This window comes from Oryctolagus cuniculus, chromosome 1 (assembly GCF_964237555.1).
Source record: "Oryctolagus cuniculus chromosome 1, mOryCun1.1, whole genome shotgun sequence".
Taxonomy (NCBI): Eukaryota; Metazoa; Chordata; class Mammalia; order Lagomorpha; family Leporidae; genus Oryctolagus; species Oryctolagus cuniculus.
In genome coordinates, this window is record NC_091432.1 from 15,972,820 (window position 1) to 16,044,668 (window position 71,849).

Here is a 71,849-nt window from a genome sequence, read left to right on the forward strand (position 1 = left end):
TATCTTGTACTGACCTATCCATCATTAGAGAGGATCACCAAGACAGGTTAAAATTCCACACAATTCAGAATATTTGAGCTTTATCTCTGCCAGATCACTAAAGCTAATGTTCTGTTCCATTGAATGTCACAAATATCTGCCTCTACACACTTTCCTATTCACATGTTCATTTCTTACCTTCTCTCTCAAGCTCTCAATAAACATAAAGCCATTTCTTATACTTCTTAGAAGTGTCACACTTAAATAGCACAAGTAAATATTACCAAAGTTTATAAATTCTATTATGGGTTATGCTTTAATATTATATCATTATATACAGGATTACAGGACTTTTCAGATAATTCACTAAGCATAGACCCATGAAGGGGAATCCAGATTCAGAGAAATTAAATCATGAACTCATTATCAGAGTGTCAGAGCTAGAATCATTTTTAAACTAATGGTCAAAGTTCCTCTAGGTAATGAATTTCATCATGAACTTCATAATTCCAGAATCATCTATTTGCTGACTATGAAGAAAATCGCCTTGACACATTCCTGTCTCAGAAAACAGTTAACATGTTAATGGGACATCCCTGAGGGCTTTGAGTGCTTGAGACACTGATATAAGAGATCAAACTCATAATAGTCATAGCTTCTCTTGATTGCATGGGTTGTTCATATTCAAAGGTAAGAGAAAGGGCTTTTGTAGACTTAAAAGATACCTTACAGGGTTCAGAATGTGAATGTGCTAATGTTTAGCTTTAAGAGAGAAGATTCTATTACACTCAAAGTTGTGTTACAAAGTGAATCAACTGCCTTCCAGAGATAATATCAGGGAAAATTGTATGTTGTGGAATCAGAGAAATCTATTCTTCAAAATTGGTTTTTCTATTAACTGAAGGTATGAACATGGTAAAACATGTGCCCAGCTGGCCTCAGTATTCTCATGTACAAAAAATGATGCCTTGTATATTTTGCAGATGGTTATGTAGGCTAATTAGGAAAATGTACCCAGGATGTATAATCCTTCCCAGTGGCTTAGTTACATGTGGTAGCTTCTGCTTTAGCTTTCCCTCTTCTGGAGTTCAGTGCTTGTAATACTGCTCTGGATTTGAACATGAGGGTGGAGCATCCCACGTTCTTTGAGTTGCAATAGCTTTTTGTGAAAATTCTTTTAAAACTTAGTCATTTTTTGATTTAGAAGGTTTGGTAATCTCCTAAAATTAATTTGCATATTTTCCTTTTATTGTGTTTCTCCCTATAACACTGATTCTGTTTGTCCTAACTCTTAATTAAATTTTTCTGTACATATCCCGTTAATAGGGAGACTAGACAGAGAATGGTAGTTTTTAAACCAAGGCGTATTTGTGTGTCTTCTCAAAATACACTACTATGTATTTATCCAATTTACTAATTACTTGACAAGCTATTTTATTAATAGATCTGTTCAAATAAATTGTTTGTAAACTATAAATTTTTGTAAATAAAATGATGTTTGTGTGTCTGTGTTTTGTTATAACTGACACGTAAATTATTTGCATTAAACATAAATCATAATATAATTTTGCTATATGATTTACTTTATATTTTTATAAGGAACAAATGAATAATTGTAGCCTCACATTTATGAAACTCTTTATGCATTAGAAAAATAGTCTGCTAGGATTTGTGAGGACATTTCTGGGATGATAGAGCTGCATGACTCTTCCTTCCTTTCTTCCTTCCTTTCTTCCTTTCTTCCTTCTTTTTTTTTTTAAGATGCATCTATTTATTTGAAAGGGAGAGTCACAGAGAGAGAGAAGGAGAGACAGAGACAGAGACAGAGACAGAGACAGAGAGACAGATCTTCCATATGCTGGTTCACTCCCCAAATGGCACCAAAATGGCCAGGCTGGGCCAAGCTAAAGCTAGGAGCCCTGGAGCCCTGGAGCCCCGAGTTCGTTCAGGGTCTCCCACAGGGTGCAGGGCCCAAGCACTTGGGCCATCCTCTGTTGCCTTCCCAGGTGCATCAGCAGGGAGCTGGGTCAGAAGTGAAGCAGAAGGGACTCCATTAGGGATGCCCCATTGCAGGCCATGGCTTTAACCCACTGCACCACAGTACTGGCCTGGTCTCTTCTCTTTCTAAAACTATTTCTCTTAGTTGTTTATTCTCTTCTTGATGTGTGTTCACTTCAATATGATAAAACCTAGCGTGTTTCACACCATGAAAATAAATCATTTGTAAGTCACTGAACTTAGCAAGGACTTAAGTACAGCAAACTTTTCATTACTTTTAAAATGTTGCATTTATGGCATGCTAAAGGAAATGCAAAGTCCTGGAACTGAAATGTCTCCCTTCAATGTAGAGTAGTTAGCATTTAAATGTGTTTCAGTAACCCAGACTTTCAGCCTGGACACCAGGGAGCTTTTGAACATTATGGTGTTTGTTGCTTTGTTCTGTTCTTTCTTCCTTCTTTCATTCTGTCTTTCCTCCCTTCCTCCTTTCCTTTACATATCTTTTCACACACTTTATTTCCTCATATTCATGAAATGGACAATGTCAATATTGTACTTATAGTTCAGAGATTATACCCTGCTTTATGGCAAATACAGAGATTTTTTAAATTTTAGCAACAATTTACTATAAATAATTTTATTATCCACTATCAGTCATATTTATTTTGTAGGTATTTTAGATACTCCACAAGAAACAAATCATACAGTAAATGTATGCCTATGATTTATCTTTAAGAGAAATATGTCTAAAAACACCTCAACGGACTTCTCAGAGATATATAAATTGAAATAGCTATATCTCATAGTTAGTTAGATTTGAATAACGATAATGGTAAATGAGTTACAAAAGGAAAAAATCAGAAAGGAGATGATATATATCATGGGCGAACAAAAATTGAAAATAAAACATGTGATACCATTCTTGTTTGCAAACAATGTGCTTTTATCTCCAGAGTACCATCTGCAGTCTACTTAATGGAGCAAGAGAATTGCCGGAAAAGAAGATGTAAAATGGTTTTGTCTGTAAATCTTTCCCATGCAACAAGTTAAGATGTAAGCTTAACAGTCAATTTTATAGTCATCTGCAAACATTTTCAATTGAACATTAACATCATTTTTCTCATTTAAATTTAACTGTGATTCAAATATGGTTTTTCATATAACAAAACTCTTGAACACTAGGAGGGTACATTTGGAGCAGCAATTAAGACACTGCTTGTGACACAATATTTCATATCAGAATGCCTGGGTTTGAATCCTGTCCCTGCTTCCAATTCCGGCTTCCTGTTAATACACACCCTGGGAGGCAGCAGATGATGGTTTAATTGGACCCTGTCATCTGTGTAAGAGACCTGGATTGAGAGCTCTGACTGTTGAGAGCATTTGGGAAGTTAATTAGTGGAGGAAAAATTCTCCCTCCCTCTCTCTCTCTCTCTCTCTTTCTCTCTTTCCTGTTTGTGTGTGTGCGTGCATGTGCCTGTTTCTCTGCATTTGAAATAAAATGAAAATAAATACGTATTTTAAAATCTTTTTGAACAATAAGGAAAGATATTTCATATACTTTGTAACAAACGTATATATTCTTACTTCTCAGGTACACACTTTTTCCATAATATTTTTGGATTCAAATATGCCTATCTTCATTCAATGTTGTGCTATTTAAAATGATGCAAGATAAGAACAAGAGGTAGGGAATTACTTGGAATATAAACCACTTGAATTGTAGGATTGTTTTCGGCATGATACAGTTAGATAACAATTGAATTAAATTATTTGTATTTTCTTCATATAGTGAAAACCATATACTTGGACACATCTTCATCATTGCCTATCTCATGGTTACTAAGGAAATCACTGTGGCTTAAATGTAGACAAAGAATATAATTAAATGGAATCCATTTGCACTGGCTTTTTTCCTTTATAACCTATATCACTGAAATGGAAGGATTTTCATCAGATTTAGAAATATACAGAATTCAACAGAAGAATGTCAGTGGTGTCACTGTATTTATTTTGATTGGCTTCACAGATGATTTTGACCTGCAAGTCTTCCTATTTTTACTCTTTCTTGGAATCTATCTCTTTACTCTGATAGGAAATTTAGGACTGGTTGTGTTAGTCATTGGGGATCCCCGGCTTCACAACCCTATGTACTATTTTCTGAGTGTTTTATCAGTTTTGGATGCCTGTTATTCTACGGTGGTAACCCCTAAAATGCTGGTCAATTTCCTGTCAGAAGATAAATCTATTTCATATTATGGGTGTGCAACTCAGATGCTTCTGTTTGTGACTTTAGGGACCACGGAATGCTTTCTGTTGGCTGCCATGGCTTATGATCGCTATGTAGCCATCTACAACCCGCTTCTGTACTCAGTGAGCATGCCTCCCAGAGTTTATGTGCCACTCATCATTGCCTCCTATATTAGTGGCGTTTTGCATGCTACTGTACACACAGTGGCCACATTTAGTCTGTCCTTCTGTGCATCCAATAAAATTAGGCATGTCTTCTGTGACATCCCTCCACTCCTTGCACTATCCTGCTCTGACACCCACATAAATGAGCTTCTCCTCTTCTACTTAGTGGGCTCTGTTGAAATAGTCACCATTCTGATTGTCCTGATCTCCTATGGCTTCATTCTGTTGGCCATTCTGAGAATGCATTCTGCAGGAGGAAGACAAAAAGTATTTTCTACATGTGGCTCTCACTTAACTGGAGTGTCTATTTATCATGGGACAATCCTGTTCACTTATATGAGACCAAGCTCCAGCTATGCGTCTAACCATGATATGATTGTTTCAATATTTTACACCATTGTAATTCCCATGCTGAATCCCATTATCTACAGTCTGAGGAACAAAGATGTGAAAGAGGCCATGAAAAAATTATTGAGAGAAATTCGATCATAATTAAATCATACTGGTAGAATCAGGAAAGCTGGCAGAAGATTGTTTTTCAGTTCACACGGTTGTGGTCAAAAGCTAGAGAAGAAAACATCTGGCTTTAATAAATTGTGCTTGTATAACTCAGAATATTTCCAGATAAAGCATTAATGAGCCTCTAATGCAGCATTTTAAAAATTTAGACATATTTTCTTACTTGTATGCTTATTAGTTTTTTTAAAAAAAGTCATATTACTTTTTTTAATGTAAGTACATTGTTGTTAGTAGTTGTGTAATTAGTTTTCACTCATTCTATGAAGAGGTCATGTCCTCAGTATGTACATTGCTTGTGGCAAGCCTACAATAATCTTTTTAAAAATTTTAAATAACTTTTATTATAATGTTATATTTTATTTTATTACTAGTTTCTGTTGTTAATCTTACTGTGCTTCATTTATAAGTGTGTAAATTAAACCACAGTTATATATGTATGGGAAAACCATTGTATATGGAAGGTTTAGTACTACCTGCTGTTCAGGCACTCACTTGGGTATCAGTTGGAAGGTCTTTCTAGCTGTAACATGAAGGCAAAGGCTACCAGGCCACGCCTGGCTTGTGCACCTAGTGAATGTTGGCCTTCTACTCAACACAGCGGCGATAATCCAGGGGCAGTGAGGCACAAGGGTAAAATCGGATTTGATGAATGCCGACTCTCCCACTGTGCAGCAAGTTCACGTGTGTCTCATTCAGCTGCATCTCATGAACCCAGCACAGTGCACTTGGGAGGAACTGGACAGCTTAACAGACTCAGTGACTGAGCCACACCGACCACCTGCGGTCCACATCCAGTCCCCGTTTCTAAACCGATGGCAGCGGGAGAGCGAAGGAATCCCGGTGCATGTGAGTCTGCCTCACTGACGGCCTCCGCTGTCCAGGCCCTGGATTCACTGCCAGACTCCTTCTCGGGCTCAGCCCGGAATAGAGAAGGAGTCTTCTCAAGGACGCCAACCAACTGCAGGGAAGAACAGAAGCCTTCCCCCGCGACGCTCACCTCCCCTGGTGGGCTGCTCCGCCATCTTCAATGTTCTTAACGATGTGCCTTCCTCGTTCTAGAATCTCTATGCAGGAATTTTCCAGTCGCTGCTTTATATGCTTGAAAAGTGTCCTGACCTGCTGAGAGCCATCCAAGGTTCAAATGTGTCTTTTGCTGTGTTTATGTCTACTCTGATTTTAATATTAAATTCTTTCTTTGCCACTTTTCCATCAAATATTTATTAGACCTATTACACAAGTTAGCAACATATGCTGATACTAGATGGTAATATTTAATGGAAATTTTCTGAGGTTTCTAAAAATAAATCATACTCTAGGAAAGAATGTTCTGTCACTATCATACTTCTGTCACTATCTCATATTTCTATGACTATAAATATATGAGATATATAGATTATGTGTATGTCTCTCTCTATATATGTTTATGTTTACGACTGCTCTAAGATCTGTAAAACTGACTTATTTGATCCTGATCCTTGCTCACTTCCCAGCCCTGTATTTATTTACTACCTATAACAATTTACCTTACTTTGTTGTTGTGGGTATTGTTGTCCAGGAGGTTGGGCCACTGCTCAGGACACCTGCATCCCATATAGAGTGTTGATCTGAGTCCCAGATGCTCTGCTGCTCATCCATCTTCCTGCTAATGCATCTTCAGAGGAAGCAAATCATGGCTCAAGTGTTTGGGTCCTTGTCATCCATGTCGAGGACCTAGCTGAAGTTCCAGATTCCAGACTGGCCTGCCCTAGACCTGGCTGTTGCAGACATTTAGGAAGTGAACCAGTGGGTAGGAGATTCTCTCTCTCTCTCTCTCAATGTCTTCCCCTCCCCTTTTTAAGTATATTAAAAATAAATAAACACAAATTAAAAGGTGTCTATTTCCACTCAGCCACTGAAGAACTGCAAAACACATAATACCAATTTAAAAATCCAGAAAATACCTGAAATTATAACTTTTCTGGTTCTATCAGGAATCTGATAATGATGACCAAGCTTAAATTTAAAGAGGTAAGGCCAAATATAGGGTATTGAGAAAAGCAGAGAGCCTTCCAATGAAAGCATTTGAATTTAGTCTTATGGTATTTTCTATAGATCCCAAACACATACTTCTGAAAATTAAACTAGATTCATTTTGTTCAAATATAGGTATTGCTGGTGACCTTTAAGTAAAGACAGTTGATAGTTAATTGAATGTAAGTTCTACAGGAAAGAGTAAGCAACACATTTGAATGGACCAGGAAGTTCATCAGATGGAAACGAAATCAAATGCCTGGTGAAATACTGAAAATAAACACACATTCGCTATCATAAACCAAATGACTCTCAATTGAGTTCACTATTAGAGTAAAAACCGATAAAAAATCTGTGTAGCTGAACTAATAGGAATTTATCAAATGGAAAGAAAAGACAAAAATGAGAATAAAAGTATGCGAGAACTGTGTGACATATCAAAGTTTAATCAATAGGAAAGTAATAGAAGAAATGAGGTGGAAGAAAAATTATTTGATAGTATGGTCACAAAGCTTCTAAAATAATAAAACGTCAAACCACAGTTGCAAAAGATGAGCAACCTCAGGTCGGATAGCATATCAGTAATTCTTCTGTGAATACAGAACCAACAAATGTAGTACATTCCTTACAAGGAATTAGGTATTATCATGGGTGTGCTGTCTCTAAAGTATTCAAGGTGGTTTAGCATGCTGGAGATCCTGGAGAACTGCTGCTGTAGCTTGCATACAAATCCAGTGTTCTCAAGAGCATGGAAGAGTTTGTTACAGGTGAGGTCTTAGGCAGTCTGCTGGGGGTTCACTATCGATTAACCCATCAATGGAATAAGCTTTTCTGAGGGTAGGAGGGTATTTCACAATCCAAAAACCCCACCTCAAATATCATAAACATATAATTTTGAGAATTGTCCACACCAGTTTTAAAAGGGACAAATACCAAGACCACATGATTTTGCTTCGGCCTCCAAAGATTCACATTTTTCTTAATTACCAACTTTAATAATTCCATTACTGAAACCTGAAATTCTTCATTAAGTTAAAAATTAACTCAAATATTCGAAGTTTCAAATTCCATTTGCTAGTCATGGGTAAGACTCAAGCTATGTTTCATGACTAATTCTGGTGGGAATTCCCTCCAGCTGTGATTCCAAGAAATCTAACAAGTTATCTCACTGCAATGCAGTGGTGGGAGAGATATAAGACGACAGACATTCCCACTCCAAAGGGAATAACACCAAAGAAGAAATGGATAACTTGCCCCAAGTCCAAAATCCAACAGCAAAAACTATGTGAGGGGCCAGCTCTGAGGCATAGCAGGTTAAGCCACCAGCTGCAGTGCCGGCATCCCATATGGGGGCTGGTTCGAGACCCGGCTGCTCCACTTCCAATCCAGCTCTCTGCTATGGGCTGGGAAGGCAGCAGAAGATGGCCCAAGTCCTTGGGCCCTTGCACCCACGTGGGAGACCCGGAAGAAGTCCCTGGCTCCTGACTTCAGATCAGGTCAGCTCTGGCCATTGAGGTCATTTGGGAAGTGAACCAGTGTAATGAAAGACCTCTCTGTCTCTGGCTCTACCTCTCTCTGTAACTCTGTCTTTCAAGTAAATAAAAATAATTCTTTAAAAACAAAACAAAACAAAACAAAAAAAAAAACTATGTGACGTCTTAAAACTCAAGAATATTCATACAAACTGTGAGCTATCTCCTGGACTCAGAGTAAAGAGTTTGGGTAACCAAACGTAGGCATCCCCATTTGGGCTGAGTCCACCCAGAAGATCTCATTGTGGAATCTAGTGGAATAGCATCCATTGCATGCTGTTAGATCTTCAGTCCATTGCTTCATGGCCTTTTGAATAAGATCAAGTGCAGATCTTCAGCCTAGGGTCCCAGTGACAGTTTCACTACAATGGCTTTCATGGCATTGCTCTCGTGGGGACTCTCTGAGGTTGAGTGGCACCTGGTCCTGCTGAGCCATATCTGGTTTCCAAGGAGTAGATTCCAGAATAAACAGGGTTGAAATGTAAGGGGTCCATGGGCAGTGAGTCCATGGAAAGTGCCCCAGTCTTATTGCTCAAATTATCCTGAATTTCTAGCCCTCTGCTTCTATGATAGAATGGGACACTGAAGATGTCTGAAATGCCTTTAGGGATTTCTTCTACTGTATTTTAAAATTCGTTAATTTATGTATTTTGGAGTAAGCATACACAGACTTACAAGCACACATACAAAAATGGTGGTGGTGGGGGGAGTTCTCACTACCATTCAGCGTTTCAATACCCAAATGCTTCGATAATCCCTTCTATTAGTTCTCTCTTGCTAGCAAAGGGTAACTGTTTTTTTTTTTTTTTTTTTACAGGCAGAGTGGACAGTGAGAGAGAGAGAGACAGAGAGAAAGGTCTTCCTTTGCCTTTGGTTCACCCTCCAATGGCCACCGCGGCCAGGGCACCGTGCTGATCCGAAGGCAGGAGCCAGGTGCTTCTCCTGGTCTCCCATGGGGTGCAGGGCCCAAGTACTTGGGCCATCCTCCATTGCCTTCCCGGGCAGCAAGAATCTGCAATGGTGAAAAAGGGCAAAAAACAAAAGGCAAAAAGGGCCAGGCCCACTGTGTCTGAGGCCTTTAATCCACTTCCAAAAAGGAGTGGTTTATTAATCTGATTGGCAGTTGGGCACACAGGTGAGGCCAGGTAGGGGCATGACATCACACCAGGGAGCATGATGACGGTGTGGTCTTCCAGCTCACAAACTCAATCAGTTTTATCCTGTTTGACTGCCTACAACATTCCCCCCTCAGAGACTCCATTCCCTTAATCCTAAGGGGTGTTGAAGGGCATAGATTCATCACATCTTCTATAGCTGCTTCTTGCTTATGAGGGGCATAGCACAGGCCTTCCCTGTCCTGGGTCTGGAAGTCTCTGTCTATCTCATCTAACACATTTGCTTTGTGAGCTGGAGCAGTCTTGGTAACCGCCAATGGCTGTGTCCCCTCTATGGTCAGTTATTCACAGAAGTCAAGTTCTGAAACATATAAATTTATTAATTAGTATACAAAAAACTGGAACAAAGCAACTGCAAATGGAGTGCCCCATAAGATGAAAAGATTACCCTTATGTAGATTATAGAATCCATTTAGCTTGAGCATAGAGAATTATAAGAACCCATAAGGAGTTTTATTGTTAATAACAGTTCCCAGAGAGAATCAAAAGAAGAAAGACGATCACAGCATGTCTGCCTTAAGGTGCAGCAGTCTTGATGTGAGGAAGGCAAAGGCTTAAGGAATAATCAGGCATGTCTCTTGAGTTCACCCATGAAGACGTAAGAGGTAGTTTAATCCTAATTTTACTGAGGTAATCATGCTCAGTAGTGCCTGCTAAGGTCCCTTCCATTTAAGCTGCAGCTGATTTGAAAAAGATCTTTCTATTAATGGCTTGTTCAGGAATTCCTAATGTGGCCCCCATGGACCACCACATGCTACATGCCTGATTAATAGAGCAATGTATATTAAATCATTTTTTTTAATTTATTATTTTCATCTTCCTACCGGATCCCACTTATTCGTTTGTTATTTTAGCCTCTGGAGTGGCATTAAATCGTATTTTTATTTTTTTTATTTTCGTCTTCAGAGTGGATACCCTTCATTCTAGTTTGTTGTTTTCACCTCCAGTGTGGGATTCTAACAGTCTGAAATGGCATTTTTCAGATTGGGTGGTTTATATTTCCTTGGTATGATATATATGTATTAAGATCTATAATAGGCATAGTAGCACTGAGATGTCAGATTATTGGTTAAGGTAGATGATCAGAGATATAACTGGTCAAAGCTCAGCCCTATTTACCTCCTGTCTCCCCAGGTTCCAAGGTGATTTAACTATGGGTAGTTCTACATCTGCTCCTTTGGAAACTCCCTGAAAGATCTGCACTTAATAATTGGGAGACCCTTCGACTATATGGGATTAAGGAATTATAGATAATACAAAGTATCCATGTAAAATGCTTAAGAATAATTAAGCTTGTGAAGAGCTGTGTCTGTTTTTATTTTCTCAGGTCCTACAGAGAGACTGTAAAGCTGTTTAGTGCTGCATGCATTCTTACGGATTTTCTTCTAAGGGTACAGTTTAAAACTTGCTATGGGATTGCAACAGGATTCACTGGGTACTAACTTCCCGTGTAGGACCTCTGTTCTCAAAAGAGCTACAGTATTAACATTAATGGTAAAACTTGATCCCAAAGATTTGCTTTGTTCTATTGTGTGATATTATGCATCACAAGTTCTAGTTATTTGTGTCAAACTACATTGCCTGCATTCTTAGGTATTTCTTTAAAGTTTATTAAGTGCCTCAAATGTAAAATCTGGGATACATGTCTCTGTGAAATTCCTATCTAGTATGTTTTAACATAGGGTCAGATATTTAAAGGCAGCCAAGGAGATTTCTGAGAATGGCAAAATTCTGTGGACTTTGGATTCCAAAATTTGGATTCCAAGTTTTTGTGTATAGCATTAAAGACACCCTAATACAGACCCCATACTGAAAAGGGTAGCTGCAAAAGTGTTCCAGAGAACTAAGGAGCTTCTAACTAAAAGCTCTGGTATTGGGAATTGCCGATGACAGGATTCTATGGAATTTGAATTCAAAAATTCAGATTCCAAGCTTTAATGGGGCCCTGATGCAGACTTTGTACTGAAAAGGGTAGCTACAAAAGTTGTTATAGATTCCAGGATTTGAATTCTAAGCCTTGTGTTTGCTTAAAAGCCTCTGAAACAGACTGTGCTGGACAGGGGAGCTACAAAAGGTGTTCCAAGGAATCAAGGAATTTTTGACAAAAACTCCAACATTAGAAATTCCTGAGTAACCCATTCATAAGAAGATCCTCTTCAGACCAGTTTCAACTTAAATGAAAGGGACCTGACCAGGTGCTATTGAGCATGACTATCTCCGTGAAATTACAATTAAACTTCTACCTCTTAAGTCTTCATAGGTGAATGCGAAAGACATGCCTGACTGTTCCTATAAGCCAATAAAAAACCTAAGTACCTCTTCAAAACATAAAGGATAAGTAAAATTTTTGCCTTTGTCTCCTTAAGGCAAACATAGTGTACCTGCCTTTCTTAATTATATCTGGGAACTGTTATTGATGATAAAGCTATCAAATGATTTGTTTTATTATAATTCTCTATACTCAAACTAAACAGGTTTATATTACATAAGGGTAGCCTATCACTACTTATCTGGGAATCTGTAAGATAAGTTCTTTTCATGTTATGTGGCACCCCATTTATAATCGGTTTTACTTCAGTTTTGCTTATACTAATTAATAACTTACATGTTTCAGAACTTGACTTCTCGGAGTAACTGACCATGCAGGGGACCCAGACGTTGGCAATGACCCAGACTGCTCCAGCTCACAAAGCAAATTCATTAGATAGGATAGGCAGAGACTTCCAGACCCTGGATAGGCAGGATCTGCACTACGGCCCTCATAAACAGGAAGCAGTTACAGAAGAGATGATTCGACGTCCATCAACTCCCCTTAGGATTAAGGGGATGGAGTCTCTGAGGGGGGAATGAAGTAGGCAGGCATACATGTTAACATTGATTAGGTTTGTGACCTGGAAGACCACGCCTTCGCCACACTCCTGTGTGACCTCACGCCCTGTCTGATACCTTTGCCATGCCCCTACCTGGCCACACCTGGGTGCCCACCAGCCAATCAGGTTAATTAACCACTCTCCTTTGGAAGTGGGTTAAAAGCCTGGAACATGGTGTGTCCTGCCCTTCTCTTCTTCTCTGTCTTCTTGCCAGGACGGGTTTACTGTTGCCCTGCACTTCCAGGCCTCATGGCCTTTGGGCAATGCTCCCTAGATTTCCTGGACTAGATGCTCCTCCACATGGCTGGTTCCTTGTGCTTGGAATGAACCCAGATTTACCTCTCTCTCTTAGATAAAGCTCTCACTCTCCTATGTATCTTTCTCACTAAATAAAGCCTAAAATGTACCATGTTGCCTCATTTATTTATGCCAGTATTTAGAATACTTCTCTAAATATTAGGCAAGAACCCTCCTGGGCTTATTAATTTTGGGGATTCATTAATAAGCATATTGTGAAATCGTGTGGCACCCCCAAATTCTGGTAGCATGTGTGGCACCCCAGATGGCGCTTCTGGGGAAGTTTAAGGGGCCCCATTTTCATATGTATTTTAGGGGGTCATTCCTGATATCAGCCTTGGAAGTGGCTGAGTGCAGCTCTCTCTCCAGCAGGGTGTTGACGGTTCCAGCCTCAAGTCAGGAGTCACTGCCCAGGTGGGGCTCCCCTGCCCTCACAAAATTCACTGCCACCACTGTCGGAACCCACCAGGCTGGCTCGTGGGCTGCAACCAGAGCTCAGGGCCGATGTGCACCGTGGGCCCCTCTCCACGCAGTATGGTCCATCTGCCCAGGCCTACGGGCTCTCCTCCCCTGCGGAGTGTGTGCCTCCTTGGAAAGCCACTATAGGTCCCAGTGTTTCAATGATTGCAATTTCTGTGAGTGAGTACATTCAAGCCCTGTGTTCTCCTTCCCCACCTGTGGGTGGGCATATGGGGAAAGCACTAACCCAGATGGAGGAGGCATGGAGTGCAGGAATAAAAATAGAGTTAGAAGCCACAAGGAAGCCAATTTTTATCATGCTGCCACTATTTTCCCTTAAATAAATTTTGGGGAATGCCTCTGTTATCAAAATTCCCTTAAAGGTTTCTTCTGGGGTGCCATTATGTACCAGGTGCTTACTAATAATTTGAAATTAATAAGCTGTGTGGGCTCTTGCCTCACATTCAGGGAAGAATTCTGAATACTGACACAAATAAACAAGGCAGCATGATAAGTTTTTAAGTTTTCATTCAGTGAGAGAGATGCATAGGAGATTGAGGGCTCTATCTAAAAGAGAGAGGGAAATGTGGATTCATACTGAGCACCAGGAACCAGCCACATAGAGGAGAATGCAGGCCAGAAAGCATGGGGCATGGGGCCAGCATGGTGGCACACTGGGTTAATCCTACACCTGCGGTGCCTGCATCCCATATGGGCACTGAGTTCTAGTCTCAGTTGTTGCTCTTCCAGTCCAGCTCTCTGCTGTGGTCTGGGAAGGCAGTGGAGGATGGCCCAAGTGCTTGGGCACCTGCACCCATGTGGGATACCAGGAAAGAAGCTCCTGGCTCCTGGCTTTGGATTGGCGTAGCTCCCGCCATGGCACCCATTTGGGGAGTGAATCAACGGAAGGAAGACCTTTCTCTCTGTCTCTCTCTCTCTCACTGTCTGCAATTCTACCTGTCAAATAAATTTTAAAAAAATCTTTAAAAAAAAAAAGCAAGCATGGGGCAGGTAGCCAGAAAGCCATGCACCCTTAAGGGGCAGGTCAGCAAGGGTCCTCAATGGTGCAAAAGAACAAAAAGGGAAAAAAGGCAAAAAGGCAACATAGAATCTTGATAAATGCCAGTATCAAGTGTATCTTGTTTTTGAGCAATTAAAAAATGGGCATTGTACCCATTCTCTGTAGGATATAGTATAAAAAAAAAAAAGAAAAATACATGTCAGTAATGAAACCCAAGAATTTGAATACATTATCCATAGTACGTGAATGATGTGCTACGATGAGTTTACAGATGAATAGATCTGAAAGTGGAGCAGATTGATTTGAATGGTAATCAGTTACCAGTGACTTCATGCAAAATCTTCTAGAATTATATAATATTATGTGATGTGCAGTAATCTGATTGATTCAATGTTATTTGCCCATGCTAGTATAATATAGAGTTATATATAATTACAGCCACTGGAGTCTATAAAATTTCAGGTCTATGAGAATGAAAGAAAGCATTGTATATTTTAAAGACATATTTATATATCCATACATCTGCATATATATATTTGCATATGTATGTTTTATATGTGTGTATAAAATTCATATGTTGAAATATAAATCCTCAATAATGCAAAATGAAACTATTCAAAGTTAGGGTCTTTAGAGAGATAATTAAGGAAAATTAAATCTAGGTAGGCCTCAATTCTGAGTGACTGGTATTCTTATTAGAAGAGGGGATTCAGGGCCAGACACAAACAGAAGACAGAGGTGGTAGGTGGCACTGCAAACCTTGCAGAAAATCCTCATAAAAAGCCACCCCAGCCAGCACTTTGACTAAATTTCTGCCTCTGGAGCAGTGAGTAAATATTTTCTGATGTTCAAGCGTTCCAGCCTGTGGTATTTTGTAATGAAGTCTAAGCATTTTTCACAAACACTTTAAAGACATTAGGTAATCATGGATTACAAAAGTTTTGTACCAAAGTACACTTAGGTTTAATTCCACTTTCTATGAGATATTTAAAGTCTCCTCATATATTGGTCGGCATTGTATTGCAGTAGCATTGGCATCACATATTGGCACCGGTAAGAGTCCCAGCTTCTCCACTTTCAATCCAGCTCCCTGCTAATGTGATTGGGAAAGCAGCAGAGGATGGGTCAATTCCTTGGGCACCTACACCCACATAGGAGACACAGAAGAAGATACTGGTTCCTGGCTTTGGATTGGCTCAGCTCAGGCCCATTACAGCCATGTGAGGGTAAGACAGCAAATAAAAGTCTTCTCTGTCTTTGTCCCTACCTCTCTCTATACCTCTGTCTTTCAAATAAACGAAATGAATCCTTTAAAAAAAATTCTCCTCATATAAGGTTGTGTCTGTGTGTGTTCAGGAGGTCAGGTATATGTGAATGTAGTAAAAAGTAAAAGATGCCATTCTTTTTACAGGTGTAAAACCACATAGATAGGGAATCGGTTATAGTCTTTATTTGAAACTGTTTTTAGGACAGAAAAAAGTATTAATTACATAAAACATTTTTGTCAGAGCTTTTGAAAGGGAGACATGGACAATAGGTCTCAAGTATTTCAATTTAATGTTTAGTATGTCAAATGCAATTCATCCTTACACCAATTTTTCCGAAACACTCTTTTCACGGCCTCTTTCACATCTTTGTTCCTCAAACTGTAGATGATGGGATTCAGCATGGGAATCAGGATGGTGTAAAACACTGATGCTATCATGTCATACTCCAGAGCATAGCTGGAGCTTGGTCGCACATACATGAAGAGGATAGTTCCATAATAAATGGACACACCAGTGAGGTGAGAGCCACATGTAGAGAAGACTTTTCGCCTCCCTTCAGCAGAATCCATCCTCAGAATGGCCAACAGAATGAAGCCATAGGAGACCAAGACAATCAGGATGGTGACAACCTCAATGGAGCTTACAAAGAAGAAGAGGAGAAGCTGGTTTAAGTGGGTGTCAGAACAGGAAATAGCAAGGAGAGGAGGAATATCACAAAAAATGTGCCTAATTTCATTGGATGCACAGAAAGAAAGGCTGAATGTGGGCACTGTGTGCACAATTGCATGCAAAATTCCCCCAAGATAGGAGGCAATGATGAGAGGCACATAGACCTTGGGTGACATGCTCACTGAGTACAGAAGTGGGTTGTAGATGGCTGCATAGCGATCATAGGCCATGGCAGCTAAGAGAAAGCATTCTGTGGTTCCAAAAGTAACAGCGAGAAATAACTGTGTTGCACATCCAGGAAATGAGATGGCTCTATTTTTTGATATAAAATCTACTAACATATTTGGAGTTATAACTGAGGAATAACAGGCATCCACGGAGGACAGTACACACAAGAAGTAGTACATGGGGTTGTGAAGCTTAGAGTCCTCAATGACCAACAAAATCAGTCCTAGGTTTCCCATGAGGGTAAAGAGATAGATTGCTAAAAATAGGAAGAAGAGAATGATCTTCAGTTCAGGATCATCAGTGAAGCCCTTCAGTACAAATACAGTAATTTTTGTGGTATTCTTCATGTTCAAACTTCCTTGAACAAAGTTGTAGATATTCATACAATGAAGTTCATGTTACTGTGGAAATTAAGTAGAATGAGAACTCAAGAAAATTTAAACATATCTTCATATGCTTTACTTGGCAATGCACAATGACCAATTGTGAAACAGGAGTCAATGCAAGATGGAGATCAGGAATGGTGCCAATCCTGCAGAATCAAACAGAAGAAATATGTGTGTATTCAGTGACTGAACTCTTGCTGTTGCGGCCAACTGGGGCATGAACCATCGGATGGAAGACCTCTCTCTCTCTCTCTCTGCCTCTCCTCTCTCTGCATAACTCTTCTATTCAATAAATAAATAAATAAATAAATAAATAAATCTTTTAGAAAAAAACCTGAAACTACTCTAAAATGAGTCCTTTGTCACTGCTTCCCATGCCACCCCTCCCTCTCTGTCATCCTGCCTTCCTATCTTCCTTTTTTTCCTCTGCCTTCTGTTACTTCCATATGGTTACTGATATTGATTAACATTTAATTGTAGGTTTTTTTTTTTTTTTTTTTTTGACAGGCGGAGTGGACAGTGAGAGAGAGAGAGAGAAGAGTCTTCCTTTTTTGCTGTTGGTTCACCCCACTATGGCCGCTGTGGAAGGCGCGCTGCAGCCAGCTCACCACGCTGATCCAAAGCCAGGAGCCAGGTGCTTCTCCTGGTCTCCTATGCAGGTGCAGGGCCCAAGAACTTGGGCCATCCTCCACTGCACCCCTGGGCCACAGCAGAGAGCTGGCCTGGAAGAAGAGCAACTGGGACAAAATCCTGTGCCCCGAGCGGGACTAGAACCCGGGGTGCCGGCACCATAGGTAGAGGATTAGCCTAATGAGCTGAGGCGCCGGCCCTGTAGTTTTTTTTGAAACTCATTCTCACTTGCCAAGCAATGTTTTTATATCTTAATTACAATGCAAAATATTCTTTGTACACAAAAGCATGGTGAAAAGATATTTCTCAGAATCCAAACTAACGATTTAAATAAAACCTTAACAATACAAACACAGAGCATCTCTTGCAAAAATCTACTCTTTTTACAATCTTCTGTGCTTTTTCCCAACTGAAAGCTGTTATTCACTGTTAGCCACATGGATATTTACTGCAAAGAGAACACTATTTCTTAATCTCTGATTTTTTAAATTTTAAATCTATCTATTATCTATCTATTTATCTATCTCTCTATTCTACCATTCAAATGAACATTGTATGAGATTTATCATGAAAGAGATCCCTAGACACAATCAAAATTACAAAGATTTATAGCCTTTGTCATTTGGAACCTTAAATACCTGCATGATTAAATAACCACAAGTAAATTAGAAGAAGATGTAAAGTAGAGAAAATATATACAGTGATGTATGTCTTGATTAATAAATACATTTTACTGCCATTGGATAATGGATAAATTTTATATGCAGCAGAGAGTCACATAAAGAAGATCTTATGGTCAAAGTATATATATATATATATATATATATATATATATATATTAGTATAATATAACCTGGAAAATATAAAATAATACTAAACTCTCCTACACACTCAGAAAAACCAAATATTTGTGTCTGTAGTTAAAAAGTTACGGTTGAAGATATGAAGTATAGCAAACATTACTAACTGCTAATGGGAAGATTAAAGTTACAACCATTTGGAAACTGAAATGTCTAATTTATATATCTAACAAAAATCAATAACAACATGTAACTGAGTGAATTAATGCAAACAACTGCAAAATATGTTTGAATGAAAAGAAAAAAGGAAATTTGAGTGATATGCTCATTATTATATAAATAGGTTTAAAACATCTGCAATATTATATTTTGTGTATGAGTATACAAACACATGAATAAAGGAATACAGTTTTCCTGTGAATGAGAAATTGGAGATAGGGCTCACGTTGCATAAAGGAGATAAATTGATAGAGTCAGGTTTAATAGGAAAAGAAGGAGGTATACAAATGAACTTTAATTTTATGATAGTAATGTCTGGCACAAATAAATCAAAAATGAAATAGTGTGACTATGAAAATGCAACTATACTCCTTTACATTTAAATTATTTATTATGACAGACAGGTATGTTTGAACACAAAAAAATGCCTACTTGCACCATTAATCCCTTCAGAGCTCTTGTGGTTAGTTGAATCTTATTAACTAAATATATTTTTTTAAATGTGGGTAACTTGTTAATACAATTTGACATGGCTGCACTAGACTTGAAATTTTATATAACTAAAAAGTCCTAACCAAGTTAAAATGGCAACTATTTTACTATGTACAGTACATATACTCTGCTACAGAGAATATCCATAAAATAAATTTATGAGTAAAAGATCAATTCAGACACTTGATTAAAAGAAACATAAATGTGCTGTACATTGAGATTTAATGCTATAACGAGTACTGAAAAAATATATTTCACTTTGTGTTTCTATGGGGGTGCAAACATTTGAAATCTTTACTTAATGCATACTAAACTGATCTTTTGTAAAAAAAAAAAAAAGAAATTATCAATTCCCAACTAGACTCTCACTGGGATTAAACATGACAATAGATCTGATCTGATTTCATCATCATTTAAAAAATCATCTATTATTTTTCACTTTATGTTTCTGTGTGGGAGCAAACTGTTGAAATCCTTACTTAGTGTATACTAAGCTGATTTGTATATTAAGATAATCGAAAATGAATCTTGATGTGAATGGAAGGGGAGAGGGAGTGGGAGGGGGGAGGGTTGTGGGTGGGAAGGACGATATGGGGGGGAAGCCATTGTAATCCATAGGTCGTACTTTGGAAATTTATGTTCATTAAATAAAAGTTAAAAAAAAAAGAGAAAAAAAATTTTAAAAATTAAATATATTTAAAACAAACAAACAAAAAAAAGAAACATAAATGACAATTGAGTAAATGAAATAATAGTTTAAAAATTTAAATAATTTATTGAAGTAAAATATGTATGCCATAAAACCATTTCAAACAGAAAAGTATAGTGGCAATGATGACATTCACAGTGATTTACAACCACTGTCTCCGTCTAATTCCAATATCCTTCTGTCACTGCCATCTATACATTAAGAAAACTTCTGCCATTCCTTTCTTTCCAAGCAGACACAGGGAGAGAAAATATTTCCGTGTACTACTTCACTCCCCAAATGTCCATATCAGATGGATTTTAGCTAGGTCAAAGCTACACACAGATTGTACTAGGAAAATCTACAGCCAATTGTTTTCCCAAATTGTGCTCTCTATGTTGTGTGTGTGCGTGAGTACAAACTGTTAAAATCTATGCTAAACATGGTGTTGGTCCTCTGTATATCAAATCAAACTAAAATTGAACCATAATGAAAAAGGAGATGGGAGTGGGAGAGGGAGGTGGAATGGGAGTTGGGGGGATATAGGGGAAAAAACTACTATATTTCTAAAGTTGTATCTATGAAACATTCATTCATTAAATAAAAACTTAAACAAACTAAATGGGGAGAGACAGAGAGATCTCCCATCCACTGGTTCACTCTCCAGATGGCTGCAACAGACAGTGCTAGCCAGGCCAAGGCCATGAGCGAGGAGCTTCACCAGGTCTCCCATGGGGGTGGCAGATGCCCTAACACTTTGGCCTTCTGCTGCTGCTTTTCCAAGGCCATCTGCAGACAACTGCATTGGAAATGGAGAAGCTGGGACAGGAACTGACATCCATATGGGATGCTGGCATTGCAGGTGGCAGCTGTAGTGCTTTCCCACAATGCCAGACCCAGGACAATAGATCCTTAAGTGCAAAGCATCCTTATTGAAAATAAATACAATTCTTCTCTTCAAATGGTAATGAATATTTAAAAAAAAAAAAGCTACACACAGGTAACCCAATTCTGGTGTCTCTAATGGGTGGCTGGTAACAAGTTTCTTGATATATCACATACTGTCTTCGAAGGTGTATGAAATTGAGAAGCTAAAATCAGGAACAGAACCAAGACTCGAACCAATGTGGCATGCTATAATGAGTACTCAAACAGTATATTTCACTTTGTGTTTCTATGGGGGTGCAAACTGTTGAAATCTTTACTTAATGTATACTAAACTGATCTTCTGTAAAAAAAAAAAAAAGAAGAAGAAATTATCAATTCTCAGCTTGACTCTCACTGGGATTAAACATGACAATAGGTCTGATCTGATTTCATCATCATTTAAAAAATCATCTATTATTTTTCATTTTATGTTTGTGTGGGAGTAAACTGTTGAAATCTTTACTTAATGTATGCTAAACTGATCTTCTGTATATAAAGAGAATCGAAAATGAATCCTCATGTGAATGGAAGGGGAGAGGGAGTGGGAAAGGGGAGGGATGCGGGTGGGAGAGACGATATGGGGGGGAAGCCATTGTAATCCATAAGCTGTACTTTGGAAATTTATATTCATTAAATAAAAGTTAAAAAAAAAAGAAAATGTAAAGAAACAGATATTCTACCAGATTTTTTCAGTTTTCTTAATGCACAAATGTTGGAATGCTTTTCGGTATGCTGTAAAAATGTAAAAATATTACACATTGATCAAAATTATTTTAAAGGTTTTTAGTACACTTCATTTTAATGGGTTAATCCATCACATAGTTTAGAGATATACAAACTATTTATATGTTCCAGATATTTTGCTCTTCACAAATATAATATTTCCAAGTATGTATTTGTATCACTCCATAAGTTATCTTTTCACTTTTTGATTGTGTTCTTTGATATGTGTCTTGGTGCACTTTGGATGCTGTAACAGAATACCTGAGACTGGGTTATTTTTAAAGAATGGACATACATTTGGTCCTTGTTCTGGAGGGGGAGAAGTTTACAATTAAGGAATTCCATCTGCTGATGAATTCCTGGATGTGTAGTAACATAGTGGAAGGCATCTGATGGTTATAGTTACTATATGTAGCTCAGGTGTTTCTTCAATTTTTTATCAAGCCATAAATTCCATCATGAGAGCCTCACTTTTATGACTTCATAATTCTAATTAACTACCAAAGTCCACACCTTCAAATACATCAACACATGAATTTGCAGATTATGATTTTATCAAATGAAATTTTGATGAATTATTCAAAACATAGCAATATGCAAAAGTTAATTAATTTATTAAATTAATTAATTTGATAAAGTTTAATTAATTCATTGCAATTATTTTTGCTCACAGGGCAGGAGCTTGGCTCACTGGGTGAATCCTCTGCCTGTGGTGCCGGCATCCCATATGGGCGCTGGGTTCTCGTCCTGGTTATTCCTCTTCCAGTCGAGCTCTCTGCTGTGGCCCGGGAAGGCAGTGGAGGATGGCCCACGTGCTTGGGTCCCTGCAGCTGCATGGGAAACCAGGAGGAGGAGGCACCTGGCTCCTGGCATCGGATCAGTGCAGTGTGCGGCCATTGGGCAGGAGGCAGGGGGCTAACCAACAGAAGGAAGACCTTTCTCTCTATCTCTCTCTCTCACTGTCTAACTCTGTCAAATAAATAAATAAATAATTAAGTTAAAAAAAGTATTTTTGCTCACTTCATATGCTAGAATCCATTGGTAAATCTGAAGATATGAAGATTTACTGCATGTTCAAAAATTTTATCCTTTTAGCTGTTGTATTGACTGTATTGATTAAATCAGAGTTAAGTTTTATATATGCCTTCTGGATATGCATTTTTCCCTGTAATCTATTTCATTTCTAATCATTGTTTAAAGTAACTGCAATGGTATCTCAACACTTCGTTTGCTTTACCAAGGTTAAAATTGCTGGGCAATATTATAAGTAACTAAATTATTAAGTAAATTCCCTGAAGTTCTACCTGGGAATACAAAATGGAAGTCTTCCATTTGGGAGAATTGGACATTTTAACACTATATGGCCTGATGTTTTCCTTGGATAATCCAAAACTATAAACTTCATGTTATTTTATATGATCTAATGAAGAATAAAATATTTGAACTCATTTATAGTTTGTACCAGATAAAATTCAGAAACAACAAAAATTCTCATGCAGCAAATGAGTGACCAAATTGGGAGCAATGAATAAAATTAAACCTGATAATCTTAAAGCTTAATGGGGAAAATGAGCCAATTAAAAATTAAGTAGTACTATAGATGTATTTATGCATTTGGTTAAAAATATTTGAGTAAATATAAAATTTGATGTCTCATAGACATCTTTGATGACGCTCTTCTACATACAGTTCATGGCACCATGCAAAGAACCCAAATATTTGAGTAAACATAAAATGTGGTTATTATAAAAAGTGGCTGCCACTAGATGGAGTGCAAGTAATGAGAATAAAAGTTGGAGCAATGATGTTTTTGTTTATATGTAATAATACATTACTCAAATTATTGAAATGCATAGGATAAAAAATTATTGCTTCATGTGAGTACTTGAAATAGGATGTCTTGAATGTTATTTTTCTGAATACAGCTGTATTTGTGGATGAGAGTGTGTGTTTTCTAATTCAATGCTGGCCCTATTCCTGTACTTTTGACTGCATGATCAACTTAATTTTTTGTAGAAGAGTTACAGGAAGACCTAAAGAAAGAAAAGTATATTTTGGTGAATATTAATTCTTATGTTCTAAGGTAATTCGTGTCATGAGTAAAAGAGCAGGATCAATAAAATTCTTGCCAGTGGTTAAATGATGTATCTGGTTCAAATAAGTAACACAAAGTTTAGAATTTTGAAGTGTAGGTTCATCATGTAGTTTCCTAATTAAAGCCAGATGTGAGGTTAGACATTTTCTTCAATGTATATTCCTTTTAAAAGTAACAATACATTTGAATGACCAAATAGTATAGTCAAGTAGGCTAATTAAGTGTGTAAAGAATAAATATAAAATTAAATTTCCTTTAGTGTGCCACTTTTGATTATACATTTAAGATGATAATATATTGAACTTTTTTCTCATACATTTGTATATATATTCCAATAGCAAATATTGGGTCAAAACTGAGCTTGTAACTAAATCATTAAAAAAAAGTCTCCCAAACCTCATACATTCCACTCTTAGATACAGGTAATATATTTCATTTGTGATTATTTATACACATTCAACTATTAAATCATTTGAATTTGATTATTAATTTGTCTCTGTACATTCTTTAGAACTCTAGATGATTTAGTAATGAATAATAAAGCAATTTTGCAAATTTTGGGATCTGTTGATACTAAAAATAAACCCTTTTGGGGCCGGCACCGTTGCTCACTTGGTTAATCCACCACCTGGGTGCCAGCATCCCATATGGGCACCGGGTTCTAGTCCTGGTTGTTCCTCTTTCAGTCCAGCTCTCTGCTGTGGCCCATGAGGGCAGTGGAGGATGGCCCAGGTTCTTGGGCCCTGTACCTACATGGGAGACCAGCAAGAAGCACAGCACATGGCTCCCAGCTTTGGATTCACATAGCTCCAGCCATGACAGCCATTTGGGGAGTGAAACAACAGAAGGAAGATGTCTCTCTCTCTCTCTCTCACTGTCTAACTCTATCTCTCAAATAAATAAATAAATAAATAAACACATATTGTCACAATTGCATTTGCTAAAATATTGTTTTGCTTTTAGTAAATTAAATAGTTAGAGAATATTATTATCTCTATGGCTAGGTTTCATTTGAAATGAGAGTTTCAACTTGAAGCCAAGAGTGTTATTTTGTTGGATTTGACTAATTCAATAAATATTAAAACATGCTGGTAAAAAGAGAGGATGGCCTTGATTCTTGAAGGAGTTAAATTATAGGATCAACTTCTAACATCAATGTAAAGTCACAACTTCAATTACAGTTTTAATACAAGGCAGAAAACTGCCAATATCTTATGTCTTATCATGAAACACTAAGTTTGCAGAGGAAGGAAATAATAGCATCCATCTATTGGACACATGCTACATGAATGGATTTTAGTGCACATTACTTTATTTCCCCTTTCTAGCATATTTGACAAGCATTAAGTGCCAAAGGAAAGATTCAATTCCATGGCTCTGCATTTCTTCTCCACCAGTGCTATGTAGAAGTGTTTACCACGCCCCTACTGGATAGACCCTAGTTTCATTCTACAAGTAAACCCTTACTTCGACTATGCCCAGTGAAGTAACATCAAACATGACTCTTCATGCATTTGAGTTTCTAGAATGCTGAGACATGATAAATATTAGAAATAATACTAATCAAAAGTGGCTTTCATATTACATAGTAAAACAAAATAATTATTATTTTCCCATTATATCAATATATAAGACCCATGGTAGTTGAATAAGTCCAAAGTCATGTTACTGTCAATTGGTAAATGCCTGATTCTTCAAAATTTGCATCAATCTTTCCTCTTTTTTAGAGAAGAAATATATTTTCTTTTGAAAATATTCTCTATTAATGGCATTTGTGGTTATATAGACAAAGAAATTCATAATTTTTATATTCTTTGATGTTGAGAAATTGTGTGCTTAAAATTCACAGGTAGAATTTTGTAAAAATGACATTTTGATAACTATTTTATTTACTATTAATTAGACAAGAATTAATATGTTTTACTGTGTGTTTAATACAATATTGGGGAAAACCATATTTTGTCTTAATTTTTAGATTTCCTGAAATATTCTACATATTATCAGAATTGATCTTACCTGTGGAAAACCAAATACAGGTCCAATGACTTTGTGGATATGACTCAATTCAATTATTTATATCTGCTTACTTGATTATTGATAAACCCAAAGGAGACGCTCCTAGGGGAATAAGCTCCAATTATGTTCTGGTTCAAAATAGTAAAGTGATGATTGCCTCACTGAAATTATACCAAATTATACCACATGTTGATACTTCCTGAAGCCAGTTCTTTTGCCTTCTGGTTTAAAGTGATGAGTTAGGAAAAAAAAATTGTTTAACTTTCTTGTGATAGTAGATAATGGCTTCAAATATAATGAACCTTAGGGCATACTGTTGACATTGTTTTATAACCTAAGTTCCCTGAGCACCAATTTCCTAATATTGGCAACATAAGCCATTTTATATTGTAACAAGTCCATAAGTACAGTAAACGACATTATTGTAAAGTCACCATATGTTTCTTGTAGAATCTAGCAGATATAAAACATAAAATTTAAATTCTTAAGATCTTATGAATCACTTAAGTTTGAGCCTTGTAAATACCAACCTGGAGTACACTGGGATACTGTAAGATACAAATATTATTCAAGGGAATTTCAGAAGGTTATGGATGGGCAGGCTTTCAGCCTAGCTGCTAAGTTTCACATGTCCAACATTAGAGTTGATTTATGACCTCAACTGCTGATTAGAGTTTTCTACTAATAAAGAAAATGGGAGGAAGCAGCGATGGCTTAACTAGTTGGGTTCTTGCACCCACATGAGACCTTTACTGAGGTCCTGGCTCCTGGCTTCAGTCAGGCCCAGCCCAACCTTGACCATTGTGGGCATTTGAGGGATGTGATATGAACAGAGATTTTTCCTGTCAGTGTGTCTGTATGACTCCCTCCCTCTCCCCTCTAAATCAAAAAGTGGAAAATAACATTCTTGGAAAATAGAATTTAAATGAGACGTTTATTTTGATTTAATTTTTAAATTCATTCATGATTTCCCCATGAATATTTTGAGGATCCACTATACTCAGAACTATATGTATTAAGTGTACTAAAATTCAGCAATATCCTGGGTGAAATCACAGATTTCAAAGCAAAAGTTGATTCAACAAAGTTGAAAGTTCAAAGAAATAAAAATGGTAAATTTATTTATTTATTTTTAAGAATTTGTGTATTTATTTGAAATAGTACCAGGGATATAGAGAGAGACACACAGGGAGACAGTGAGATCTTCCTCCCCAGAGGGCTGCAATGCCTGGGCTGGGCGAGGCATATACCAGGTCCAAGAGCTTCGTCTGGGTCTCCGACTTGGGTGGCAAGGGCCTAAGTACTTGATCCATCTTCTGATGCTTTCCCCAAACCTTTATTAGGGAGCTGTATAGGAATTGAAACAGACAGGAGAGGAACTGGTGAAGAGTAAATTTATTTAGAGATGAAGACTAAAATATAAGCCACATAGAGTTAATGGAACTCCCTCTTCTCTCTTTTTTGCTGTAATCCTGAATTTTCACAATGTTTTGTTGAAGATTTTCATGGCTATATTCTTAAGAATTAATAGTTCATTACCAGCCAGCGCCGTGGCTCACTAGGTTAATCCTCTCTCTTGCGGCGCCAGCACACCGGCTTCTAGTCCCGGTCCAGGCGCCGGATTCTGTCCCGGTTGCCCCTCTTCCAGGCCAGCTCTCTGCTGTGGCCAGGGAGTGCAGTGGAGGATGGCCCAAGTACTTGGACCCTGCACCCCATGGGAGACCAGAAGAAGTACCTGGCTCCTGCCATTGGATCATCGTGGAGCGCCGGGTGCAGCGTGCCAGCTGTGGTGGCCATTGGAGGGTGAGCCAATGGCAAAAGGAAGACCTTTCTCTCTGTCTCTCTCTCGCTGTCCACTCTGCCTGTCAAGAAAAAATAAAAAATAAAAATAAATAAATAATTCATTTACCATATTTTTGTGCATGACATTGATGAGGTTTTTCATCAATATGTTATACTTTTTTTTCAAAATGGTTGAACTGGAGGGCATCATGTTGAGTTAAATAAGTTAGAAATAGAAAAAAAAATCATGTCTTTTCTGTAATGTGGAAGCTAAAATTCAAGCAAGGAAACAAAAAACAAAAGAGAAGAATGTCTGTATATCAGTATTTCTGCTTAGATTTAGATTTTCCGACTTTGTTTTACATATTTGTTAAAAATTGTTGAGAAAAATATACTAGAATACTTTAATGATCTGTGATTTCTTTAAAAATTACTGTTTTTGTGTGAAATTTGCATATTTTAATTCATTTTTTATATTCATTGCCTATATTTGTGTTTCACTACGGTCTTTTCACTTTTTCTTTCCTTTTATAAAGTTTTATTTAAGGTGTAGTAACTTCATTTATTTCATATATGTGGATTGAGGAATATAGTGATATTTCCCACCAACACTCCCTCCTGCCCACAGTCCCACCCTTCTTCCTCCTCCCTTTCCTATTCACACTCTTACTTTTCACTAGGATTTATTTTTATTTTAATTTATACTCATAAGCTCAACCCTACACTAAGTAAAGTGTTCAACAAATAGTAGGAAGAAAAAACACTGTTCCTCAACAGTAGAGACAGGGCTGCAAATAATCATTGAATCTAAAAATGGCAATCTCACTCCAAAACATTATGTTTTATGTACTTTATTAGTTACCAAAAACAGGGGAAAACATATGGCATCTGAAATTTGGGAATGGCTTCTTTCTTTCTTTCTTTTTTTTTTTTTTTTAAGATTTTATTATTTATTTGACGGGAAGAGCTACAGACAGTGAGAGAGAGAGAGAGAGAGGGAAAGACCTTCCTTCTTCTAGCTCACTCCTCAAGTGGTCTGCAATGGCTGGAGCTGGGCCCATCTGAAGCCAGGAACCAGGTGCCTCCTCCGGATCTCCAATGCAGAGACAAGGGCCCAAGCACTTGGGTCATCCTCCACTGCCTTCCCAGGCCACAGCAGAGAGAGATGGATTGGAAGAGGAGCAATGGGGAATAGAACCAGTGCCCACATGGAATGCGGGCGCCTCAGGTGGAGGATCAACTCAGTGTGCCATGGTGCCAGGCACTCAATATAATGGTTTCTAGTTGCATCCGTTTTGTTGCAAAAAAAAATAGATTTCATTTTTTAAATTTTGAGTAGTATTCTATAGTGTATACATACCATAATTTCTTTACCCAGTCATCAGTTGATGGAAGTATTTGTTGATTCCATATCTTAGCTAGTATGAATTGAGCTGCAGTGAACATGAGGGGGGGTTACAGATTACTCTTTCATATGCTGATTTCATTTTCTTTAGGTAAATTCCTAGGAATGAGATTTCTGGGTCATATGTAGATCTATTTTCAGATTTCTGAGTTTTTCCATACTATCTTTCTTATGGTTACAACAGTTTACATTCCTGCCAACAGCAGATTATGGTCCATTTCCCCCCACATCTACACAAGCTATTTCTTTGTTGATTTCTGTATGTCAAGCATTCTAACTGGAGTAACTTGAAACCTCATGGATGTCTTGATTTGTATTTTCTGATGGCCTGTGATCCTGAGCATTTTTCAAGTATCTGTTGGCCATTTCATTGTCCTTTTTTGAAAAACACCTGTACAAATCTTTTGCCCATGATTTAACTGGATTGCTTGTCTTGTTGTTGAATTTATTGATCTCTTTTTAGATTATGAATATTAATTGTTTACAGGTTTCATAGTTTGCAGATATATTCTCCCATCTGTACGTTGCCTCTTCACTGGGCTGAGTGTTTCTTTTGTATTACAGAAGCCTCTCAACTTGGTACAATCCCATTTATCAATTTTGGCATTGATTGCCAATGCTTCTGGGGACTCTTCCCAGACATCTTTGATATGCCAATGTCTTGGAGAGTTTCCCAGATGTTCTCCAGTAATTTGAAGATATCTGGTGCTAGATTTAGATCTTTAATCCATTTTGCATGGATCTTTGTGAAAGAGGTAACGTAGGGGTCTTGCTACATATTCTGCTCGTGGAGATCCCATTTTCCCAGCACCATTTGTTGAAGAGACTGTCTTTGCTCCAGGGATTGAGTTTAACTCCTTTGTCAAAAAATAATTTGATTGATACATGTGGATTGATTTCTGGAGATTCTATTATGTTCCCTTGGCATAGATGTGCATTTATTTTGGCAGTACAAGGCTCTTTTGATTATAACTTCCATGTAGTATGTCTTGAAATTTGATATTATGAAGCCTCCAGCTTTGTTTCTGTTGTAAAAGATTGCTCCTTTGCTATTCAGAGCCTCTTGTGTTTTCATATAAATTTTAGCAGCATTTTCTCTAGATGTGAGAAGAATATATTTTGATTGTGATCACACTGAATCCACAAATTGATTTCAATATTATACACAGTTTAGTTATATCAATTCTTTCAATCCATGAACATGGAACTTTTCCCCAGGGATTGTGTCTTCATTTATTTCTTAAATGTTTTGTAATATTCATCTTGGGGATCCTTGACCTCCGTGGTTAAATGTATTCCAAAGATTTAATTTTTTTTGTGGCTATTGTGAATGGGATTATTCTAAGAGTTTCTTTCTCAGCCACGACAGTGACTGTGTATACAAAGGCTACTGATGTTCATATATATATAAAATCATGTCATATGCAAATAGGAGTAGTTTGACTTCCTCCTTTTCAATTTGTATCCTTCTGATTATTTTTCTTGATTATGGCTCTGGCTAAAACTTCCAGGATTATACTGAATAGCAACTGTGAGTGGGCATCTTTACATGCTTCCAGATCTTAGTGGGGATGCTTCCAACTTTTCTCCATTCAGTAAGATGTTGGCTGTGGGTTTGCATAAATTGCCTTGATGGTGTTGAGGAATGTTCTTTCTATACCCAATTTGCTTAAAGTTTTCCTTTTTTTAATTAATACCAGTTTAGTATCAGCTTACTAATAAAAAATGAATAAAAAGTTCCAAAACAGATACAATTATTAAATGGTATCACTGTTGATCTGAATACAAAAGGAAAGAAAACTAGTTGCTTGTCCTAATTTAAAAAGTCATTGCTGATATTAGGATAGCTATACCTTCTTGTTTCTTCTTTTTGTTATCATGGAAAATCTTTTTTCATCCTTTCACTTTCAGTCTGCTCATACCTTTGTTCATGAAGTGTGTTTTGTACAGGCTGCAAACAGATGAGTCTTTTCTTCTTTTTTTTGTCTTTTTTATTTGACAGGAAAGTTAGACAGTGAGAGAGAGAGAGACAGAGAGAAAGGTCTTCCTTCCATTGGTTCACCCCCCAAATGGCCACTACAGCACCCGATCCAAAACCAGGAGCCAGGTGCTTCCTGAGCATACGTGGGCCATCCTCCACTGCCCTCCCGGGCCACAGCAGAGAGCTGGGCTGGAAGAGGCGCAACTGGGACTAGAACCCAGCACCCTTAAGGGATGCCAGTGCCACAGGCAGAGGATTTATCAAGTGAGCCATGGCACCAGCCCTTTTGTTTCTCTTAAGGTTTGGACTATGTCTCTCCATTTCCTTCTAATCTGTAGGTTTTATGATGAGCAGATAACTTTGTGTCAAGTTAAAGATCTTTTTAAAGTAATCTAATGTTTCTCTAATGCACATTTTGGAATCTTTTTTATGCTTTATTGTTGATAATTTAACTATAATGTGTCATGGGGAAGAAGATACATTTGTGTCTGTAAGGGGTGCTATGTGTCTAGTGTATTTGGACATCAATTTATTTCTCCAAATTAGGCAAATTTTATGTGACTATTTCAATGAATATCCCTTTTAATGCATCCTCTCTTTCCACACCTTCAGGAACTCCTAAGACTCGTATGTTGGGTCGTTTGGTAAGATGCTATAAAGCTCCAACATTGCTTAATTTTTATAATTTCTTATTCTTTTTTCGGTCTTACTGAAAAATTTTCAGATTTGTCTTCTAACTCAAATATTCTTTCTTCTACCTTTCAAAGTCTGTTTTTTAAGACTTTCCACTGTATTTTTATTTGATATACTGTATTCTTATTTTTTAATATTTCATTTTGATTTCTCCTCAAAATCTCTATCTCATTGGAAAATTTTATTTTTCACTCATGTCATGTATGGATTTCTTTAATTTGTGAATTTGCCTCATTGTGTCTGAATAATCCTGTGAGTAATCTTTTTTATTCCTTTTCAGACATTTCATCAATCTCTTTGTCTTCACATTCTAATATTCATGTGTGGTTGTTTTCCTTTGGTGGGTCATGCTGTCTTCCTTATTCTTGTTCCTTGAACTTCTGCATTTTTAATAGGCATTTTTGCAAGATATTTGGTTTATTTCCTCTGATGTCTTTTGTATTTGAACTATGATTCTCTGGCTTAATGGAGTGTCTGGCCTTTCAGTGAATACACAAAAGTGTGTGCTTGGTGTGGCCAGAGAGCTCTGGGCAATGCTTCATGAGGGGGTATCTAGAGTGACACCCAAGTTGGGCATGTTAGATATTCACTTTTATAGCAGAAAGTAGGATGTGATCACCTCTGTTGGCATATTCACACTCTCACCTGTAGTCTTCCAAGATGATCAATGCCCTGGTGTTAGTCCACAGTGGGTACAATACTCATCCACATTGCTATGGACCACCCAAAGGATCTGTGTAGTACTCAGTGTTTGCACGGATTCCATTGCAATGAGCCACTCCTGGCAATCAGGGAGTTCTAAGTTATGGAGCCACTCACATCGACTGCCCTGAGACCCAGCCACACCTGAGCCCTCTCGTGCAATCAGTGTTCCCACAGTCTCAGCACACTGGGCTCCCACAATCAAGAGGTGTAGAGGATCAGTCCACTCCATTAGCCCATCTCATCCAGAGAGGCAGAGATGTTCCCAGATTCAGCTGCCTTTGGGTGTTCTGCCTAGATGGTTTGAGACCTGCAGCTTGTGATTCTCCTCTCAATTTTCCTAACCAGACTCAGAGCCAGTAGGGATGCGGATTTTTCCCTCTGGTAGAATCCCTGAATCACAAGCATACAAAAGAGCCAGCGGCCACAGCCACTACTGATTTCTCAATGTTGCCTTCCTCCTGCTGGTTACCAGGTTCATGCACTCTAGCTGTTGCCAACACTATTGCTAACAAAATGACCTCTTGTTCCCAGAGCCGCTGCTTATGCCCAAAATGGCACCTACCCTATCTCATCTGGTTGCCAGGCACCTTAATGAGAAGAGGATAGACTGAGAGAAACATGTTCCTTTTTAATTTTTTATTGTCAGATGCTACCATATCCCCCTTAGTGCTCCAGGCTGCAATCATGCCATGCTCTCCCTCTGTAATATTATCAGTGGCAAGAGCTGCTGAAGTCTGATCTCACCTCACTCTCTGAAGCTGGCATTTTTCCAGCTCTTGGCTGCTGGTGTTGTGTGTTGTGTCCATGCTTGTGCTGTGCGTCTGCACCCTCCACATAGATCCATGGTGTCTCTCTTCCTCCTGCAGAGTAACCACTGTGGTTTTCTCTCTTACTCTCCTCAGGAGAATGCACTTCCTCTACTTTTTTCTTTTCTTTTTTTTTTGACTTTTATTTAGCAAATATAAATTTCCAAAGTATAGCTTCTGGATTACAATGGCTTTTTAGCCCCTATAATTTCCCTCCTGCCCGCAACCCTCCCAACTCCCGCTTCCTCTCCCCTTCCATTCACATCAAGATTCATTTTCCATTCTCTTTATATACAGAAGATCAATTTAGTATATATTAAGTAAAGATTTCAACAGTTTGCACCCACACAGAACATAAAGTGTAAAACACTGAGAACTAGTGATAGCATTAATTCACATTGAACAACACATTAAGGACAGAGATCCTACATGAGGAGTAAGTGTACAGTGACTCTGGTGTTGACTTAAAAAATTGATACCCTTGTTTATGGCATCAGCAATCTCCCTATGCTCTTGTCCTGAGTTGCCAAGGCTATGGAAGCCTTTGAGTTTGCCAACTTCCATCTTATTTAGACAAGATCATAGTTAAAGTGGAGATTCACTCCTCCGTTCAGAGAAAGGTACCTCCTTCTTTGATGGCCCATTCTTTCCACTGGGATCTAACTCACACAGATCTTTCATTTAGGGTTTTTTTTTTTTTTTTTTTCCAGAGTGTCTTGGCATTCCATGCCTAAAGTACTCTCATGGGCTCCTCAGCCATATTTGAATGCCTTTTAGGGCTGATTCTGAGGCCAGAGTGCTATTTAGGACATCTGCCATTCTCTGAGTCTGCCGTGTATCCCGCTTCCCATGTTGGATCATTCTCTCCCTTTTTTATTCTCTCAGTTAGTATTAGCAAACACTAGTCTTGTTTATGTTATCCCTTTGACTCTTTGACCTATCAGTATGATCAATTGTGAACTGAAATCGATCACTTTGACTAGTGAGATGGCTTTGGTACATGCCATCTTGATGGGATTGAATTAGAATCCCGTGGCACATTTCTAACTCTGCCATTTGGGGCAAGTCAGCTTGAGCATGTCCCAAATTGTACATCTCCTCCCTCTCTTATTCCCACTCTTATATTTAACAGAGATCACTTTTCAGTCAAATTTAAACACCTAAGAGTAATTGTGTGTTAATTACAAGAACTGGGAATAAACTAGAACTCATAAATTGAGCAATTTTGAAAAACTATAATTTTCTTTTTAATGTTTACCCTTAACCTGCAGCACTATGCACTTCCCTTGTTCTGCCATCTCTTTTCCCTTTCATCTTTTTAAATTTTATTTGCTGACCTCATGATCACATGGAGCTTTATGCCTTTGACAACAATGTAATTAAACTAACTTGTTTGAAACATTAAAAAAGAGGCTTATTTGTTCAGAGCATTTCTGTAATCAATATTTTAATCAGGAAATTTCTCATATAGGAGATGTAAAAAAGGAATAGGTGGAAATATTTTAAAATTAGGGAAGAAACCTAATGCATTTCTAATATATATTTTCAGTCAACAAACCATTGTAATAGAAAGAGAAGACAACCTGTTCAAATGATTGCTTTTATTGGTTTATGTTCAATTGTTACCCAAATTAAGACATAATTCTCTTTCAACAGTATGTGAAGCATCTATGAAGAATTTTATTTATTATCCTAAAAGGAAATCTGATAAAGCAAATAATATGAACTACATTATGTTTGGGAATTAGTAACAAAATTAAAAACAGTGTTTTCAAACTATTTCATTTAAGCACTTAGAAATAAATTATGGAGGTATTCCTAAATTGAAGACAAAAAATAACAAAATATATTGATTAAGGATATATAAACTAAACTATATTTTATATGGAACTAATACACTGTTTTAGGAAATTTGCAATTCAGAAAGCTAAAAATAAAAGCAGAATAAGATAATGGAGGGAAGTGGGAAATGTAAAGAGAAAATAAATCCTAAAAATAACTAATATGTAAGTAATATCTGTCTTTGTGCATCGATTAATTAAAAGAAATGTTATTTTTGAAAGTTGCTATGCTGAGATATTCATTCATAAAATGAAAATTTGCTGAGAAATAAATGTATGAGACATTGTTCTAGACTCAGGAAATCATTTACCTAATATATGAAATATAAATTGTGTGTTCTATAAAATGTGATAAGTGTAATTGTTATCATGTAGAAGGGAGAATCATCAACTGATGCAAAAGAAATAAATTGTAAGCACACAATGAAATCAGTGATGTCCTCACTAAGAAGGTATTGTTACGGGAGGAACTACATGAAAAATAGGGGAGAGCTTTCCATGCAGAGGGCGCAAATGCACAAAAATACAGAGTTGAATGTTGTAAACATGATTCTCTGCATGTGTACTCTAGAGATGCTTTCACACGCTTCATAATTCCCTTTAGGTAAGTATCCTGATATTGTACTTTATTTTCTAAGAAAACACAAGTCCTGTTGGAATCAGAGATAACTGCAATCCTTAGAAGAGAATTATTTTTTTAAAAATAATTAATAGCAGGAAAAATTAAAGACAAATAATAAAGAGAGAAAGGAAGGAAAGCAGGAAGGCGAACACGGGAAAAGGACAGAGAGGGAGGTGAAGAGAAGCAGGAATACCTGGAGGACACAGTGACTTCCTGTTTAAAGGAGATGCACCTTGGCAATGAAAGTTACTTTTCAGAAGTAAGTTTGAATAGAAACATGATCGAGACCATATTCTGAACCTTCACTCTGAAATCTGTAGAATGAAGAATGTGGGCATCTCTAAGAGCTTCTCATCAAAAACTGTAGTTCCCAAAGTTGAATAAGAGCAAGGCTTTCAGAGCATGGTATAAAGATCAGTGATTCTGAGAAGAGCCAAATCTGTCAGCATGTTCTTCTTTACTCTCTGTGTTGCACATTTCTTTGTTGTTCTTGACTTTAGGTATATTTTGAGAAGTACTAGTACCTTATCTATGTTTCACAAGAAATTCAACACCAGTTTTTAGGCCAACGTTTTGTAAGGTAAAATAAAGGGGGAAGAAATTTACCCTACCTAAAAATCAATACAGTAATGATTCTTGGGAACATGAACACATTCCCTAAGATATCTGAGCCACAACTTATCATCAGACTTCTCCAAATGCACAGACCTAGGACTGGAGCCATTGTTTTGAATTGGAATGAGTAACCAGAAACTTCATGTAGTCAGTGTGGACTTGTTTAATACATAATTTTGTAACTTTTCAAATGATATTTGATCAAGTCAGTCAGATTGGAAGCATATTGTTTGTATGTATATATATATATATACTTATATATGCATACATATGTCTATATTTGGATTAATGGAACTTAAGCAATTTTAGATTTATAGAGATAAAAGATAAAAATATTTTAGGTAGTGAATACATCCGGATAGCATATAGCATGAGTTTGTGTTGAAGTTGATCCTTAATTCAGTACCTCCTAGTAGGACTGTGTTCAGAAAGGTAACTGCTTGCAAAGAGGACTTTTGGATTGGCCTTAACTCAATATGCATGGTGCCACTGTAAGAAGAGAAGAGTAGAGGAGCCTCTGGGGATCTATGAACTACGGGAGAATGCAAATCAGGTACATCTTTATTGTGAACAACTAGCCTCCAGAAACTAGGAGAAAATGAGTTTTTGGTGGCTAAGACATAAAGTGTGTTATTTTTTAATGGCCACACTATCAAAATAATACAATGAATAATGACATATTTGTATATAGGTACATGCATGTCTTCTAAATATATATAATATATATATATTTAGCTATTATCTATTTGAAATGCAGAGAGTTGGTGGCAATGTGGGGAGATTTGTTCAATATTCCTAAATGGCTACAATAGCTTAAGCTGGACTAAGCGCAAGACTGAGCCCGTTTGAAGACAACAGCAAGGAACTTCATCTTGGTCTCCCACGTGAGTGCCAGTGGTCTTAGTACTTGGACCTGCTGCCTTCCTAGGCACATTTGGAGGAATTTTGACTGTAAGCAGAGGAGCTGAGGTTCAAAAAAGGACTCTGCTATGAGATACTGGTATTACAAGTGGAAGCTTAATCTTCAGTGCTACAATGTAAGTCCTGGATATACATAACTTGTGTGTGTGTGTATGTCTCTGTGTGTGAATATGTGCTTGTGTGTGTGTGTGTGTGTGTAAATATAGTAGGGAGCAAATGAAAGATACAGTTTTCTTACACATTTCAAAACTGCATAGGTAGAATATTAACTAGGATTTTTATTTTAAATGTTCTATTAAGAAGAGAGAAACAACAAATGACAAAAGGAAAACATTTAATCATAGCTTTAGATACTGAAAAACTAAATAACAGGCTTAACATTTTTCAATTTAATGTTTAATGTTAAAAATGCACTTTATTATATTCTGATTTTCCCAAATACTCTTCTTACTGCCTCTTTCACATCTTTATTTCTCAAACTGTAGATAACGGGATTCAACATGGGAATTATAATGGTGTAGAATATTGACACTATCATGTCATGTTCCAGAGCATAGTTTGAACTTGGTCTCACATACATGAATAGGAGTGTCCCATGAAAAACAGACACTCCAGTGAGGTGAGACCCACACGTAGAAAAGACTTTTTTTCCTGCCTTCAACAGAATGCATCCTCAGAATAGCAAAGAGAATGAAACCATAGGAGATCAGGACAATCAAGATAGTGGCTATTTCAACAGAGCCCACAAAGTAGAAGAGTAGTAACTGGTTTGTGTGGGTGTCAGAACAGGAAATAGCAAGGAGAGGAGGAATATCACAAAAGAAATGGCTAATTTCATTGGATGAACAGAAGGTCAGGGTAAATGTGGACCCTGTGTGTACAATAGCATGCAAAATGCCTCCAATGTATGAGGCAATGATGAGAGGCACATAGACACTGGGTGACATCCTCACTGAGTACAGAAGTGGATTGTAGATGGCTGCATAGCGATCATAAGCCATGGCAGCCAAGAGAAAGCATTCTGTGGTCCCAAAAGTAATAGTAAAAAATGACTGCACTGCACATCCCAGAAATGTAATAGCTTTACTTCTTGACATAAAATCTATTAACATGTTTGGTGTGATAACTGAGGACAAGCAGGCATCCACGGATGACAACACACTCAGGAAGTAATACATGGGAGTGTGGAGCCGAAAATCTCCAATGACCAATGCAATCAGTCCCAAATTTCCCACGAGAGTGAAAAGGTATATTGCTAGAAACAGGAAAAAGAAGATAATCTGCAGTTCCCAGTTGTCTGTGAAGCCTTTCAGTACAAACATGGTAACTTCCGTGCCATTATTCATGTTGATGTCTCATAAAGCAACTCTGATGATGCTCATATACAACAGTACACATTACCACGCACTGAAGAAACAATAAACTGATTCAATGGAATACAAGCTACGCCTTCATGCATATTTCTTGGCAATGCACCATGTCCCAGCAGTAGAATAGTAGACAATGAAAGATGGCCCTTCAAGGGTTGATGCCACTTCTTGCACTCATGTGGGAGACCCAGAAGAAACTCCTGGCTCTTAGCTTCAGATGGGTCCAGCTCCAACTGTTGCAGCCAGTTGGGAAATGAACCAGTAGATGGAAGACCTCTCTCTCTGCCTCTCCTTCTCTCTCAGTGTAATTTTGACTTTCAAATAAATAAATAAATCTTTAAAAAAAAGAAAGAGGGCATTATTTTTTTTACAACTGTGCAGGGAATAGTGAAGGATAAAATGCTCAAATTTAATTGGTAAATGAAATAATTTCTAATATTTTCTAGTTGCATTAGTTTTCATGGAAGATTTGATGGGAGTATTGGCTATGACAATTTTGTAACAATATTATTTAAAGATTACAGAAATTTTATAGTTGTATAGTAACTGAGAGCAAAATACACACACATATTTCCACAATTTCATTCGCTAAATTGCAGTATATTTAATTTTCTTTAAACAACTGAAGTAGTGAAAAACCACAGTGTTAAGAACTTCCACTAAATCGCTATAGAAAATAGCATTTCTCATGGATGGTAAAATAAAACTTACTGGATTTGTGTCTGTCAACATCAGGATTAAAAATTATCAAGAGAAAATTACTATGATAGATAAAAAATTTTTAATCTAAAATCAACATTGAAAAGTTTTATAAAGCCACATATCGATATTAAACTACAATAGATGGCAGAAAACCCTAACTATCTTGGGTGTGTTGTTACAACACTTAATTTACAAAGGTGCAAATTAAGAATAATAGCCATTTATTGAACATTTGCAATAGGAATAGAATTCTGAAGACATGGCTATTTTTCACCTTTGTAGAATGTCTTACAGTTAATAAGCACAATCCTACCTCATGATCTCATCAAGCTTTTACCCTGCCCCCTAAAACACACCTTCACAGTATTTTGTAACATCATCACACCCCACAATCTCCTGTGAAGTGCAAAAAAAAAATACTTCTTGATCTATTTGGATATCTTTAAAGTACTGAGATTGCAGACGCAGAAATAATAATCTCTGGAGTGATTTGTAGATTACATAGTTAGCAAATAAACTTTAAAATTTTTGAGATTTTTTTCTCATGGTAAAAAAAAACAGATGAACCATTTTATATTTTCATAAGTTGAATGTGTTCTGTAACTCTGTTTGGAAATTCTTAATTCCTCACAATTCCAATGCCTTTAACTTCTTCCATTGGGAAACACAAGCATAATCTGCACTGTATGGTTGGAATTCTTGTTGGTCTATGTAAACATACAATGTGTTTTCTACTTTCTTTTCTAGGAAGTGTTGGTTTTGGATTCCTAGGAAAGATTTGTTTGAATGACATGCATGTCTCCTGTTTACAAATGACTCCATAGTGTATGTTTATAGCTAACATATTTAACTTTGAGTTTAAGTCTTCCAAAATATTTTCTAGTGATCTTCAAATTTATCTTACCTGTAGAACAGCAAATGCAGGTGTGCTTTCATAATGAATATGCTTCATTTAAGTGGTTTATATGCACTTACTGAACTGCTGAGGAAACCCACAGGAGATTGCCCAAGGGGAACATTATCCAATTATTTTATATTTAAATTAACAAGGTGATGATTTGTTTAACCATCTAGTAAATGGCTCAGGAAAAGTTACAGGCTGACATTTATAAAATGAATAGAATTATTTTGCCTCTATTTACAACTAGCAGTTTTAAAAAACTTTTAACATTTTGATACCATGTACAGTACTTTAAAATGTGAGATATAATCTTAGAGTTGGACCTTCAGTTACACTTTAACCTGAGGTTGAATTTCCTCATGTTGTCAATATAAGCCATTCAATGTTGCAATATGTTGGTAAACATGGTAAAATGTAATAAGGTAAAATCATCATGAATCTAGTGGAATCTAGCAAAAGAATTTACAATCATCTATGTACATTGCACATTTACTCTGTTCAGATGGTAAACTGTTGAGTTCAAAGTGATTTTCCAATTAATAATGAAGATAGTAAATATTTGTGATATATAGGTCATGATTTTAATATATTGAAAATTATCTTTTTGCGCTTTTAACTCTTTCAATTCCTTATAATCTATGCATCAATTTTCTTCTTTGTGTTTTTAAACTCTGTGTTTATTACTTTTTCATGTATTTTACAATTACATTTTAGAATTATAGTTTTTCAAAAATGCTCGATTATTGAGTTTTAATTTATTTCTAGTTTTCGGTTTATTATTCTGACTTCTCTTCTTAATAAGCTTTTCACACCCTGTTTATACCTAATCATATAATTTATGGGGTATATATATTCTGAAATACCATGTTATTGGAGGATATTAACTAAGGTAGTATGAGAATACAATAAAAGTACCATAATCACAGAGAAAGGAATAAAAAGTTTTGTAAAAGTTTGTAAATTATATAATCTTAGTCAGATAAAATTGAAAATGTAGCTCTCATACATAAGGGAGTCATGTAGTGTTCATTAATCTGTGTCTGGCTTCTTTCTCTTTACACGATGTCCCTCAGTTCTATCCCTCCTGCAGCAAATAACAAAAATTCAGTCTTGCTACGGCTGAATAGTATTCCATTATGTGTGAATGCATGTGATTGCATGTGTGTGTGTGTGTGTGTGTGTGTGCGTGTGTGGGGAGAGACAGAGAGGGAGAATGATTAATTTTCTTTTTTCATCTAATGATGAACATTTTGGTTGATTCTATATCTTGGATATTGAGAAGAGGACTGTAATAAACACAGTAGAGCAGTACCCCTTGGATATAAGTCTTTCATGTCTTTTGGACATATACTCAATAGTGGGATTATATGGAAGTTCTAGTTCTAGATTTTAAAGAGAATTTCTTATTGTTTTCTTAGTGGCTGTGCCACTCTACATTCTCATCAAGAGCGTATAAGAGTTCCCCTTTCTCCACATCCTCACCAGCCATGCTGTTTTCTGCATTTTGATAATATTCATTCCAACAGGCATAATTGATATCTCACTGTGGCTTTGATTTGCATTTTCCTGATGCCTAGTAATATTGAGCACTTCTTCATGTATTTGTCAAACTTTTGTATCTCTTCTTAAGCAAACTATATATTCAGGTCCTTCACTTTTTACCTAATTGGATTGATTAATTTTTGTTGTAAATATTATTAAATGCTGATGTATTCTGGCTATTAACCTTTGTCATCATATAAGTAGGTTGCAAACATTTTCTCCCATTCTGTCTGATGGCTCTTCACTTTGATTATTTCCTTTGTACCATGGAAGATTCTGGGTTTGCTATAATTCCATCTGTGTAGTTTTTCCTTTGTTACCTTCACATTTGGGATGTTATCCAAAAAATCATTGCCTATACCAATATTTTGAAAGATTTCCCAAAAGTTTTCTTCTAGAAATTTCATACTTCCATGTCTTGTATTTACGTCATTTTTCTCTCTTGAGTTGATTTTTCAATATAGTAACTAGTAGAGATCTAATTTCGTTTTTCAAAATATGTATCTAGTTATGCCAGAACCATCTATCGAAAAAACTGTTCTTTCTCCAATATTTTTTTTTTTTTTGACAGGCAGAGTTAGACAGTGTGAGAGACAGAAACAGAGACAAAGGTCTTCCTTTCTCCGTTGGTTCACCCTCCAAGTGGCCGCTATGGCCAGCACATTGTGGCCAGTGCGCACTGCGCTGATCCAAAGCCAGGAGCCAGGTGCTTCCTCCTGGTCTCCCATGCGGGTGCAGGGGCCAAGCACTTCGGCCATCCTCCACTGCACTCCCAGGCCACAGCAGAGAGCTGGACTAGAAGAGGAGCAAAGGGACAGAATCTGGCACCCCAACTTGGACTAGAGCCTGGTGTGCCGGTGCCACAGGCGGAGGATTAGCCTATTGAGCCACGTTGCCGGCTCTCCAAAATGTTTTTGACACTTTTGTCAAAAATTAGTTTGTTGTACATATGCAAGTTTATTTTCAGGTCATCTGTAATGTTTCAATGATCTAGGTGTCATTGCTATGCTAATGCCATGCTGTTTTAATTATTGCAGGTTTGAAGTATGCTTTGAAATCATGTATTGTTATGCTCATGTTTCTTTTATTTTATTTTGTCCAAGTTCAGCTTGGCTATTCTGGGTATTTTGTGGTTCCATATGAATTTAATGTTGTTTTTTAACTTTTAAAGAATGACATTAGTATTTTTATGGGAAATATACTGGATCTATAGATTGAATTAAGCAGTTTGGGTATTTTAACATTATTAATTCTTCCAATCCATAAACAAGGAATAGCGTTTCATTTTGTGTGCCCTTAGTTATTTCTCTCATTAGTATTTTATAATTAGCAGTGCTGACATCTTTCAATTCTTTTTTTTTTTTATTTGACAGGTAGAGTTATAGACAGTGAGAGAGAGAGAGACAGAGAGAAAGGTCTTCCATTGTTGGTTCACTCCGCAAATGGCCGCCACAGACGGCGCTGCACTGATCCGAATCCAGGAACAGGTACTTCTTCCTGGTCTCCCATGCGGGTGCAGGGCCCAAGCACTTGGGCCATCCTCCACTGCCCTGCTGGGCCACAGCAGAGAGCTGGACTGGAAGAGGAGCAACCAGGACTAGAACCCGGCACCCATATGGGATGCCGGCTCCACAGGCAGACGATTACCCAAGTGAGCCATTGCACCGGCCCCAATTATTTGATTAATTTCTAAATATTTGTCTTTTGCAGCTATTATGAATTGTTTTCTTGTTTCTATTTCAGCAGGAGCATTGCTGGTATGGAAAAAATGCTGATTTTTTGTATATTGATTTTTTGTCATGTGACTTACTGAATTGTTTCATAGTTCTAATAGCTTTGTGATGGACTGATAACATTTTCCCATGTATAAAAATCACATCATCTGAAAACATGGATATTTTTATTTCCTCTTTTAATTCTCTTTATTTCTCTTCTGTAATTGCTCTTGCTAATATTTCCAATACTATATTCGTTAAGAGTGGTGAAAGTGATGACATATGTCTTATTTTGGATCTGAGGGAAAATGCTTTAAGTCTTTTTCATTCAGTATGGTATAGGCTGTGTGTCGTGCATAGATTTTATTGTTTTGAAATATGTTCCCTTGACACCGATTTCGTTGAGAATTTCTGTCGCGAAAAACCTTGGCTCCTATGAAATGATTTTCTTCACTCATATAGATTATCGTGTGGTTCTTCACTCTGCTGATGTGATTCATGGCTTTTATTGATTTGTGAATGTTGAACCGCATTTGCATACTTGGGTAAATCCCAGCTGGCAGTGGAGTATGATCTTTTTATGTAGTTTTGTATCAAATTGTTAATATTTTGTTGGAAATGTTTGCAATTATGTTCAGCAAGGATATATGTCTGTTTTCTTTTTGTGTCTGCTCATCATTAGTTTTGGGTATTGAGAAATGCTATACTCACAAAGAGAGTCTGGCATAGTTCCATACTTTCCGTTATGTTGCGTTAGTTTTAAAAGTATTGAGTATAATTTTCTTTAAATGTTTTATAGTATTAAAATGTAAAACCTTTATATCCTGGGCTTCTCTTTGATGGGAACCTTTACTTACTATTCCAATCTTGTTATGTGTTACCAGCTTTTTTAGATTTTTGTCTATCATCTGGATTTAATATTGGTATATTTATGTACCAGGAATGTATCAATTTCTTCAAGGATTTCCCATTTTTAGTACATTATTGTTCATAGTGTTTTTTATCAGCCTTTATTTTTCCATGATGTCAGTTGTAATTCATCTTTTTCATCTCTAACTTTTTTACACTTTTAGTAGTCTGACTAAAGCTTTGTCTATTTTGCTCATGTTTTCACAAAAGTAAACTTTTTGTTTTGTTGATTTTTTAAAGATTTATTTATTTATTTTAAAGGCAATGTTTCAGAAAGAGGAACACAGAGAGAGACAGAAGAAGAGAGATACACATGCACACACTCTACTGTAAGATCTGAGACATCGCAGCTTATTAGAAAATTCTCTTCAACAAATATGTTCTTTAGTTTATGAAGCATACTAGTTATTTGACTGGCTCGTGGGAAGAATGTAGTAACAAAGACGCATTATATCCTATGCTATTGAAATAAACTAGGTATAATTTCCATAGAATATCATTTTAGCATATATAAGAATAATATAACAAATATATTTGTACCTAAAAGAAATATTTAGATCCCATGTTTGAATCTTGTAATTGTTCAATGTTATGTTGAAAAAATGGTCCTGTTATTCTCTATTTTATTACATTTTAGTATCATGTAGAAGTCATGTTTCATGGATGTATATTTCATCTTTATTAAAACAAAGTTAATAAAGCATATTTTAGTGTGTCTCATCACTAAGCAATCTGCAGTGATATCTTGTTTGCAAACTGAACAAAACAATGAATATTTTGATCAATTTTAGATTTCATTGGTAAAGAGAAATAATAATCCGTAGGTGATAAATCTGAAATTTAAATATAGGGTTAACTGTCTAAATATAATTTTCTTTCTCTTCCACAGAGGTATATTCTCTGGTTCATTGAACAAGAATATACTAGAACTCTAATCTACCTGGAATTTCTCCTGTGCATGTCCATGGATAAGTACACATATAATTTTTAGCAAACTCATTAGTGGGCCATTTATTGGTAATTGTTAAAAAGTGCATACATATTTTCATTTTTACTTTGCTTACTTGTTAAACTATTGTGTGCGGATTTATGGATTTTTAAAAGGGGGGCAGGGAAGAGGATGGGAATTTTTTAAATAAAAAATATTTTGGGGGGCCAGTGCTGTGGGGCAGCCGGTTAAAACCCAAGTCTGCAGTGCCGGCATCCAATATGGGCACCAGATTGAGTACTGGCTGTTTCACTTCTGACCCAGCTCTCTGCTATGGCCTGGGAAACAGTAGAGGATGGCCCAAGTTCTTGGGCCCTTGCACCCACATGGGAGACCTGGAGGATTCTCCTGGCTTCTGGCTTCAGATCAGCTCAGCTCTGGCCATTATTTGTTAAATGGTCATTTAACATCATTTGTTAAATGGTCCGGCGGAATGGAAGACCTTTCTTTTTCTGGCTCTATTTCTCTCTGTAACTCTGTCTTTCAAAATAAAATACTTCTTTAAAAATTATTTCAAGTGCCCGTGTTGTGATATATGGATAAATCCTCCACCTGCTACATTGGCATCCCATATGGGTGCTGGTTTGTGTCTCAGATGCTCCACTTCTGATACAGCTCCCTGCTTATGTGCCTGGAAAGAAGTGAAAGATGGCTCAAGTCCTTGAGTCCCTGCCACCTACTTGGAAGAAACTTCTGGCTCCTGGCTTGGAACTGGCCCAACTGTCGTTGATCCTGACATCTGGGGAGTGAACAATAAGATGGAACATCTCTCTTTCCTTCCCTCCCTGTCTCTCTCTTTCTGTATCTCTGTAAACTCTGCCTTTCAAATAAATAAATATTAAATGTACTTTTGTGATATGCACATATAGAAGAACTTGAAAATTTTGTGGAATATTCATTTTAATTTATTTGTTTCCTATAAAAGATATTGCAAGAGAGAGAGAGAGAGGGAGAGAGAGAGTCATTCACCAAATGGCTGTAAACCCAGTCTAGGTCAGACCAAAGCCAAGAGCCAGGAACTACATCTTGATCTCCTGCCGTGTGTAGGGGCAAGTAGGTAAGCCATCATCCACTGCCTTTCCAGGAACATTGGCAGGAGGATTGGAAGAGGGGTAGGCAGAACTGAACCTGGCACTCAAATGCTACGACACATTGGAAATGGTGGCTTCAGTTACTTCTCACATCAGTCCTGAGAAGTAAATTCTAAAGTACGAGTTAATTTAGATTCAAAAACAATTTTTATATCCATTCATATACTTTGCACAATATGCTTTTATGTACTTTTAAAAATGTCTACCATTTTATTTCTTTTTCTAAGATTTACTTATTTATTTATTTGAAAATCAGAGTTACACAGGGAGAGAGGTCCTCCGTCTGCTGCTTCACTCACCAGTGGGCTGCAATGGCGCTGATCTGAAGCCAGGAGCCAAGAGCTTCCTCCAGGTCTTCCCACCTTGGTGCAGGGGCCCAAGGACCTGGATCATCTTCCACTGCTTTCCCAGGACATAGCAGAGAGCTGGATGGCAAGTGGAGCAGCCAGGTCTTGAATTGGCATCCATATGGGATGCCAGCACTGCAGACCAGGGCTTTAACATGCTGCACCACAGCGCCAGCCCCTAAAAATGTCCAACATTTTCTACATCAAAATAAATTCAAACAGTGATGTAGTTATTCTATAAAATTGTGAAGCACTATGAATTGAAAGATTTAAAATTTAATACTATAGAAACTGATGCTAAACTAGATTTTATAAGAATATAACTGTGTTCATGAGTGATGCAATGTTGTCTGTTTAAAAAGAAATGGAAATTTAGCTTAGTTACTATTTACTTTAGAATTTTCGAAGAATAGATGAGCATTTTGTTTGTTTTTAACCCCACACATACATAGCTCTGTAGCTGATGTATTAGATCTAAAATCTATCAATAAAGATACAGAACATACTTTGGAAAATGGAATTGTGTCTTACTTCTAAGAGCAGTTATAACGTGACTTTTTCATTATCTTCTAGATGGATGGAAGCTTCAGTATGAAAAAAATATATTGTGTTGGCTGGTGCCGCGACTCACTGGGCTAATCCTCCACCTGCGGCGCTGGCACCCCGGGGTTCTAGACCCAGATGGGGTGCTGGATGCTGTCCCAGTTGCTCTTCTTCCAGTCCAGCTCTTTGCTGTGGCCCGGGAGTGCAGTGGAGGATGGCCCAGGTCTTTGGGCCCTGCACCTCTTTGGGGGACCAGGAAGAAGGACCTGGCTCCTGGCTTCGGATCGGCGCAGTGCGCTGGCCATAGCTGCCATTTGGGGGGTGAACCAATGGAAGGAAGACCTTTCTCTCTGTCTGTCTCTCTCTCTCACTGTCTAATTCTGCCTGTCAATATATATATATATATTTCAGTTTCCTAAACCTAGCTCCTCCCCATGCACAGCGGTTTTAGACTCCTTTACATATATTTTAGTAAATGACTCTTTGAAGGAAAAATAAAATTCACCATGATCACGTCTTGCCCACAAATATGGCAGATTCACTCTCGGTCCTTCAATAACAGTGACATTCTGTCCAAATGCGAGTGACTTTTGAACTTTTTTCTGTTTTTGCACAGTTTTGGAAATTATCTGGTGGTTTTCTTATTTTAGCAACATCTCCTCTGAAGAACCTTATTAGTTTTTAAGGGCAATATTTATTTAATCCTAGTTTCCGAAATTCCATAACAACTATAAAAATTAAAAGAATGGTTATGATTTATTTTATATAAATAGATCTCAAAAATACACCCAAGAGCTTTGCATGTATCATGAAAACTTAAAATAAGACATCTGACTCTAGAGGCCGCACTGCCGTCCAGTGGGTTAATGCCCTGGCATGAAGCACTGGCTTCCCATATGGGCCACGGTTCTAGTCTATGATGCTCCTCTTCCAATCCAGCTCTCTGCTAAGGCCTGGGAAAGCAGTAGAAGATGGCCCAAATTCTTGGGCCCCTGAATATGCATGGGAGACCCAGAAGAAGCTCCTGGCTACTGGCTTAAGATCTGCACAGCTCCAGCTGTTGCGGCCAATTGCGGAGTGAACCATCTGTTGGAAGACCTCTCTCTCTCTCTGGTTCTCATTTCTCTGTGTAACTCTGACTTTCAAATAAATAAATAAATCTTTAAAAAAGACATTTGAATCTAGTATAAGTCAAAATTTGGAAAAATGGTAGAAAATAGAGGTTAAAAATGGATAGGCTAGTGATATTTACTTCACAAAAGAGGGTGAGAAATAAAAAAAAAACAAAAGCAGACAAGGCTAAATGTTTCAGCTTGCAAGCAAGATATATCTCCCTCCACAATAACATGTGTTATTCTATTCTCCATTCATTGACATGTACTGATGGAATTTGATAATTACCATTGAAATGGTTTGGTTGTCAAATGCGATTTATCCTTACACCAATTTTTCCGAAACACTCTTTTCATGGCCTCTTTCACATCTTTGTTCCTCAAACTGTAGATGATGGGATTCAGCATGGGAATCAGGATGGTGTAAAACACTGATGCTATCATGTCATACTCCAGAGCATAGCTGGAGCTTGGTCGCACATACATGAAGAGGATGGTTCCATAAAAAATGGACACTCCAGTGAGGTGAGAGCCACATGTAGAGAAGACTTTTCGCCTCCCTTCAGCAGAATCCATCCTCAGAATGGCCAACAGAATGAAGCCATAGGAGACCAAGACAATCAGGATGGTGACAACCTCAACGGAGCTTATAAAGAAGAAGAGGAGAAGCTGGTTTAAGTGGGTGTCAGAACAGGAAATAGCAAGCAGAGGAGGAATATCACAAAAAACATGCCTAATTTCATTGGATGCACAGAAGGAAAGGCTGAATGTGGGCACTGTGTGCACAATGGCATGCAAAATTCCCCCAAGATAGGAGGCAATGATGAGAGGCACATAGACCTTGGGTGACATGCTCACTGAGTACAGAAGTGGGTTGTAGATGGCTACATAGCGATCATAGGCCATGAGAGCTAAGATAAAGCATTCTGTGGTTCCAAAAATAATAGCTAAAAATAACTGTGTTGCACATCCAAGAAATGAGATGGCTCTATTTTTTGATATAAAATCTACTAACATATTTGGAGTTATAACTGAGGAATAACAGGCATCCACTGAAGATAATACACACAAAAGATAATACATGGGGTTGTGAAGCTTAGAGTCCTCAATGACCAACAAAATCAGTCCTAGGTTTCCCATGAGGGTAAAGAGATAGATTGCTAAAAATAGGAAGAAGAGAATGATCTTCAGTTTAGGATCATCAGTGAAGCCCTTCAGTACAAATACCGTAATGTTTGTGGTATTTTTCATGTTCAAACTTCCTTGAACAAAGTTGTAGATATTCATACAATGAAGTTCATGTTACTGTGGAAATTAAGTAGAATGAGAACTCAAGAAAATTTAAATATATCTTCATACGCTTTACTTGGCAATGCACAATGTCCAATTGTGAAACAGGAGTCAATGCAAGATGGAGATCAGGAATGGTGCCAACCCTGCAGAATCAAACAGAAGAAATATGTGTGTACTCAGTGACTGAACTCTTGCTGTTGCGGCCAACTGGGGCGTGAACCATTGGATGGAAGACCTCTCTCTCTCTCTCTGCCTCTCCTCTCTCTGCATAACTCTTCTATTCAATAAATAAATAAATAAATCTTTTAGAAAAAAACCTGAAACTACTCTAAAATGAGTCCTTTGTCACTGCTTCCCGTGTCCCCCCTCCCTCTCTGTCTTCCTGCCTTCCTGACCCTTTTCCTTTTTTTTCCTTTGCCTTCTGTTTCCTTCCATATGGTTACTTCTGTTGATTAACATTTAATTGTAGTTTTTTTTTTTTTTTTTTTGACAGGCAGAGTGGACAGCGCCAGAGAGAGACAGAGAGAAAGGTCTTCCTTTTTTGCTGTTGGTTCACCCCACAATGGCTGCTGTGGACTGCACACTGCAGCTGGTGCACCACGCTGATCTGAAGCCAGGAGCCAGGTGCTTCTCCTGGTCTCCCATGCAGGTGCAGGGCCCAAGAACTTGGACCACCCTCCACTGTACTCCCGGGCCACAGCAGAGAGCTGGCCTGGAAGAGGAGCAACCGGGACAGAATCCTGCGCCCTGACCAGGACTAGAACCCGGGGTGCCGGTGCCATAGGAAGAGGATTAGCCTAATGAGCTGAGGTGCGGGCCCTGTAGTTTTTTTTAAAACTCATTCTCACTTGCCAAGGAATGTTTTTATACCTTAATTGCAATGCAAAATATTCTTTGTACACAAAAGCATGGTGAAAAGATATTTCTCAGAATCCATACTATCAATTTAAATAAAACCTTAACAATACAAACACAGAGCATCTCTTGTAAAAATCTACTCTTTTTACAATCTTCTGTGCTTTTTCCCATCTGGAAGCTGTTATTCACTGTTAGCCACATGGATATTTACTGCAAAGAGAACACTATTTCTTAATCTCTGATTTTTTAAATTTTAAATCTATCTATTATCTATCTATTTATCTATCTATCTTTCTATTCTACCATTCAAATGAACATTGTATGAGATTTATCATGAAAGAGATCCCTAGACACAACCAAAATTACAAAGATTTATAGCCTTTGTCATTTGGAACCTTAAATACCTGCATGATTAAATAACCACAAGTAAATTAGAAGAAGATGTAAAGTAGAGAAAATATATACAGCGATGTATGTCTTGATTAATAAATTTGTTTTACTGCCATTGGATAATGGAAAAATTTTATATGCAGCAGAGAGTCACATAAAGAAGATCTTATGGTCAAAGTATATATATATATATATTAGTATAATATAACCTGGAAAATATAAAATAATACTAAACTCTCCTACACACTCAAAAAAACCAAATATTTGTGTCTGTAGTTAAAGTCATGGTTGAAGATATGAAGTATAGCAAACATTACTAACTGCTAATGGGAAGATTAAAGTTACAACCATTTGGAAACTGAAATGTCTAATTTATATATCTAACAAAAATCAATAACAACATGTAACTGAGGGAATTAATGCAAACAACTGCAAAATATGTTTGAATGAAAAGAAAAAAGGAAATCTGAGTGATATGCTCATTATTATATAAATAGGTTTAAAATATCTGCAATATTATATTTTGTGTATGAGTATACAAACACAGCAATAAAGGAATACAGTTTTCCTGTGGATGAGGAATTGGAGATAGGGCTCACGTTGCATAAAGGAGATAAATTGATAGAGTCAGGTTTAATAGGAAAAGAAGGAGGTATACAAATGAACTTTAATTTTATGATAGTAATGTCTGGCACAAATAAATCAAAAATGAAATAGTGTGACTATGAAAATGCAACTATACTCCTTTACATTTAAATTATTTATTATGACAGAGAGGTATGTTTGAACACACAAAAAATGCCTACTTGCACCATTAATCCCTTCAGAGCTCTTGTGGTTAGTTGAATCTTATTAGCTAACTATATTTTTTAAATGTGGGTAACTTGTTAATACAATTTGACATGGCTGCCCTAGACTTGAAATTTTGTATAACTAAAAAGTCTTAACCAAGTTAAAATGGCAACTATTTTACTATGTACAGTACATATACTCTGGACAGAGAATATCCATAAAATAAATTTATGAGTAAAAGATCAATTCAGACACTTCATTAAAAGAAACATAATTGACAATTGAGTAAATGAAATAATAGTTTAAAAATTTAAATAATTTATTGAAGTAAAATATGTATGCCATAAAACCATTTCAAACAGAAAAGTATAGTGACAATGATGACATTCACAGTGATTTACAACCACTGTCTCCGTCTAGTTCCAATATCCTTCTGTCACTGCCATCTATACATTAAGAAAACTTCTGCCATTCCTTTCTTTCCAAGCAGAAACAGGGAGAGAAAATATTTCCGTGTACTAGTTCAATCCCCAAATGTCCATATCAGATGGATTTTAGCTAGGTCAAAGCTACACACAGATTGTACTATGAAAATCTACAGCCAATTGTTTTCCCAAATTGTGCTCTCTATGTTGTGTGTGTGCGTGAGTACAAACTGTTAAAATCTATGCTAAACATGGTGTTGGTCCTCTGTATATCAAATCAAACTAAAATTGAACCATAATGAAAAAGGAGATGGGAGTGGGAGAGGGAGGTGGAATGGGAGTTGGGGGGGTATAGGGGAAAAAACTACTATATTCCTAAAGTTGTATCTATGAAACATGCATTCATTAAATAAAAACTTAAACAAACTAAATGGGGAGAGACATAGAGATCTCCTATCCACTGGTTCACTCTCCAGATGGCTGCAATAGTCAGTGCTAGCCAGGCCAAGGCCATGAGCGAGGAGCTTCACCAGGTCTCCCATGGGGGTGGCAGATGCCATAACACTTTGACCTTCTGCTGCTGCTTTTCCAAGGCCATCTGCAGACAACTGCATTGGAAATGGAGAAGCTGGGACAGGAACTGACATCCATATGGGATGCTGGCATTGCAGGTGGCAGCTGTAGTGCTTTCCCACAATGCCAGACCCAGGACAATAGATCCTTAAGTGCAAAGCATCCTTATTGAAAATAAATACAATTCTTCTCTTCAAATGGTAATGAATAATTAAAAAAAAAAAAAGCTACACACAGGTAACCCAATTCTGGTGTCTCTAATGTGTGGCTGGTAACAAGTTTCTTGATACATCACATACTGTCTTCTCAGGTGTATGTAATTGCGAAGCTAAAATCAGGAACCAAGACTCGAACCAATGTGGCATGTGGGCATCTCAAGTGACTTATTAGCTGCTAGGAAAAACTCATAACACTTAAATACTTTCGATGGATGACAAATATCTTGTTGTATACAAGTATAAAATTTATTTATTCTGTTGTTAAATATTTAAGTTCTTTCTACCTTTTGGATTGTGTGCATAGCATTGCATAGGTACATACACTCATTATTGTACCTATCTGAAAATCTTTAAATGTGTGGGAGTAGAATTGTGAAGTAATTTAGGAATTATATGTTTACTTTTCAAAGAATCCGCATGCTTATTCCCAATGTTGCCAATTCATATTATATTTTACATTTCCACCAGCAATATATAAATCGATGGGTATAAATTACTCCATTTCCTTGTCAACATTTGCTACTTGTTTTTTTAATGACCTCCATAAGTGTAAAGCGGTATTTCATGTGGCAATGAATCGCAATTCCACAATGAACAATAAGGTTGGATACATTTCCATAATCTTATTGGCCAGCATATCCTTTTGAGAAGTATTTTTAGAAATCCTTTCCTCAGTTACAAACTGAATGAAAATGTGAAGAAACAGATATTCTACCGGATTTTTTCAGTTTTCTTAATGCACAAATGTTGGAATGCTTTTCGGTATGCTATAAAAATGTAAAAATATTACACATTGATCAAAATTATTTTAAAGGTTTTTAGTCCACTTCATTTTAATGGGTAATTCCATCACATACTTTTGAGATATACAAAGTATTTATATGTTCCAGATATTTTGCTCTTCACAAATATAATATTTCCAAGTATGTATTTGTATCACTCCATAAGTTATCTTTTCACTTTTTGATTATATTCTTTGATATATGTCTTGGTGCACTTTGGATGCTATAACAGAATACCTGAGACTGGGTTATTTTTAAAGAATGGACATACATTTGGTCCTTGTTCTGGAGGGGGAGAAGTTTACAATTAAGGAATTCCATCTGCTGATGAATTCCTGGATGTGTAGTAACATAGTGGAAGGCATCTGATGGTTATAGTTACTATATGTAGCTCAGGGGTTTCTTCAATTTTTTATCAAGCCATAAATTCCATCATGAGAGCCTCACTTTTATGACTTCGTAATACTAATTAACTACCAAAGTCTACACCTTCAAATACATCAACACATGAATTTGCAGATTATGATTTTATCAAATGCAATTTTGATGAATTATTCAAAACATAGCAACATGCAAAAGTTAATTAATTTATTAAATTAATTAATTTGATAAAGTTTAATTAATTCATTGCAATTATTTTTGCTCACAGGGCGGGAGCCGTGGCTCACTGTGTTAATCCTCTGCCTGTGGTACCGGCATCCCATATGGGTGCTGGGTTCTCGTCCTGGTTACTCCTCTTCCAGTCGAGCTCTCTGCTGTGGCCCGGGAAGGCAGTGGAGGATGGCCCACGTGCTTGGGTCCCTGCACCTGCATGGGAGACCAGGAGGAGGAGGCACCTGGCTCTTGGCATCGGATCAGTGCAGTGTGCGGCCATTGGGCTGGGGGCGGGGGGCTAACCAACAGAAGGAAGACCTTTCTCTCTATCTCTCTCTCTCACACTAACTCTGTCAAATAAATAAATAAATAATTAAGTTAAAAAAATTATTTTTGCTCACTTCATATGTTAGAATCCATTGGTAAATCTGAAGATATGAAGATTTACTTCATGTTCAAAAATTTTATCCTTTTAGCTATTGTATTGACTATATTGATCAAATCAGAGTTAAGTTTTATATATGCCTTCTGGATATGCATTTTTTCCTGTAATCTAATTCATTTCTAATCATTGTTCAAAGTAACTGCAATGGTATCTCAACACTTCGTTTGCTTTACCAAGGTTAAAATTGCTGGGCAATATTATCAGTAACTAAATTATTAAGTAAATTCCCTGAAGTTCTACCTGGGAATACAAAATGGAAGTCTTCCATTTGGGAGAATTGGACATTTTAACACTATATGGCCTGATGTTTTCCTTGGATAATCCAAAACTATAAACTTCATGTTATTTTATATGATCTAATGAAGAATAAAATATTTGAACTCATTTATACTTTGTACCAGATAAGATTCAGAAACAACAAAAATGCTCATGCAGCAAATGAATGACCAAATTGGGAGCAATGAATAAAATTAAACCTGATAATCTTAAAGCTTAATGGGGAAAATGAGCCAATTAAAAATTAAGTAGTACTACAGATATATTTATGCATTTGGTTAAAAATATTTGAGTAAATATAAAATTTGATGTCACATAGACATCTTTGATGACGCTCTTCTACATAGAGTTCATGGCACCATGCAAAGAACCCAAATATTTGAGTAAACATAAAATGTGGTTATTATAAAAAGTGGCTGCCACTAGATGGAGTGCAAGTAATGAGAATAAAAGTTGGAGCAACGATGTTTTTGTTTATATGTAATAATACATTACTCAAATTATTGAAATGCATAGGATAAAAAATTATTGCTTCATGTGAGTACTTGAAATAGGATGTCTTTAATGTTATTTTTCTGAATACAGCTGTATTTGTGGATGAGAGTGTGTGTTTTCTAATTCAATGCTGGCTCTATTCCTGTACTTTTGACTGCATGATCAACTTAATTTTTTGTAAAAGAGTTACAGGAAGACCTAAAGAAAGAAAAGTATATCTTGGTGAATATTAATTCTTATGTTCTAAGGTAATTCGTGTCATGAGTAAAAGAGCAGGATCAATAAAATTCTTGCCAGTGGTTAAATGATGTATCTGGTTCAAATAAGTAACACAAAGTTTAGAATTTTAAAGTGTAGTTTCATCATGTAGTTTCCTAATTAAAGCCAGATGTGAGGTTAGACATTTTCTTCAATGTATACTCCTTTTAAAAATAACAATGCATTTGAATGACCAAATAGTATAGTCAAGTAGGCTAATTAAGTGTGTAAAGAATAAATATAAAATTAAATTTCCTTTAGTGTGCCACTTTTGATTATACATTTAAGATGACAATATATTGAACTTTTTTCTCATACATTTATATATATATTCCAATAGCAAATATTGGGTCAAAACTGAGCTTGTAACTAAATCATTAAAAAAAAAGTCTCCCAAACCTCATACATTCCACTCTTAGATAGAGGTAATATATTTCATTTGTGATTATTTATACACATTCAACTATTAAATCATTTGAATTTGATTATTAATTTGTCTCTGTACATTCTTTAGAACTCTGGATGATTCAGTAATGAATAATAAAGCAATTTTGTAAATTTTGGGATCTGTTGATACTAAAAATAAACCCTTTTGGGGCCGGCACCGTGGCTCACTTGGTTAATCCACCACCTGGGTGCCAGCATCCCATATGGGCACCGGGTTCTAGTCCTGGTTGTTCCTCTTTCAGTCCAGCTCTCTGCTGTGGCCCGTGAGGGCAGTGGAGGATGGCCCAGGTTCTTGGGCCCTGCACCTACATGGGAGACCAGCAAGAAGCACAGCACATGCTCCCGGCTTCGGATTCGCATAGCTCCAGCCATGGCGGCCATTTGGGGAGTGAAACAACGGAAGGAAGATCTTTCTCTCTCTCTCTCTCTCTCACTGTCTAACTCTATCTCTCAAATAAATAAATAAATAAATAAACACATATTGTCACAATTGCATTTGCTAAAATATTGTTTTGCTTTTAGTAAATTAAATAGTTAGAGAATATTATTATCTCTATGGCTAGGTTTCATTTGAAATGAGAATTTCAACTTGAAGCCAATGAGTTGTTTTGTTGGATTTGACTAATTCAATCAATGTTAAAACATGCTGGTAAAAAGAGAGGATGGCCTTGATTCTTGAAGGAGTTAAATTATAGGATCAACTTCTAACATCAATGTGAAGTCACAACTTCAATTACAGTTTTAATACAAGGCAGAAAACTGCCAATATCTTACGTCTTATCATGAAACACTAAGTTTGCAGAGGAAGGAAATAACAGCATCCATCTATTGGGCACATGCTACATGAATGGATTTTAGTGCACATTATTTATTTCCCCTTTCTAGTATATTTGACAAGCATTAAGTGCCAAAGGAAAGATTCAATTCCATGTCTCTGCATTCCTTCTCCACCAGTGCTATGTAAATGTGTTTACCACGCCCCTACTGGATAGACCCTAGTTTCATTCTACAAGTAAACCCTTACTTCGACTATTGCCAGTGAAGTAACATCAAACATGACTCTTCATGCATTTGAGTTTCTAGAATGCTGAGACATGATAAATATTAGAAATAATACTAATCAAAAGTGGCTTTCATATTACATAGTAAAACAAAATAATTATTATTTTCCCATTATATCAATATATAAGACCATGGTAGTTGAATAAGTCCAAAGTCATGTTACTGTTAATTGATAAATTCCTGATTCTTCAAAATTTGCATCAATCTTTCCTCTTTTTTAGAGAAGAAATAAATTTTCTTTTGAAAATATTCTCTATTAATGGCATTTGTAGTTATATACACAAAGAAATTCATAATTTTTATTTTCTTTGATGTTGAGAAATTGGGTGCTTAAAATTCACAGGTAGAATTTTGTAAAAATTACATTTTGATAACTATTTTATTTACTATTAATTAGACAAGAATTAATGTGTTTTACTGTGTGTTTAACAAAATACTGGGGAACACCATATTTTGTCTTAATTTTTAGGTTTCCTGAAATATTCTACGTATTATCAGAATTGATCTTACCTGTGGAAAACCAAATACAGTTCCAATGACATTGTGGATATGACTTAATTCAATTATTTATATCTGCTTACTTGATTATTGATAAACCCAAAGGAGACGCTCCTAGGGGAATATGCTCCAATTATGTTCTGGTTCAAAATAGTAAAGTGATGATTGCCTCACTGAAATTATACCAAATTATACCACATGTTGATACTTCCTGAAGCCAGTTCTTTTGCCTTCTGGTTTAAAGTGATGAGTTAGGAAAAAAAATTGTTTAACTTTCTTGTAATAGTGGATAATGGCTTCAAATAAGAAGAATCTTAGGACATATTGTTGACATTGTTTTATAACCTAAGTTCCCTGAGCACCAATTTCCTAATATTGGCAACATAAGCCATTTTATATTGTAACAAGTCCATAAGTACAGTAAACGACATTATTGTAAAGTCACCATATGTTTCTTGTAGAATCTAGCAGATATAAAACATAAAATTTAAATTCTTAAGATCTTATGAATCACTTAAGTTTGAGCCTTGTAAATACCAACCTGGAGTACACTGGGATACTGTAAGATACAAATATTATTCAAGGGAATTTCAGAAGGTTATGGATGGGCAGGCTTTCAGCCTAGCTGCTAAGTTTCACATGTCCAACATTAGAGTTGATTTATGACCTCAACTGCTGATTAGAGTTTTCTACTAATAAAGAAAATGGGAGGAAGCAGCGATGGCTTAACTAGTTGGGTTCTTGCACCCACATGAGACCTTTACTGAGGTCCTGGCTCCTGGCTTCAGTCAGGCCCAGCCCAACCTTGACCATTGTGGGCATTGGAGGGATGCGATATGAACAGAGATTTTTCCTGTCAGTGTGTCTGTATAACTCCCTCCCTCTCCCCTCTAAATTAAAAAGTGGAAAATAAAATTCTTGGAAAATGGAATTTAAATGAGACGTTTATTTTGATTTAATTTTTAAATTCATTCATGATTTCCCCATGAATATTTTGAGGATCCACTATACTCAGAACTATATGTATTAAGTGTACTAAAATTCAGCAATATCCTGGGTGAAATCACAGATTTCAAAGCGAGAGTTGATTCAACAAAGTTGCAAGTTCAAAGAAATAAAAATGGTAAATTTATTTATTTATTTTTAAGAATTTGTGTATTTACTTGAAATAGTTCCAGGGAACTAGAGAGAGATACACAGGGAGACAGTGAGATCTTCATCCCCAAATGGCTGCAATGCCTGGGCTGGGCCAGGCCTATACCAGGTCCAAGAGCTTCGTCTGGGTCTCCAACTTGGGTGACAAGGGCCTAAGTACTTGATCCATCTTCTGATGCTTTCCCCAAACCTTTATTAGGGAGCTGGATAGGAATTGAAACAGACAGGAGAGGAACTGGTGAAGAGTAAATTTATTTAGAGATGAAGACTAAAATATAAGTCACAGAGAATTAATGGAACTCCTTCTCTCTTTTTTTCTGTAATCCTGAATTTTCACAATGTTTTGTTGAAGATTTTCACTGCTATATTCTTAAGAATTAATAGTTCATTTACATATTTTTGTGCATGACATTGATGAGGTTTTTCATCAATATTTTATAATTTTTTTCAAAATGGTTGAACTGGAGGGCATCATGTTGAGCTAAATAATTTAGAAATAGAAAGAAAAATCATGTCTTTTCTGTAATGTGGAAGCTAAAATTCAAGCAAGGAAACAAAAACAAAAGAGAAGAATGTCTGTATATCAGTATTTCTGCTTAGATTTTCTGACTTTGTTTTACATATTTGTTAAAAATTGTTGAGAATAATATGCTAGAATACTTTAATGATCTGTGATTTTTTAAAAAAATTACTGTTTTTGTGTGAAATTTCATGTTTTAATTCATTTTTTATATTCATTGCCTATATTTGTGTTTCACTATGGTCTTTTCACTTTTTCTTTCCTTTTAAAAAGTTTTATTTAAGGTGTAGTAACTTCATTTATTTCATATATGTGGATTGAGGAATATAGTGATATTTCCCACCAACACTCCCTCCTGCCCACAGTCCCACCCTTCTTCCTCCTCCCTTTCCTATTCACACTCTTACTTTTCACTAGGATTTATTTTCATTTTAATTTATACTCATAAGCTCAACTCTACACTAAGTAAATTGTTCGACAAATAGTAGGAAGAATAAACACTGTTCCTCAACAGCAGAGACAAGGGCTACAAATTATCATTGAATCTAAAAATAGCAATCTCATTCCAAAACATTATGTTTTGTGTACTTTATTAGTTACCAAAGACTGGGGAAAACATACGGCATCTGAATTTTTGGGAATGGCTTATTTCTTTCTTTCTTTTTTTTTTTTAAGATTTTATTTATTTATTTGACAGGAAGAGCTATAGACAATGAGAGAGAGAGACAGAGAGAAAGGCTTCCCTTCTTCTAGCTCACTCCTCAAGTGGTCTGCAACGGCTGGAGGTGGGCCCATCTGAAGCCAGGAACCAGGTGCCTCCTCCTGGTCTCCCATGCGGGTGCAGGGACCAAGCACTTGGGCCATCCTCCACTGCCTTCCCAGGCCACAGCAGAGAGCTGGACTGGAAGAGGAGCAACTGGGAATAGAACCGGTGCCCACATGGAATGCGGGCACCACAGGAGGAGGATCAACCCAGTGCGCCATGGTGCCAGCCACGGTAATGGCTTATTTCACTCAATATAATGGTTTCTAGTTGTATCCGTTTTGTGGAAACAAACAAACAAACAAAAAAACAGGATTTCTTTACCCAGTCATCAGCTGATGGAAGTATTTGTTGATTCCATATCTTAGCTATTATGAATTCAGCCACAGTGAACATGAGCGGGGGTTACAGATTACTCTTTCATATGCTGATTTCATTTTGTTTAGGTAAATTCCTAGGAATGAGATTTCTGGGTCATATGGTAGATCTATTTTCAGATTTCTGAGTTTTTCCATACTATCTTTCTTATGGCTACAACAGTTTACATTCCCACCAACAGCAGATTATGGTCCATTTCCCCCCACATCTACACAAGCTATTTCTTGATTTCGGTATGTCAGGCATTCTAACTGGAGTAACTTGAAACCTCATGGATGTCTTGATTTGTATTTTCCTGATGGCCTGTGATCCTGAGCATTTTTCAAGTATCTGTTGGCCATTTCATTGTCCTTTTTTGAAAAACACCTGTACAAATCTTTTGCCCATGATTTAAATGGATTGTTTGTCTTGTTGTTGAATTTATTGATCTCTTTTTAGATTATGAATATTAATCGTTTACAGGTTTCATAGTTTGCAGATATATTCTCCCATCTGTACGTTGCCTCTTCACTGGGCTGAATGTTTCTTTTGTATTGCAGAAGCCTCTCCACTTGGTGCAATCCCATTTATCAATTTTGGCATTGATTGCCAATGCTTCTGGGGACTCTTCCAAGATATCTTTGCCTATGCCAATGTTTTGCAGAGTTTCCCAGATGTTCTCCAGTAATTTGAAGATATCTGGTGCTAGATTTAGATCTTTAATCCATTTTGCATGGATCTTTGTGAAAGAGGTAATGTAGGGTTCTTGCTACATATTCTGCTCGTGGAGATCCCATTTTCCCAGCACCATTTGTTGAAGAGACTGTCCTTGCTCCAGGGATTGAGTTTAGCACCTTTGTCAAAAAATAATTTGATTGATATATGTGGATTGATTTCTGGAGATTCTATTATGTTCCCTTGACATACATGTGCATTTATTTTGGCAGTACAAGGCTCTTTTGATTATAACTTCCATGTAGTATGTCTTGAAATTTGATATTATGAAGCCTCCAGCTTTGTTTCTGTTGTAAAAGATTGCTCCTTTGCTATTCAGAGCCTCTTGTGTTTTCATATAAATTTTAGCAGCATTTTTCTAGATGTGAGAAGAATATATTTTGATTATGATCACATGGAATTCATAAATTGCTTTCAATATTATACACAGTTTAGTTATATCAGTTCTTTCAATCCATGAACATGGAACATTTCCCCAAGGTTTGTGTCTTCATTTATTTCTTAAATGTTTTATAATATTCATCTTGGGGATCCTTGACCTCCGTAGTTAAATGTATTCCAAAGTATTTAATAATTTTTTTGGTTTTTGTGAATGGGATTATTCTAAGAATTTCTTTCTCAGCCACGACAGTGACTGTGTATACAAAGGCTACTGATGTTCATATATATAAAATCATGTCATATGCAAATAGGAGTAGTTTGACTTCCTCCTTTTCAATTTTTATCCTTCGATTATTTTTCTTGATTATGGCTCTGGCTAAAACTTCCAGGATTATATTGAATAGCAACTGTGAGTGGGCATCTTTACATGCTTCCAGATCTTAGTGGGGATGCTTCAAACTTTTCTCCATTCAATAAGATGTTGGCTGTGGGTTTGTCATAAATTGCCTTGATTGTGTTGAGGAATGTTCTTTCTATACCCAATTTGCGTAAAGTTTTCCTTTTTTTAATTAATACCAGTTTAATATCAGCTTACTAATAAAAATGAATAAAATGTTCCAAAACAGATAAATTATTAAATGGTATCACTGTTGATCTGAATACAGAAGGAAAGAAAACTAGTTGCTTGTCCTAGTTTTAAAAGTTATTGCTGATATTAGGATAGCTATACCTGCTTGTTTCTTCTTTCTGTTATCAAGGAATATCTTTTTTCATCCTTTCACTTTCAGTCTGCCCATACCTTTGTTCATGAAGTGTGTTTCATACAGGCTGCAAACAGATGAGTCTTTTTTTTTTTTCTTTTTCTTTTTTATTTGACAGGTAGAGTTAGACAATGAGAGAGAGAGAGACAGAGAGAAAGGTCTTCCTTCCATTGGTTCACCCGCCAAATGGCTGCTACAGCTGGCGCTGCACCGATCCAAAACCAGGAGCCAGGTGCTTCCTGGGCATACCTGGGCCATCCTCCACTGCCCTCCCAGGCCACAGCAGAGAGCTTGGCTGGAAGAGGAGCAACCTGGACCAGAACCTGGCACCCTTAAGGGATGCCAGTGCCACAGGCAGAAGATTAATCGAGTGAGCCATGGCGCCAGCCCTTTTGTTTCTCTTAAGGTTTGGACTATGTCTCTCCATTTCCTCCTAATCTGTAGGTTTTATGATGAGCAGACAGCTTTGTGTCAAGTTAAACATCTTTTTAAAGTAATCTGATGTTTCTCTAATGCACATTTTGGAATCTTTTTTATGCTTTATTGTTGATAATTTAACTATAATGTGTCATGGTGAAGAAGACTCATTTATGTCTGTAAGGAGCACTGTGTCTAGTGTATTTGGACATCAATTTATTTCTCAAAATTAGGCAAATTTTATGTGACTATTTCAATGAATATCCCTTTTAATGCATTCTCTCTTTCCACACCTTCAGGAACTCCTAAGACTCGCATGTTGGGTCATTTGGTAGTATCCTATAAAGCTCAAACACTGCTTAATTTTTATAATTTCTTGTTCTTTTTTCGGTCTTACATTTGCAGATTTGTGTTCTAACTCAGATATTCTTTCTTCTGCCTTTCAAAGTCTGTTTTTTAAGACTTTCCACTGTATTTTTATTTGATATACTGTATTCTTATTTTTTAATATTTCATTTTGATTTCTCCTCAAAATCTCTATCTCATGGGAAAATTTTATTTTTCACTCATGTCATGTATGGATTTTTAATTTATGAATTTGCCTCATTGTGTTTGAATAATCCTATGAGTAATCTTTTTTATTCTTTTTCAGATATTTCATCAATCTCTTTGTCTTCACATTCTAATATTCATGTGTGGTTGTTTTCCTTTGGTGGGTCATGCTGTCTTCCTTATTCTTGTTTCTTCAATTTCTGCATTTTTAATAGGCATTTTTGAAAAATACTTGGTTTATTTCCTCTGATGTCTTTTGTATTTGAACCTTGAATTTCTGGCTTAATGGAGTGTCTGGCCTTTCAGTGAATACACAAAAGTGTGTGCTTGGTGTGGCCAGAGAGCTCTGGGCAATGCTTCATGAGGGGGTGAGTATCTAGAGTGACACCCAAGTTGGGCATGTTAGATATCCGCTTTTATAGCAGAAAGTAGGATGTGATCACCTCTGTTGGCATATTCACACTCTCACCTGTAGTCTTCCAAGATGATCAATGCCCTGGTGTTAGTCCACAGTGGGTACAATACTCATCCACATTGCTATGGACCACCCAAAGGATCTGTGTAGTACTCAGTGTGAGCACGGATCCCATTGCAATGAGCCACTCCTGGCAATCAGGGAGTTCTAAGTTATGGAGCCACTCACATCGACTGCCCTGAGACCCAGCCACACCTGAGCCCTCTCGTGCAATCAGTGTTCCCACAGTCTCAGCACACTGGGCTCCCACAATCAAGAGGTGTAGAGGATCAGTCCACTCCATTAGCCCATCTCATCCAGAGAGGCAGAGATGTTCCCAGATTCAGCTGCCTTTGGGTGTTCTGCCTAGATGGTTTGAGACCTGCAGCTTGTGATTCTCCTCTCAATTTTCCTAACCAGACTCAGAGCCAGTAGGGAATGTGGATTTTTCCCTCTGGTAGAATCCCTGAATCACAAGCATACATAAGAGCCAGCGGCCACAGCCACTACTGATTTCACAATGTTGCCTTCCTCCTGCTGGTTACCAGGTGCATGCACTCTGGCTGCTGCCAACACTATTGCTAACAAAATGACCTCTTGTTCCCAGAGCTGCTGTTATGCCCAAAATGGCACCTACCCTATCTCATCTGGTTGCCAGGCACCTTAATGGGAAGAGGATAGAGTGAGAGAAACATGTTCCTTTTTACTTTTTTATTGTCAGATGCTACCATATCCCCTTTAGTGCTCCAGGCTGCAATCATGCCATGCTCTCCCTCTGTTATATCATCAGTGGCAAGAGCTGCTGAAGTCTGATCTCACCTCACTCTCCGAAACTGGCATTTTTCCAGCTCTTGGCTGCTGGTGTTGTGTGTTGTGTCCATGCTTGCGCTGTGCGTCTGCACCCTCCACACAGATCCATGGTGTCTCTCTTGCTCCTGCAGAATAACCACTGTGGTTTTGTCTCCTACTCTCCTCAGAAGAATGCACTTCCTCTACTTTTTTCTTTTCTTCTTCTTCTTTTTTTTAATATATACTCTTAACCTGGAGCACTACGCCCTTCCCCTGTTCTGCCATCTCTTCCCGTTCATCTTTTTAAATTTTATTTGTTGACCTCTTTATCACATGAGCTTTATGCCTTTGACAACAATGTAATTAAAATACATTGTTTGAAAAATATTTACTTAATATATACTAAATTGATTTTCTGTATTTAAAGATAATTGAAAATGAATCTTGATGTGAATGGAGTGGGAGAGGGAGTGGGAGATGTGAGGGTTATGGGTGGGAGGGAAGTTATGGGGGGAAAAAGCTATTATAATCCATAACCTGTTCTTTGGAAATTCATATTTATTAAATAAAAGTTTAAAAAAAGAAAATTTAAAAATTTATCCAGAGAGTTTCTGTAATCAATATTCTAAATCAGGAAATTTGTCATACAGGAGATGTAAAAAGAGAATAGGTGGAAATATTTTAAATTTAGGGAAGAAACCTAATGCATCTCTAATATATATTTTCAGTCAACACACCATTGTAATAGAAAGAGAAGACAACCTGTTCAAATGATTGCTTTTATTGGTTTATGTTCAATTGTTACCCCAATTAAGACATAATTCTCTTTCAACAGTATGTGAAGCAACTATGAAGAATTTTATTTATTATCCTAAAAGGAAATCTGATAAAGCAAATAATATGATCTACATTATGTTTGGGAATTAGAAACAAAATTAAAAACAATGTTTTCAAACTATTCCATTTATGCGATTAGAAATAAATTATGGAGGTATTCCTAAATTGAAGACAAAAAATAACAAAATATATTGATTAAGGATATATAAACTAAACTATATTTTATATGGAACTAATATACTGTTTTAGGAAATTTGCAATTCAGAAAGCTCAAAACAAAAGCAGAATAAGATAATGGAGGGAAATGGGAAATGTAAAGAGAAAATAAATCCTAAAAATAACTAATATGTATGTAGTATCTGTTCTTTGTGCATCCTTTAATTGAAAGAAATGTTATTTTTGAAAGTTGCTATGCTAAGATATTCATTCATTAAATGAAAATTTGCTGAGAAATAAATGTATGAGACATTGTTCTAGACTCAGGAAATCATTTACCTAATATAAGAAATATAAATAGTGTGTTCTATAAAATGTGATAAGTGTAATTGTTATCATTTAGAAAGGAGAATCATCAATCGATGCAAAAGAAATAAATTGTAAGCACACAATGAAATCAGTGATGTCCTCACTAAGTGTCGCTCCCCCTCTTCGTGGAGGAACGACACAGGACCCTGCGCTGTTCTTTTGTCTGCTCGGCCCTTCCCGGGTTTGCTGCTGGTTCTTCCCGGGTTGGCTACTGACCCTTCCACCTCCGTGGAAGGGCGGTTCCCCCTGCCACTTTCCCCACTTCCGCGGGGGAGCGGCACACTGCCGGCCAGCTCTCTCGGGGGCTGCACAGGTGTTCCTTCAGATAGATGTTCCTGGTGCATGTTGTCTCTCTCCTCCTTTATAGTCCTCTTCCACCAATCCCAACTCTGCTACCCACAAGCCGAGTACGCTGCTCTCTTCCAATCAGGAGCAGGTCCTGCTGTTTATTGGTTGAACTGGAGGCAGCTGTGTAGAAGCTATTTCCTCCTCTCCCAGCGCCATATTGTGGGAGAGCAGATGCATAGAATAAGTTAATTCCAGTAACAGTCTAGTCCGAGTTGCTCCCCACAACTAAGAAGGTATTGTTATGGGAGGAACTACATGAAAACTAGGGGAGAGCTTTCCAGGCAGAGGGAGCAAATGCACAAAAATACAGAGTAGCATGTTGTAAACATGATTCTCTGCATGTGTACTCTGGAGATGCTTTCACACACTTCATAATTCCCTTTAGGTAAGTATCCTGATATTGTACTTTATTTTCTAAGAAAACACAAGTCCTGTTGGAATGAAGAGATAACTGCAATCCTTAGAAGAGAATTATTTTTTAAAAATAATTAATAGCAGGAAAAATTAAAGATAAATAATAAAGAGAAAAGAAGGAGAGCAGGAAGGCAAAGACGGGAAAAGGACAGAGAGGGAGGCGAAGGGAAGCAGGAATACCTGGAGGACACAGTGACTTCCTGTTTAAAGGAGATGCACCTTGGCAATGAAAGTTACTTTTCAGAAGTAAGTTTGAATAGAAACATGATCGAGACCATATTCTGAACCTTCACTCTGAAATCTGTAGAATGAAGAATGTGGGCATCTCTAAGAGCTTCTCATCAAAAACTGTAGTTCCCAAAGTTGAATAAGAGCAAGGCTTTCAGAGCATGGTATAAAGATCAGTGATTCTGAGAAGAGCCAAATCTGTCAGCATGTTCTTCTTTACTCTGTGTTGCACATTTCTTTGTTGTTCTTGACTTTAGGTATATTTTGAGAAGTACTAGTACCTTATCTATGTTTCACAAGAAATTCAACACCAGTTTTTAGGCCAATGTTTTGTAAGGTAAAATAAAGGGGGAAGAAATTTACCCTACAAAAAAATCAATACAGTAATGATTCTTGGGAACATGAACACATTCCCTAAGATATCTGAGCCACAACTTATCATCAGACTTCTCCAAATGCACAGACCTAGGACTGGAGCCATTGTTTTGAATTGGAATGAGTAACCAGGAACTTCATGTAGAGTGATGTGGACTTGTTTATTACATAATTTTGTAACTTTTCAAATGATATTTAATCAAGTCAATCAGATTGGAAGCATAGTGTATATATGTGTGTGTATATATATATATATACACACATATATGTGTTTATATTTGGATTAATGGAACTTAAGGAATTTTAGATTTATAGAAATAAAAGATAAAAATATTTTAGGTGTTGAACATCCAGATAACATATAGCATGTGTTTGTGTTGAAGTTGATCCTTAACTCCAGTACCTCCAAACAGGACTGTGTTCAGAAAGGTAACTGCTTGCAAAGAGGACTTTTGGATTGGCCTTAACTCAACATGCATGGTGTCACTGTTAGAAGAGAAGAGTAGAGGAGCCTGTGGGGATCTATGAACTATGGAGGAATCTATGAACTACGGGAGAATGAAAATCAGCTACATCTTTATTGTGGACAACTAGCCTCCAGAAACCAGGAGAAAATGAGTTTTTGGTGGCTAAGACATAAAGTGTGCTATTAAGTGTGTTATTTTTTAATGGCCACACTATCAAAATAATACAATGAATAATGGCGTATTTGTGTACAAGTGCATGCATACCATTTAAATATATAAATACATATATAAATATACAGTTAGCTATTTATTTGAAAGGCAGAGAGTTTGTGGCAATGTGGGGAGATATCTTCCATATTCTGGTTTAATCCCTAAATGGCTATTATAGCCTAGGCTTGACCGGTGCCGCGGCTCACTAGGCTAATCCTCCGCCTTGCGGCGCCGGCACACCCGGTTCTAGTCCCTGTCGGGGAGCAGGATTCTGTTCCGGTTGCCCCTCTTCCAGACCAGCTCTCTGCTGTGGCCCGGGAGTGCAGTGGAGGATGGCCCAAGTACTTGGGCCCTGCACCCCATGGGAGACCAAGATAAATACCTGGCTCCTGCCATCGGATCAGCGTGGTGCACAGGCTGCAGCACGCCAGCTGCGGCGGCCATTGGAGGGTGAACCAAGGGCAAAGGGAAGACCTGTCTCTCTCTCTCTCTCTTACTGTCCGTTCTGCCTGTCAAAAAAAAAAAAAAAAAAAATAGCCTAGGCTGGGCTAAGCTATAGCCAAGACTGAGCCCATTTGAAGACAACAGCAAGGAACTTCATCTTGGTCTCCCACCTGAGCGTCGGTATTCTTAGTAATTGGACCTTCTACTGCTGCCTTCCTAGGCACATTAGGTGGAATCTTGACTGTAAGCAGAGGAGCTGAGGTTCAAAAAAGGACACTGCTATGAGATACTGGTATTACAAGTGGAAGCTTAATCTTCAGTGCCGCAATGTCAGCCCTGTATATACACACCTTGTCTGTGTGTGTATGTCTGTATGTGTGCTTATGTGTGTGTGTGTGAAAATATAGTAGGGAGCAAATGAAAGATACAGTTTTCTTACACATTACAAAACAGTGTAGGTAGAATATTAACTATGATCTTTATTTTAAATGTTCTATTAAGAAGAGAGAAACAACAACTGACAAAAGGAAAACATTTTCATCATAGCTTTAGATACTGAAAAACTAAATAACAGGCTTAACTTTTTTCAATTTAATGTTTAATGTTAAAATTGCACTTTATTATATTCTGATTTTTCCAAATACTCTTCTTATTGCCTCTGTCACATCTTTATTTCTCAAACTGTAGATAACGGGATTCAACATGGGAATTATAATGGTGTAGAATATTGACACTATCATGTCATGTTCCAGAGCATAGTTTGAACTTGGTCTCACATACATGAATAGGAGTGTCCCATGAAAAACAGACACTCCAGTGAGGTGAGACCCACATGTAGAAAAGACTTTTTTCCTGCCTTCAACAGAATGCATCCTCAGAATAGCAAAGAGAATGAAACCATAGGAGGTCAGGACAATCAAGATAGTGGCTATTTCAACAGAGCCCACAAAGTAGAAGAGTAGTAACTGGTTTTTGTGGGTGTCAGAACAGGAAATAGCAAGGAGAGGAGGAATATCACAAAAGAAATGGCTAATTTCATTGGATGAACAGAAGGTTAGGGTAAATGTGGACTCTGTGTGTACAACAGCATGCAAAATGCCTCCAATGTACGAGGCAATGATGAGAGGCACATAGACACTGGGTGACATCCTCACTGAGTACAGAAGTGGATTGTAGATGGCTGCATAGCGATCATAAGCCATGGCAGCCAAGAGAAAGCATTCTGTGGTCCCAAAAGTAATAGCGAGAAATGACTGCACTGCACATCCCAGAAATGTAATAGCTTTACTTCTTGACACAAAATCTATTAACATGTTTGGTGTGATAACTGAGGACAAGCAGGCATCCACGGATGACAACACGCTCAGGAAGTAATACATGGGAGTGTGGAGCCGAAAATCTCCAATGACCAATGCAATCAGTCCCAAATTTCCCATGAGAGTGAAAAGGTATATTGCTAGAAACAGGAAAAAGAAGATAATCTGCAGTTCCCAGTTGTCTGTGAAGCCTTTCAGTACAAACATGGTAACTTCCGTGCCATTATTCATGTTGATGTCTCTTAAAGCAACTCTGATGATGCTCATATACAACAGTACACATTACCACGCACTGAAGAAACAATAAACTGATTCAATGGAATGCAAGCTACGTCTTCATGCATATTTCTTGGCAATGCATAATGTCCCAGCAGTAGAACAGTAGACAATGAAAGATGGCCCTTCAAGTGTTGATGCCACTTCCTGCAGAATAAAAGGATGGTATGGATGTTCCCTCATTGTGAGCTCATGCCACTTCCCAAACCATCTTGTCAGTTAACTCACCAATGTATTCTATTTAGCTTCCTTTATATTAAACCATATTAAGAAACCAAGTTATGTGCTAAACATTTGTTTCTGACGTCTTAACATATGAGATGTTGTATCAGTGAACAAAACAGAGAAATAAAATTCAAAATTGTTATTTCAGCAAATGCAAGAAATTATTTTCTATAATCTAGTGTCCTAAAGAAAGAGAGCATTATTGCGTGCCAGTACTGTGGTGTAGTGGGTAAAGCCGCCACCTGCAGTGCCAGCATCCCATTTGGGCACCAGTTAGAGTCCCAACTTCTCGGATTCCCGTCCAGCTCTCTGCTATGGCCTGACAAAGCAATAGTAGATGCCCAAGTGCTTGAGCCCTGCACTCATGTGGGAGACCCAGAAGAAACTCCTGGCTCCTAGCTTCAGATGGGTCCAGCTACAACTGTTGCAGCCAATTGGGAATTGAACCAGTAGATGGAAGACCTCTCTCTCTCTGATAACCAAATACACGCACATTTTCCACAATTCCATTAGCTAAAGTGTTGTACATTTAATTTTCTTTGGACAAATGAAGAAGTGAAAAACCACAGTGTTAAGCATTTCCACTAAATATCTATAGAAAATAGCATTCTCCTGAATTGTAAAATAAAACTTACTGGATTTGAGTAAGTCATGAAAAACTTGGAGTTTTCAAGAGAAAATTGCTATGATACATGAAAAATTTTAGAATGTAAAATCAACATTTAAAAGTTTTGTAAAACTACATATAGATATTAAATTATAATAGATGGCAGAAAACCCTAAATATCTTGGATGTGGTATTACAACAATAAATTTACAAAGATAGAAATTAAGACTTACAGCCATTTATTGAACATTTGCAATGGGAATAGAATTCTGAGGACATGACTGTTTTTCATCTTTGTAGAAACTCTTACAGCTAATAAGTGCTATAGGCAAGATTCAATACCATATTTCCTTCCTAGCTCATAAAGTCATCACACTTTTCCCTGCCCTATATCAGATATACCTTCACAGTATTTGTTACATCGTCGCACCCCACAATCTCCTGTGGAATGTTAAAAAAAAAAATGCTTCTTGATCTATTTGGATGACTTTAAAATATTGAGATTGCAGAAACAGAAATAATAATATCTGGAGTGATTTGTAGATTATGTAATTAGCAAATAAACTTTAAAATTTTTGAGATTCTTTTCACATGGTAAAAAAAAACATGAACTATGTTATATTTTCATAAGTTGAACATGTTCTGGAACTCTGGAAATTCTTGATTCCTTATAATTCCAGTGCTTTTAACTTCTTCCATTGGGAAACACAAGCATAATCTACACTGTATGGTTGGAATTCTTGTTGGTCTATGTAAACATACAAAGTGTTTTCTACTTTCTTTTCTAGGAAGTGTTGGTTTTGGATTCCTAGGAGAGATTTGTTTGAATGACATGCATGCATCCTATTCACGAATGACTCCATAGTTTGTGTTTTATAGCTAACATATTTAACCTTGAGTTTAAGTCTTCCAAAATATTTTCTAGTGGTTTTAAAATTTATCTTACCTGTAGAACAGCAAATGCAGGTGTGCTTTCATAATGAATATGCTTCATTTAAATGGTTTATATGCACTTACTGAACTGCTGACGAAACCCACAGGAGATTGCCCAAGGGGGACATTATCCAATTATTTTATATTTAAATTAACAAGATGATGATTTGTTCAACCATCTAGTAAATGGCTCAGGAAAAGTTACAGGCTGACATTTATAAAATGAATAGAATTATTTTGCCTCTATTTACAACTATTAATTTTAAAAACTTTTAACATTTTGATACCATGTACAATATCTTAAAATGTGAGATATAATCTTAGAGTTGGACCTTCAGTTACACTTT

General features: G+C 37.0%; 5 protein-coding genes across 6 annotated transcripts; 1 reads left to right on the plus strand and 4 right to left on the minus strand.

Annotated features, from left to right (window-relative positions):
• The first annotated feature begins 3,915 nt into the window (after positions 1-3,915).
• On the plus strand, positions 3,916-4,884 carry LOC100348461 (olfactory receptor 5T3-like). The gene has a single exon (XM_008273017.4). The coding sequence runs from the start codon at positions 3,916-3,918 to the stop codon at positions 4,882-4,884; it is 969 nt and encodes a 322-aa protein (XP_008271239.4).
• Positions 4,885-15,836: 10,952 nt separating this feature from the next.
• On the minus strand, positions 15,837-19,966 carry LOC100348208 (olfactory receptor 5T2-like). 2 transcript variants are annotated; one of them, XM_070061947.1, is made up of 2 exons: positions 19,944-19,966; positions 15,837-16,794 (listed from the first exon to the last, which is right to left on the minus strand). In XM_070061947.1, the coding sequence occupies exons 1-2, from the start codon at positions 19,961-19,963 to the stop codon at positions 15,837-15,839; spliced, it is 978 nt and encodes a 325-aa protein (XP_069918048.1). In that variant the 5' UTR covers positions 19,964-19,966. The 2 variants fall into 2 exon arrangements, with proteins under 2 accessions (XP_069918048.1, XP_008271236.2); XM_008273014.2 differs by lacking the exon at positions 19,944-19,966 and having other exon boundaries at positions 15,837-16,787.
• Positions 19,967-37,205: 17,239 nt separating this feature from the next.
• LOC127490103 (olfactory receptor 5T2-like) lies at positions 37,206-38,133 on the minus strand. Its single transcript, XM_051842225.1, is given in 2 exon segments — positions 37,206-37,436; positions 37,438-38,133. Coding segments are annotated over 2 exon segments (927 nt in total).
• Positions 38,134-48,292: 10,159 nt separating this feature from the next.
• LOC100347717 (olfactory receptor 5T2-like) lies at positions 48,293-49,258 on the minus strand. Its single transcript, XM_008273006.2, has one exon. It carries the CDS (start codon positions 49,256-49,258, stop codon positions 48,293-48,295), a length of 966 nt encoding a protein of 321 aa, XP_008271228.2.
• A 19,507-nt stretch (positions 49,259-68,765) lies between these two features.
• On the minus strand, positions 68,766-69,704 carry LOC100347462 (olfactory receptor 5T7-like). Its single transcript, XM_002708931.3, has one exon. It carries the CDS (start codon positions 69,690-69,692, stop codon positions 68,766-68,768), a length of 927 nt encoding a protein of 308 aa, XP_002708977.2. The 5' UTR covers positions 69,693-69,704.
• Between the last annotated feature and the right edge of the window lie 2,145 nt (positions 69,705-71,849).

Bases quoted from the DNA above. Each gene is read 5' to 3' on its own strand.
- LOC100347717 (XM_008273006.2), bottom strand. From the start codon at position 49,258: ATGAAAAATACCACAAACATTACGGTATTTGTACTGAAGGGCTTCACT.
- LOC100347462 (XM_002708931.3), bottom strand. From the start codon at position 69,692: ATGAATAATGGCACGGAAGTTACCATGTTTGTACTGAAAGGCTTCACA.
- LOC100348208 (XM_070061947.1), bottom strand. From the start codon at position 19,963: ATGGACATTTGGGGAGTGAA. The intron at 16,795-19,943 runs GTAGTACACGGA...TGTTCAAGGAAG, and splicing joins ATGGACATTTGGGGAGTGAA to TTTGAACATGAAGAATACCA.
- LOC100348461 (XM_008273017.4), top strand. From the start codon at position 3,916: ATGGAAGGATTTTCATCAGATTTAGAAATATACAGAATTCAACAGAAG.